The sequence below is a fragment of the Cherax quadricarinatus genome, chromosome 85 (genome assembly GCF_038502225.1).
Source record: "Cherax quadricarinatus isolate ZL_2023a chromosome 85, ASM3850222v1, whole genome shotgun sequence".
Lineage (NCBI taxonomy): Eukaryota > Metazoa > Arthropoda > Malacostraca > Decapoda > Parastacidae > Cherax > Cherax quadricarinatus.
The window spans coordinates 13046809-13118897 of record NC_091376.1 but is presented as its reverse complement, the minus strand read 5'-3'; the positions used below and the strand labels follow the sequence as shown (position 1 = coordinate 13118897).

Genomic DNA, 72089 nt, shown 5'->3' with positions numbered 1-72089 from the left:
TGAATGAATGAATGAATGAATGAATGAACATATATATATATACATATATATATATATATATATATATATATATATATATATATATATATATATATATATATATATATATATATATATATATATATATATATATATATATATATATTCAAGAATTATGTGGATTAAAGTAAAGGTTGGATGCGAGAAGTGGGTCATAATAAGCGTGTATGCACCTGGAGAAGAGAGGAATGCAGAGTAGAGAGAGAGATTTTGGGAGATGTTAAGTGAATGTATAGGAGCCTTTGAACCAAGTGAGAGAGTAATTGTGGTAGGGGACCTGAATGCTAAAGTAGGAGAAACTTTTAGAGAGGGTGTGGTAGGTAAGTTTGGGGTGCCAGGTGTAAATGATAATGGGAGCCCTTTGATTGAACTTTGTATAGAAAGGGGTTTAGTTATAGGTAATACATATTTTAAGAAAAAGAGGATAAATAAGTATACAAGATATGATGTAGGGCGAAATGACAGTAGTTTGTTGGATTATGTATTGGTAGATAAAAGACTGTTGAGTAGACTTCAGGATGTACATGTTTATAGAGGGGCCACAGATATATCAGATCACTTTCTAGTTGTAGCTACACTGAGAGCAAAAGGTAGATGGGATACAAGGAGAATAGAAGCATCAGGGAAGAGAGAGGTGAAGGTTTATAAACTAAAAGAGGAGGCAGTTAGGGTAAGATATAAACAGCTGTTGGAGGATAGGTGGGCTAATGAGAGCATAGGCAATGGGGTTGAAGAGGTATGGGGTAGGTTTAAAAATGTAGTGTTAGAGTGTTCAGCAGAAGTTTGTGGTTACAGGAAAGTGGGTGCGGGAGGGAAGATGAGCGATTGGTGGAATGATGATGTGAAGAGAGTAGTAAGGGAGAAAAAGTTAGCATATGAGAAGTTTTTACAAAGTAGAAGTGATGCAAGGAGGGAAGAGTATATGGAGAAAAAGAGAGATGTTAAGAGAGTGGTGAAGCAATGTAAAAAGAGAGCAAATGAGAGAGTGGGTGAGATGTTATCAACAAATTTTGTTGAAAATAAGAAAAAGTTTTGGAGTGAGATTAACAAGTTAAGAAAGCCTAGAGAACAAATGGATTTGTCAGTTAAAAATAGGAGAGGAGGGTTATTAAATGGAGAGTTAGAGGTATTGGGAAGATGGAGGGAATATTTTGAGGAATTGTTAAATGTTGATAAAGATAGGGAAGCTGTGATTTCGTGTATAGGGCAAGGAGGAACAACATCTTGTAGGAGTGAGGAAGAGCCAGTTGTGAGTGTGGGGGAAGTTCGTGAGGCAGTAGGTAAAATGAAAGGGGGTAAGGCAGCCGGGATTGATGGGATAAAGATAGAAATGTTAAAAGCAGGTGGGGATATAGTTTTGGAATGGTTGGTGCAATTATTTAATAAATGTATGGAAGAGGGTAAGCTACCTAGGGATTGGCAGAGAGCATGCATAGTTCCTTTGTATAAAGGCAAAGGGGATAAAAGAGAGTGCAAAAATTATAGGGGGATAAGTCTGTTGAGTATACCTGGCAAAGTGTATGGTAGAGTTATTATTGAAAGAATTAAGAGTAAGACGGAGAATAGGATAGCAGATGAACAAGGAGGCTTTAGGAAAGGTAGGGGGTGTGTGGAGCAGGTGTTTACAGTGAAACATGTAAGTGAACAGTATTTAGATAAGGCTAAAGAGGTCTTTGTGGCATTTATGGATTTGGAAAAGGCGTATGACAGGGTGGATAGGGGGGCAATGTGGCAGATGTTGCAGGTGTATGGTGTAGGAGGTAGGTTACTGAAAGCAGTGAAGAGTTTTTACGAGGATAGTGAGGCTCAAGTTAGAGTATGTAGGAAAGAGGGAAATTATTTCCCAGTAAAAGTAGACCTTAGACAAGGATGTGTGATGTCACCGTGGTTGTTTAATATATTTATAGATGGGGTTGTAAGAGAAGTAAATGCGAGGGTCTTGGCAAGAGGCGTGGAGTTAAAAGATAAAGAATCACACATAAAGTGGGAGTTGTCACAGTTGCTCTTTGCTGATGACACTGTGCTCTTGGGAGATTCTGAAGAGAAGTTGCAGAGATTGGTGGATGAATTTGGTAGGGTGTGCAAAAGAAGAAAATTGAAAGTGAATACAGGAAAGAATAAGGTTATGAGGATAACAAAGAGATTAGGTGATGAAAGATTGGATATCAGATTGGAGGGAGAGAGTATGGAGGAGGTGAATGTATTCAGATATTTGGGAGTGGACGTGTCAGCGGATGGGTCTATGAAAGATGAGGTGAATCATAGAACTGATGAGGGGAAAAGGGTGAGTGGTGCACTTAGGAGTCTGTGGAGACAAAGAACTTTGTCCTTGGAGGCAAAGAGGGGAATGTATGAGAGTATAGTTTTACCAACACTCTTATATGGGTGTGAAGCATGGGTGATGAATGTTGCAGCGAGGAGAAGGCTGGAGGCAGTGGAGATGTCATGTCTGAGAGCAATGTGTGGTGTGAATATAATGCAGAGAATTCGTAGTTTGGAAGTTAGGAGGAGGTGCGAGATTACCAAAACTGTTGTCCAGAGGGCTGAGGAAGGGTTGTTGAGGTGGTTCGGACATGTGGAGAGAATGGAGCGAAACAGAATAACTTCAAGAGTGTATCAGTCTGTAGTGGAAGGAAGGTGGGGTAGGGGTCGGCCTAGGAAAGGTTGGAGGGAGGGGGTAAAGGAGGTTTTGTGTGCGAGGGGCTTGGACTTCCAGCAGGCATGTGTGAGCGTGTTTGATAGGAGTGAATGGAGACAAATGGTTTTTAATACTTGACGTGCTGTTGGAGTGTGAGCAAAGTAACATTTATGAAGGGGTTCAGGGAAACCGGCAGGCCGGACTTGAGTCCTGGAGACGGGAAGTACAGTGCCTGCACTCTGAAGGAGGGGTGTTAATGTTGCAGTTTAAAAACTGTAGTGTAAAGCACCCTTCTGGCAAGACAGTGATGGAGTGAATGATGGTGAAAGTTTTTCTTTTTCGGGCCACCCTGCCTTGGTGGGAATCGGCCAGTGTGATAATAAAAAAAAAATTGGTCACATTCGGAGGTAATCGTTCTGCGGGGGTCCACTGTATACATATACATGTGGATAACTAAAGTGTAATGAACACTTGTCAATGCTGAGTAATAACCCACATAGAGACAAACTCAGAAGAGGATCGGAATATACACATCAATTAATCTTCTGAGTTTTTGTCTCCATGTGGGTTATTACTGAGCATATATACACATACATATATTCCATTTAACACTTTAGGTTTGAAGATATGCACTCCAACAACGAAGATGGATGCTACATTTTTATATATATATGTATATATATATATATATATATATATATATATATATATATATATATATATATATATATATATATATATATATATATATATATATATACAGTGGACCCCCGGTTAACGATTTTAATCCGTGCAAGAGGGCTCATCGTTATGCGAAATAATCGTTATGCGAATGAATTTTCCCCATAAGAAATAATGGAAATAAAATTAATCCGTGCAAGACGCCCAAAAGTATGAAAAAATTTTTTTTTTACCACATGAAATGTTAATTTTAATACACACAAACTGAAAAAGGCATGCACAATTACATGACACTTACTTTTATTGAAGATCTGGTGATGATTGATGGGATGGGAGGAGGGGAGAGCATTATCTTCTTACTGTTTAGAAGGGGAATCCCCTTCCATTAGGACTTGAGGTAGCAAGTCCTTTTCTGGGGTTACTTCCCTTCTTCTTTTAATGCCACTAGGACCAGCTTGAGAGTCACTGGACCTCTGTCGCACAACAAATCTGTCCATAGAGCTCTGTACCTCCCGTTCCTTCAAGACTTTCCTAAAATGGGCCATAACATTGTCATTGAAATAGTCACAAGCACGGCTTGCAACAGCTGTGTCAGGGTGATTTTCATCTATAAAGGTTTGCAGTTCAACCCACTCTGCACACATTTCCTTAATCTTTGAAGTAGGCACAATGGATTCCACAACTGGCATAGGCTTCTCAGGGTTAGCCCCAAACCCTTCAAAATCTTTCTTAATTTCCATACTAATTCTCACCCTTTTTACCACAGGGTTGGCACTAGAAGCTTTCTTGGGGCCCATGGTCACTTATTTTCCAGAAACAGCACCGAAAATACTGTAATAATACGAAATATTCCGAGTGTATGCTTGGATGTTACCGCGGAGGCTGGCTGGTAAACAATGGGACGGAGCGGCACATGTGAGGCTGGCTGAGGGCACATTGGACGCGTCTCGGACGAAAATCGGTATGCGGGTTTTTAATCGGTATGCGCGGCAAAAATTTTGCGATAAAAGTAATCGTTATGCGGAAAAATCGCTATGCGATGCCATCGTTATGCGAGGGTCCACTGTATATAATATATATATATATATATATATATATATATATATATATATATATATATATATATATATATATATACACAAAAAAAAAAAATGATTATGTGTGAGGTGAAAGTGATGAATGATGATGAAAGTATTTTCTTTTTGGGGGTTTTCTTTCTTTTTGGGTCACCCTGCCTCGGTGGGAGATGGCCGACTTGCTAAAAAAAAAAAAAATACAGTATACATGTGTTATTAATTTTGTATTCTTACTAGAGCATCTTGGTATTATGGGTCTGTGTCACACCCCAATCCTATGGTTAGTAAGCAAAAGCAGAAAAGACAAAATACTAATATTACCACACACCAAAAATAATGATGACTGGCTCATCACACGAAGCTAGCTGCACCTTACCCAGCATAAATTTCTTTGAGAAATGTTCTGAGCCCCAAAATATTAATCATACATCCAGTATAAGTTATAGAATATTTCAATTTTTTCATAATTATAGTGTCTGAGTAAGCCTTGAGAGGCCATGAGCCAGTATCATCATGAGTATCATACTGTAGCTCATGATACAGGTATTGACAACACTAATAGGAATGTAAATACTGTACATGGTTTAGAAAACCGACACGTTGATAAATAAGACACTTGTGCAACATTTGGGTATCTTTAGTCTGGAAATGCTTTGCCACTGGTGGTTTCTTCAGTCCAATGCCTGAGAAGATGAGGAGAAGTTTGAAGTAATGAGCCCCTCAGCCTGGAGTCGAGAGATTAATGGACTGAACACGTTAACTCCAGGCTGAGGGACTGGTTACCTCAAACTCCTCCTCCTCTTCCACCTTTCTCTGCATTGGACTAAAGAAACCACTGGGTGGCAAAACATTTCCAGAATAAAGATAACAAAATGTTGCACAAGTGTCTCATTTACCGTCAACAGGAATGAAAAACAAATATGCAAAAACGATCTTTCACTGTGACAATGTTTGGTTCTGTGTAAAGCTTAATTAAGTCTTCATTAAGATTTGATGAAGCTTTATGCAAAACAAAACTGAATCACAATTAAAGTTTACTACATATACTGTAGGTATTTAACTCCATTCTGTTGGCATCTTGCTCTAATGCCCACAATACCTGTACATATGCAGGAACTGAAAACATATGCCACACTATATCACTTCTTTCTATAAAAAACAAGAACAGGTGCATCCACAAATATCATGCACATTAACTGATTTATTTTCTGGCATATCAGTAAATTATTTAAAGTTAAAGGTGCAGATAAATTACTAGGAAATAATTAGCTTAATCTACTAGACATAAAAATTGATCACTAATACATGTAAACAGCCAGTATTTATGCACTAAGTAGGTCTAACACCTGGCATCTGATTAATCTTTCCTGTCCCCTCTGATCATTTTCGGTATTTAATTGATGGGACGTTCAAATTAATAACCCTAATCTGCCGATAATGTTGAACATTTTAAAATACTGTACCTCTTAAAATATTTGTATTCTAAAATATAAGTCTCAATCTAAGGCTATATGTTAGAGTATACAACTGTCAAAAAAATTCATGAGGTTTTTAATTAATTTAAAAAACTATAATACATAATTTTTACTATCTGCATGTGTAATGGTACAGTATTAAAAATAATAATGCAGTATTATACAAAACAAAATACTGTATCTTTAACCATATAAAAAAATATCAAGTAAAAACAAATGCCTTGTAAAGAAAATCTATTAGGATTTTACATACAGTACCTATAATTGTAATTTTTAGGACCATTTATGCAATCCATAACTGTAATGCCTACACTGAAAAAATCAGCTTATAATGGGGCCTTGGAATGGAGTAGCAGGTTGAAGACGAAAAGATACAGGTCAGAAAAGGTATTAAACACCGACAAGTATGTAAATAACACTGGACTGATAAATCTCCAGTGAGCAAAACATTTCAATAAATATCCTAGTGTCTTATTTATATGAAGAGATCAATTATGTCCCAGCCATCTTTACTGGCTTCAGGAACATAGGGTAAAGGACCTGTTTCTCTATTTTAAGTCAAAACAATTTCATTGTATTAGGAGGAAGAAAATAATAAGGGGTTCACCAGCAAGAAATTTATCCTTGCTTAAATTTTTCGACATAAGCATTAAAACTTATCATTTTTATTAATAACACTGAGAGCAATTAAAAGTTGCTTGATCACAATGGAGTATTCAGTTCAGGTACCCTTAGTCTCCTAGCCTAGTAATACAGCTCAGGAGGGCCCTGTTTTACAGTGCTTCGATTAATGGTATTTCACTAATACAGCTGTTTTCAATTATGTTCATTCTTCATTTATCCAGATTTAATACAATAAATATATTCATCACTCACTATAAGATAAGGATGAAAATTTTATTTTAAGGTAAGTAATGTGTGTACTGTATATATATTTTTTAGGCCTAGGTCTATTGCTCACTTAATATATGATAGTGTAAACATGTTATCAGGCTTTTATATGCACTTAAAAGTGAAAAAAAGGCTATTTTCCACTTTACGGAGATTTTCACTTTACAGCAGTAGCCTGGAACCTAACCTGCTGTATAAGTGGGGCCTTACAGTAGCCTGGAACCTAACCTGCTGTATAAGTGGGACCTTACAGTAGCCTGGAACCTAACCTGCTGTATAAGTGGGGCCTTACAGTAGCCTGGAACCTAACCTGCTGTATAAGTGGGACCTTACAGTAGCCGGAAACCTAACCTGCTGTATAAGTGGGGCCTTACAGTAGCCTGGAACCTAACCTGCTGTATAAGTGGGACCTTACAGTAGCCGGGAACCTAACCTGCTGTATAAGTGGGGCCTTACAGTAGCCGGAAACCTAACCTGCTGTATAAGTGGGGCCTTACAGTAGCTGGGAACCTAACCTGCTGTATAAGTGGGGCCTTACAGTAGCCCAGAACCTAACCTGCTGTATAAGTGGGGCCTTACAGTAGCCCAGAACCTAACATGCTGTATAAGTGGGGGCCTTACAGTAGCCCAGAACCTAACCTGATGTATAAGTGGGGCCTTACAGTAGCCCGGAACGTAACCTGCCGTATAAGTGGGGCCTTACAGTAGCCCAGAACCTAACCTGCTGTATAAGTGGGGGCTTACAGTAGCCCGGAACCTAACCTGCTGCATAAGTGGGGCCTGACAGTAGCCCGGAACCTAACCTGCTGTATAAGTGGGGCCTTACAGTAGCCCGGAACCTAACCTGCTGTATAAGTGGGGCCTTATAGTAGCCTGGAACCTAACCTGCTGTATAATTGGGGCATTACAGTAGCCTGGAACCTAACCTGCAATATAAGTGGGGCCTTACAGTAGCCCAGAACCTAACCTGCTGTATAAGTGGGACCTTACAGTAGCCTGGAACATAACCTGCTGTATAAGTGGGGCCTTACAGTAGCCCGGAACCTAACCTGCTGTATAAGTGGGGCCTTACAGTAGCCCGGAACCTAACCTGCTGTATAAGCAGGGCCTGACAGTAGCCCGGAACCTAACCTGCTGTATAAGTGGGGCCTTACAGTAGCCCGGAAAATAACCTGCTGTATAAGCAGGGCCTGACAGTAGCCCGGAACCTAACCTGCTGTATAAGTGGGGCCTTACAGTAGCCCGGAACCTATCCTGCTGTATAAGTGGGGCCTTACAGTAGCCTGGAACCTAACCTGCTGTATAAGTGGGGCCTTACAGTAGCCCAGAACCTAACCTGCTGTAGCAGGTTAGGTTCCGGGCCGGAGTTTACCTGGAGTTTCCCCCGGAACTCTCTCCAGGTAAACTCCAGGTAAACTCCAGCCCGGAACCTAACCTGCTGTATAAGCAGGGCCTGACAGTACCCCTGAACCTAACCTGCTGTATAAGTGGGGCCTTACAGTAGCCCGGAACCTAACCTGCTGTATAAGTGGGGCCTGACAGTAGCCTGGAACCTAACCTGCTGTGTAAGTGAGGCCTTACAGCAGCCCGGAACCTAACCTGCTGTATAAGTGGGGCCTTACAGTAGACCGGAACCTAACCTGCTGTACAAGCAGGGCCTGACAGTAGCCCGGAACCTAACCTGCTGTATAAGTGGGGCCTTACAGTAACACGGAACCTAACCTGCTGTATAAGTGCGGCCTTACAGTAGCCCGGAACCTAACCTGCTGTATAAGTGGGGCCTTACAGTAGCCTGAAACCTAACCTGCTGTATAAGTGGGGCCTTACAGTAGCCCGGAACATAACCTGCTGTATAAGTGGGGCCTGACAGTAGCCTGAAACCTAACCTGCTGTATAAGTGGGGCCTTACAGTAGCCTGGAACCTAACCTGCTGTATAAGTGGGGCCTGACAGTAGCCTGGAACCTAACCTGCTGTATAAGTAGGGCCTGACAGTAGCCTGGAACCTAACCTGCTGTATAAGTGGGGCCTTACAGTAGCCTGGACCCTAACCTGCTGTATAAGCAGGGCCTGAAAGTAGCCCGGAACCTAACCTGCTGTATAAGTGGGGCCTTACAGTAGACCGGAACCTAACCTGTTGTATAAGCAGGGCCTTACAGTAACTTGGAACCTAACCTGTTGTACAAGCAGGGCCTTACAGTAGCCTGGAACCTAACCTGCTGTATAAGCAGGGCCTTACAGTAGCCTGGACCCCAACCTGCTGTATAAGTGGGGCCTTACAGTAGCCCGGAACCTAACCTGCTGTATAAGTGGGGCCTTACAGTAGCCCAGAACCTAACCTGCTGTACAAGCAGGGCCTGACAGTAGCCCGGAACCTAACTTGCTGTATAAGTGGGGCCTTACAGTAGCCCGGAACCTAACCTGCTGTATACATGGGGCCTTACAGTAGCCTGGAACCTAACCTGCTGTATAAGTGGGGCCTGACAGAAGCCTGGAACCTAACCTGCTGTATAAGTGGGGCCTTACAGTAGCCTGGAACCTAACCTGCTGTACAAGTGGGGCTTTACAGTAGCCTGGAACCTAACCTGCTGTATAAGTGGGGCCTTACAGTAGCCTGAAACCTAACCTGCTATATAAGTGGGGCCTGACAGTAGCCTGGAACCTAACCTGCTGTATAAGTGGGGCCTTACAGTAGCCTGGAACCTAACCTGCTGTATAAGTGGGGCCTTACAGTAGCCTGGAACCTAACCTGCTGTATAAGCAGGGCCTTACAGTAGCCCAGAACCTAACCTGCTGTATAAGCAGGGCCTTACAGTAGCCTGGAACCTAACCTATTGTATAAGCATGGCCTTACAGTAGCCCGGAATCTAACCTGTTGTATAAGCAGGGCCTTACAGTAGCCTGGAACCTAACCTGCTGTATAAGCAGGGCCTTACATTAGCCCAGAATCTAACCTGCTGTATAAGCAGGGCCTTACAGTAGCCCAGAACCTAAGCTGCTGTATAAGCAGGGCCTTACAGTAGCCCGGAACCTAACCTGCTGTATAAGCAGGGCCTTACATTAGCCCGGAATCTAACCTGCTGTATAAGCAGGGCCTTACAGTAGCCCAGAACCTAACCTGCTGTATAAGCAGGGCCTTACAGTAGCCCGGAACCTAACCTGCTGTATAAGCAGGGCCTTACAGTAGCCTGGAACCTAACCTGCTGTATAAGCAGGGCCTTACAGTAGCCTGGAACCTAACCTGCTGTATAAGCAGGGCCTTACAGTAGTCCGGAACCTAACCTGCTGTATAAGCAGGGCCTTACATTAGCCCGGAACCTAACCTGCTGTATAAGCAGGGCCTTACAGTAGCCCGGAACCTAACCTGCTGTATAAGTGGGGCCTTACAGTAGCCCAGAACCTAACCTGCTGTATAAGCAGGGCTTTACAGTAGCCTGGAACCTAACCTGCTGTATAAGCAGGGCCCTACAGTAGCCCGGAACCTAACCTGCTGTATAAGCAGGGCCTTACAGCAGCCTGGAACCTAACCTGCTGTATAAGCAGGGCCTTACAGTAGCCCGGAACCTAACCTGCTATATAATCAGGGCCTTACAGTAGCCTGGAACCTAACCTGCTGTATAAGCAGGGCCTTACAGTAGCCTGGAACCTAACCTGTTGTATAAGCAGGGCCTTACAGTAGCCCGGAACCTAACCTGCTGTATAAGCAGGGCCTTACAGTAGCCTGGAACCTAACCTGCTGTATAAGCAGGGCCTTACAGTAGCCTTGAACCTAACCTGCTGTATAAGCAGGGCCTTACAGTAGCCTGGAACCTAACCTGCTGTATAAGCAGGGCCTTACAGTAGTCCGGAACCTAACCTGCTGTATAAGCAGGGCCTTACATTAGCCCGGAACCTAACCTGCTGTATAAGCAGGGCCTTACAGTAGCCCGGAACCTAACCTGCTGTATAAGTGGGGCCTTACAGTAGCCCGGAACCTAACCTGCTGTATAAGCAGGGCTTTACAGTAGCCTGGAACCTAACCTGCTGTATAAGCAGGGTCCTACAATAGCCCAGAACCTAACCTGCTGTATAAGCATGGCCCTACAGTAGCCTGGAACCTAACCTGCTGTATAAGCAGGGCCTTACAGCAGCCTGGAACCTAACCTGCTGTATAAGCAGGGCCTTACAGTAGCCTGGAACCTAACCTGCTGTATAAGCAGGGCCTTACAGTAGCCTGGAATCTAACTTGTTGTATAAGCTGGGCACCACAGCAGCCTGGAACCTAACCTGCTGTATAAGCAGGGTCCTACAATAGCCCAGAACCTAACCTTCTGTATAAGCAGGGCTCTACAGTAGCCTGGAACCTAACCTGCTGTATAAGCAGGGTCCTATAGTAGCCCAGAACCTAACCTGCTGTATAAGCAAGGCCTTACAGCAGCCTGGAACCTAACCTGCTGTATAAGCAGGGTCCTATAGTAGCCCAGAACCTAACCTGCTGTATAAGCAAGGCCCTACAGTAGCCCAGAACCTAACCTGCTGTATAAGCAAGGCCCTACAGTAGCCCAGAACCTAACCTGCTGTATAAGCAAGGCCCTACAGTAGCCCAGAACCTAGCCTGCTGTATAAACAGGGCTTGTCTATACTGTATAATGAAAATATTATGTTTCATTCCCACTCATACTTCCAGATTTAGAAAGATTCATCAACATTGTGTTAAAACACATTAGGAATACAGATTCTAAAAATAAAGGAGGAAATAATATTCTTAAATATATAAACGATAAAAATGACAAAGAAAAGCACTTTTTCAGCAACAGAGATGTAGATAGGTGGAAGAAACTGCTAAGTGCCAGTGTAGCTTTGAAAATAGATTAGTCAAATATATTAATGGGAATGCTGGGTGACTGTTGGACCTGCCTAGAAGGGGACAACAGGTCTACTATATATCTCTTTTATTAAGTTTAATTTTCTCTATTAATAATATACCAATAGGTTTTTCCTTAATCTATTACCAGCTACAATATGTGAAGTCAAACCCTGGTTTACAGCATTCGGAAGTCATGAGATACAACCACAATCAGTATTTAAACTATTTTAAACACCTAGAAATTTGTATGCTGTCAATTTTTCATAGCCTTGATAACATTATAAATTCATTTGTGTGTACAGATTATAATAAAGCATTAGGAATCTTTATGATTTATTACACCTTATGCATAGTTTTTATTTTTCAAAACTTTGTAATAATGCTGGAAAAATTAATGAGAAGAACACCAAGTTTAATGTAAGCTACAGAGTTGGATATTATAATGTGACAAGAAAGAAAAATTAACTAACCTCTAAATTATAAATCATGGCCTGTGATGGTATAGGTATGCTAGCCCTTGAAAGCATAAAAGTCTGCACATATGAGTGCATTTAGAGTGTAGTGCATGTATGGGAAAGTGGATATGTAACAAACAGGAAGCGCATCTGTTCTGCTCTTAGCAGACGGAGGATCAAGCTTCCACCACGTCTTGTGCTGAATAAACTACATGGGTTTAGCGCTTAACATGAATTAAACAAGTCTGAAATACAGAAATGATCACTCCTATGCTTTTTTGTTTACTACATCGACCAATTCTCGTCAAAGTAGGGTGGTCAAAAATAAGGAAACATTCACTAATGCCGATTCAACAGTAGGACATGATAATTCAAATGACCCTCTGGACTGCAACCCATCCTTTATGATTACTATAAGTAATGTACTGTCTTCTCCATAGTGCTGAAGAAATGATAGTTTTATTAGTCTGGTACAGTGTTCCATCCTTGAGTGGGGATGACCAGACTGGGTGGGTCATTGGGATAATCCGGGGGGGGGGGGTGACATGGACCTGCTCCACATGGGTCAGTAGACCTGTTGCAGTGTTCCTTCTTTCTTATGTTCTTATGTTAACCTTTTTTTACTTTTTCAACACAATGACTGTCTCCTGCCGAGGCAAGGTGACTCAAAAAAGAAAATTTTCTTCTTTTTAAGTTTAGTTATTTACACAAGAGAAGGGGTTACCAGCCCCTTGCTCCCACTTTTATTAATCATGTTAATATTATTATTTAGGAGGGAAACAATGAAACACACAGCAGTAAAACAACAGAATATGTTAGTGAAGAGCAGAATTACAGCAGACAATTAAAAAATGGCTGCATTACTGCAGCACAGCACAAAGCAATGCTGTAGCAATGCTGCAGCACAAATACAAGCCTCAAAGAACAGAATGTTACAACAGTGATTCTCTTCATTTGTCACTACCTTATTACATACTGCTGTCTATTTCTGTCCCCTTCAGTCTCTGTCTTTCAGATATCTCATCGTTTACCATGCCTGCAAGCACAAGACGAGACTGCTCAATACATAGTAAAGGATAACATTCATAACACCAGCTTATTATTCACTTATTAATTCACCTTACCCAAGCTGACCCAATCTGAGCACTTTCTCATTGCCCATACAAGTGCAACTCCCTTACACTAAGTGTGCTTATCTTTATTCAGGAATAGGATATAACCCTTTCAACTATACTCTGACCGTCGCGTTACTTGCTCCTTCCATCTCTATCCAACAACAAATGGTTGCCGGGTACTGTTCCAACAAAAGAAAATGTTTGAAGAAGGAAAAAATTACTTTCTTCAGACAATCTTTAAAAGAATTTCAGCTGATCAAAATTAAAAAAAAAAAAAAGCATACTTGCTTTATGTTTGAATGTAGAGAGATAATAAGATAACAAGATAGGTAATACTATTTTTGGAAGTCTTAGCACTTCACAATCCTCATCAAATGTAACCCTGAAGTACAATAGTTTATAAGTACTATGCTTAATCAAAGAATGATTATGTGAATAAATGGTTTAGATAACTGACACATTGATAAATGAGACACTTGTGCAACATTTGGGTATCTTTATTCTGGAAACATTTTGCCAGCCAGTGGTTTTGTCAGTCCAGTGCACAGAGAAAAAGGTGGAAGATGAGGAGTTTGAGGTAATCAGTCCCTCAGGTAATGATACCCAAATGCTGCACAGTATCTCGTATATCAGTGTGATTATTTTCAAAATACCATGTATAAGTATTTTTAGGGTGAAAACTAGTCAAGAAATTGAATAAGTTAATAAAAAAGATTGAATGAACAGGTCTAAAAGGGCCAATCTGTTTTCATTCAAACAGTAGCTATAAAACATTTTTTTTTTTTTCAACAAGTCAGCCGTCTCCCACCGAGGCAGGGTGACCCAAAAAAGAAAGAAAATCCCCAAAAAGAAAATACTTTCATCATCATTCAACACTTTCACCACACTCACACATTACCACTGCTTTTGCAGAGGTGCTCAGAATACAACAGTTTAGAAGCATATACGTATAAAGATACACAACATATCCCTCCAAACTGCCAATATAAAACATACATGTTTTAAATAATGAGATATGTACTCTACATTAAGACATCCCTATGCTGTTCTTTGTAACTCTTAATACCTTCAAAATACTAAACCAGGGTTCAACTTCACTTCAGACTACAGTGAAGTGCACATAAGTATAGAAGTATTTCTGTAAAATGTGTAGTATTTATATCAGTGCTAAAACATAAAAATAAGATATAACAAATATGCCACCATTTGAAAATCATTCCAGTGTATTAAATGTTATAATCTAAACCATTCTAAACAACATAAAACATGTAATGATAGCTAGTAAAATGCCCACCTGCAAGTTCAACTGTCTCAACTCAATATGCTCATGTGATGGAGTAGAAGGATGACTGTGTGTGGGAGGAGTGGCTGGAGTTGATCGCACACCACCTGGCACTCCTGTCTTCTTCCGCAGCACCCCAAGCAATCCCCATCCTTGTAGCCATTCTCCCACCACCCCACCAATTGCTCCAAGCCATCCACCACTATTGTCATTGTTTTCCCCATTAGATGGACCCTATTGCAAAAAAAAACAAAAACACAAAAATGAAACAATGACAGAATTTTGCAATGTACATATTTACACTAGTCTAATACAATTTTCCTAGTGTCTGAATCTTTGCAAAGGCTTCCAGACATTGTAAAAGCAGACATTTGTACGTTAGCTATTTAAATATTATAGTTTCACTGAAATTTAATATAGTACGTATGGTTTTTAACCATGACCATAAACTTTTAGGGGATGGACTGATAACCCAGCAGAAGGCCTTGGTCAGATGACCAGAAGCTCCAATTGCGGGTCATCGTCTGACTAAGACTTGCGTCAGGAAACATTTGAACTGTTTCTTGATGAACCTTACCTAACCAAACTGAAATTTAATGAGTAAGGACTATGAATATGAAGTACCTGTGAAAATTCTCTCTTACGAGCAGCAGTTGGAGATGCAGGAGTAGACATACTCCACTAATGTCACTGCTATTCCTTACACACGACACCAGAATTTAATGTTTTCCACTCCATCTGCGAGAACAGACTAAATGTAAATTGAAAGAATTGAGCTAACACATATCACTATTATTATTATTATGTATATTTTTTAACACCAGCTGTCTCCCACCAAGGCACGATGACCTGAAAAAGAAGAACCAAGAGTTTCTTCTTTTCACATTTAGTAATTTATACAGAAGAAGGGGTTACTAGCCCCTTGCTCCTGGAATTTTAGTTGCCTCTTACAACACACATGGCTTACTGAGGATTATTCTCTGCCTCCCTATGGAGATTAGTAGTAGTAGTAGTAGTAGTAGTAGTAGTAGTAGTAGTAGTAGTAGTAGTAGTAGTAGTAGTACTAGTAGTAGTAGTACTAGTAGTAGTAGTACTAGTAGTAGTAGTACTAGTAGTAGTAGTACTAGTAGTAGTAGTACTAGTAGTAGTACTAGTAGTAGTACTAGTAGTAGTAGTACTAGTAGTAGTAGTACTAGTAGTAGTAGTACTAGTAGTAGTAGTACTAGTAGTAGTAGTACTAGTAGTAGTAGTACTAGTAGTAGTAGTACTAGTAGTAGTAGTACTAGTAGTAGTAGTACTAGTAGTAGTAGTACTAGTAGTAGTAGTACTAGTAGTAGTAGTACTAGTAATAGTAGTACTAGTAGTAGTAGTACTAGTAGTAGTAGTACTAGTAGTAGTAGTACTAGTAGTAGTAGTACTAGTAGTAGTAGTACTAGTAGTAGTAGTACTAGTAGTAGTAGTACTAGTAGTAGTAGTACTAGTAGTAGTAGTAGTAGTAGTAGTAGTAGTAGTAGTAGTTTTTTTTTGAAATGTTGGCTGTCTTACACTGAGGCAAGGTGACCCCAAAAAAGAAAGAAACACTCATCATTTAACACTTTCACCATCATTCACACATAATCACTTTCTTTGCAGAGGCATCCAGATACAACAGTTTAGATGTCATTCTAAACAGTCAATATCCCAAACCCTTCCTTTAGAGTGCAGGTACTGTACTTCCCACCTCCAGGACTCAAGTCCAGCTAACTGGTTTCCCTGAATCCCTCCACAAATTATTATAATCATGGGGAAGCGCTAAACCCGCAGGATTATACAGTGTATGTGTGGGGGAGGGGGGATGGAAGGTATTCAGATTCAGGCTTAATTCAGGACACTGGAGCACAGATCCAATTCCCTAGATCAAGAGCCCCTCACCAGCATCAAGGAACGTACCTAGAGGGGATCCCTCAACAAAATATTACCCCGCTTATTATTATTAAAATCATGGGGAAATGGTAAATATGTTGGGGTTGTACACTGCCTAGAGAATGAGAGGTAATCAGATTTGATCCAATGAAAGGGAGGGTAGCTCTATTTCCTTGGATCAAGAGCCTTTCAGCAGTATCAAGGACAACCCCTTGAAGAGATTATGCCAATGTGTTAATATACAGACACGCAGGTGTTACAAACATATATATAGCACATTTATACACACAAGTGTTAGAACACAACACATTATAGACACACACAGGTGTTAGAACACAACACATTATAGACACACAGGTGTTAGAACAACACATTACAGACACACACAGGTGTTAAAACACACAACACATTATACACACACAGGTGTTGGCACATATACAGCACATCATAAAGACACAGGTGTTAGAACACACACAGCACATTATAGACACACACAGGTGTTAGAACACACACAACACATTATACACACACAGGTGTTAGAACACACAGCACATTATAGACACACACAGGTGTTAGAACACACAACACATTATACATACACACAGGTGTTAGAACACACACAACACATTATACACACACACAGGTGTTAGAACACACACAGCACATTATAGACACACACAGGTGTTAGAACACACACAACACATTATACACACACACAGGTGTTAGAACACACACACAGGTGTTAGAACACACACACAGGTGTTAGAACACACACACAGGTGTTAGAACACACACAACACATTATACACACACACAGGTGTTAGAACACACACAACACATTATACACACACACAGGTGTTAGAACACACACAACACATTATACACACACAGGTGTTAGAACACAACATCTGCAGATAATTTCTACTGGGGTGCTAAATAAGTTTATTTTAAAGCACAAACTTTGAACTGAACACAAAATTCAGACAAGTGACGTCAGACTCAGTAATAAACTCCAATAATATCCACAAAATAACATTGTTAACATATATTACAAGTGTTATAACATAGCAATATATGCAGGTGGCACTGCAACACCTGCACTCACTCCTCACACACATATTTCACCTCTATAATTTTATACTAAAAAACATACAAAATAGTGGATAATTGACTTACATTAATTATTTTGTTGGTCAATTATAGAGAGGCTCTTATAGACGGTTATTATAGGCAGCATTTAAGTGGAGGCAGCATTATTTACATTCACTTCTATAAGTAATAAAACTCTTCTGATATAATTTCTTGAATGCTTTATTAAGAAAATATTTATACAGTGAAATAATATTAATATGAAAATTTGATGCTTTTATGTTTCTTTTCAGCGTTAAAGTTGAATATATTACAAACTTTATTGTGCATGTCATATGCAGACGATTTTCTTTATTACCCTCATCTGCATAGATATATAAGTCTATTATGCAATTATATATTAAATAAACCAGTAATAAAAACTAATAAAGTCAAAATTTTGGTTATTATTTTAGATAAAATGAAAATGGCAGCCAGTGCGCTTGTGCCAGTTATAATCAATATGGAGAAATTATTTTTGTATTGTCCCTTCAAGGGAGGTGCCTGGAGGTCACCGAAGGTCTCTTGATCCGAGGAGATGGAGCTGGTCTTCCTTTCCATGGATTAAAGTTGATTTTATCTCACTTTTTCCAGGGGTTGTGACCCCTGTGGCTTTAGCGCTACTCCGTTAATTTAATACAATAATGTTTTTGTTTCTTAATAAACTGTAACAGATAAACTTTCTTCTTCTTTTCTTTTTCTTCTTCTTCAAGTCTTCTTCTTCTTCAAGTCTTCTTCTTCTTCTTCAAGTCTTCTTCTTCAAGTCTTCTTCTTCTTCAAGTCTTCTTCTTCAAATCTTCTTCTTCAAGTCTTCTTCTTCAAGTCTTCTTCTTCAAGTCTTCTTCTTCAAGTCTTCTTCTTCTTCAAGTCTTCTTCTTCAAATGTTCTTCTTCAAGTCTTCTTCTTCAAGTCTTCTTCTTCAAATCTTCTTCTTCAAGTCTTCTTCTTCAAGTCTTCTTCTTCAAATCTTCTTCTTCAAGTCTTCTTCTTCAAGTCTTCTTCTTCTTCAAGTCTTCTTCTTCAAGTCTTCTTCTTCAAGTCTTCTTCTTCAAGTCTTCTTCTTCAAATCTTCTTCTTCAAGTCTTCTTCTTCAAGTCTTCTTCTTCTTCAAGTCTTCTTCTTCAAATGTTCTTCTTCAAGTCTTCTTCTTCAAATCTTCTTCTTCAAATCTTCTTCTTCAAGTCTTCTTCTTCTTCAAGTCTTCTTCTTCAAGTCTTCTTCTTCAAGTCTTCTTCTTCAAGTCTTCTTCTTCAAGTCTTCTTCTTCAAATCTTCTTCTTCAAGTCTTCTTCTTCAAGTCTTCTTCTTCTTCAAGTCTTCTTCTTCAAGTCTTCTTCTTCAAGTCTTCTCTGGTGGCTAAAGCTCCTGCTTCACACACGGAGGGCCCGGGTTCGATTCCCGGCGGGTGGAAACATTTCGACACGTTTCCTTACACCTGTTGTCCTGTTCACCTAGCAGCAAATAGGTACCTGGGTGTTAGTCGACTGGTGTGGGTCGCATCCTGGGGGACAAGATTAAGGACCACAATGGAAATAAGTTAGACAGTCCTCGATGACGCACTGACTTTCTTGGGTTATCCTGGGTGGCTAACCCTCCGGGGTTAAAAATCCGAACGAAATCTTATCTTATCTTATCTTATCTTATCTTCTTCAAGTCTTCTTCTTCAAGTCTTCTTCTTCAAGTCTTCTTCTTCAAATCTTCTTCTTCAAGTCTTCTTCTTCTTCAAGTCTTCTTCTTCAAGACTTCTTCTTCTTCAAATCTTCTTCAAGTCTTCTTCTTCTTCAAGTCTTCTTCTTCAAGTCTTCTTCTTCAAGTCTTCTTCTTCAAGTCTTCTTCTTCAAGTCTTCTTCTTCTTCAAATCTTCTTCTTCAAGTCTTCTTCTTCTTCAAGTCTTCTTCTTCAAGTCTTCTTCTTCAAGTCTTCTTCTTCAAGTCTTCTTCTTCAAGTCTTCTTCTTCAAGTCTTCTTCTTCAAGTCTTCTTCTTCTTCAAATCTTCTTCTTCAAGTCTTCTTCGTCAAGTCTTCTTCTTCAAGTCTTCTTCTTCTTCAAGTCTTCTTCTTCAAGTCTTCTTCTTCAAGTCTTCTTCTTCAAATCTTCTTCTTCAAGTCTTCTTCTTCAAATCTTCTTCTTCAAGTCTTCTTCTTCTTCAAGTCTTCTTCTTCAAGTCTTCTTCTTCAAGTCTTCTTCTTCAAATCTTCTTCTTCAAGTCTTCTTCTTCAAGTCTTCTTCTTCAAGTCTTCTTCTTCTTCAAGTCTTCTTCTTCAAGTCTTCTTCTTCAAGTCTTCTTCTTCAAATCTTCTTCTTCAAATCTTCTTCTTCAAGTCTTCTTCTTCAAGTCTTCTTCTTCTTCAAGTCTTCTTCTTCAAGTCTTCTTCTTCAAGTCTTCTTCTTCAAGTCTTCTTCTTCTTCAAGTCTTCTTCTTCTTCAAGTCTTCTCCTTCAAGTCTTCTTCTTCAAGTCTTCTTCTTCAAGTCTTCTTCTTCTTCAAGTCTTCTTCTTCAAATCTTCTTGTTCAAGTCTTCTTCTTCAAGTCTTCTTGTTCAAGTCTTCTCCTTCAAGTCTTCTTGTTCAAGTCTTCTTCTTCAAGTCTTCTTCTTCAAGTCTTCTTCTTCAAGTCTTCTTCTTCTTCTTCAAATCTTCTTCTTCAAGTCTTCTTCTTCAAGTCTTCTTCTTCAAGTCTTCTTCTTCAAGTCTTCTTCTTCAAGTCTTCTTCTTCTTCTTCAAATCTTCTTCTTCAAGTCTTCTTCTTCTTCTTCAAATCTTCTTCTTCAAGTCTTCTTCTTCTTCTTCAAATCTTCTTCTTCAAGTCTTCTTCTTCAAGTCTTCTTCTTCTTCAAGTCTTCTTCTTCAAGTCTTCTTCTTCAAGTCTTCTTCTTCAAGTCTTCTTCTTCTTCTTCAAGTCTTCTTCTTCAAGTCTTCTTCTTCAAATCTTCTTCTTCAAGTCTTCTTCTTCTTCTTCAAGTCTTCTTCTTCAAGTCTTCTTCTTCAAGTCTTCTTCTTCTTCTTCAAGTCTTCTTCTTCAAGTCTTCTTCTTCAAGTCTTCTTCTTCTTCTTCAAGTCTTCTTCTTCTTCTTCAAGTCTTCTTCTTCTTCTTCAAGTCTTCTTCTTCAAGTCTTCTTCTTCTTCTTCTTCAAATCTTCTTCTTCAAGTCTTCTTCTTCAAGTCTTCTTCTTCAAGTCTTCTTCTTCAAGTCTTCTTCTTCTTCTTCAAATCTTCTTCTTCAAGTCTTCTTCTTCAAGTCTTCTTCTTCTTCTTCAAATCTTCTTCTTCAAGTCTTCTTCTTCAAGTCTTCTTCTTCAAGTCTTCTTCTTCAAGTCTTCTTCTTCTTCTTCAAGTCTTCTTCTTCAAGTCTTCTTCTTCAAGTCTTCTTCTTCTTCTTCAAGTCTTCTTCTTCAAGTCTTCTTCTTCTTCTTCAAATCTTCTTCTTCAAGTCTTCTTCTTCAAGACTTCTTCTTCTTCTTCAAGTCTTCTTCTTCAAGTCTTCTTCTTCAAGTCTTCTTCTTCTACTTCAAGTCTTCTTCTTCAAGTCTTCTTCTTCAAGTCTTCTTCTTCTTCTTCTTCAAATCTTCTTCTTCAAGTCTTCTTCTTCAAGTCTTCTTCTTCAAGTCTTCTTCTTCTTCTTCAAGTCTTCTTCTTCAAGTCTTCTCCTTCAAGTCTTCTTCTTCAAGTCTTCTTCTTCAAGTCTTCTTCTCCATGTCTTCTTCTTCAAGTCTTCTTCTTCAAGTCTTCTTCTTCAAGTCTTCTTCTTCAAGTCTTCTTCTCCATGTCTTCTTCTTCAAGTCTTCTTCTTCAAGTCTTCTTCTTCAAGTCTTCTTCTTCAAGTCTTCTTCTCCATGTCTTCTTCTTCAAGTCTTCTTCTTCAAGTCTTCTTCTTCAAGTCTTCTTCTACAAATCTTCTTCTTCAAGTCTTCTCCTTCAAGTCTTCTCCTTCAAGTCTTCTTCTTCAAGTCTTCTTCTTCAAGTCTTCTTCTTCAAGTCTTCTTCTTCAAGTCTTCTTCTACAAATCTTCTTCTTCAAGTCTTCTTCTTCAAGTCTTCTTCTTCAAGTCTTCTTCTTCAAATCTTCTTCTTCAAGTCTTGTTCTTCAAGTCTTGTTCTTCAAGTCTTCTTCTTCAAGTCTTCTTCTTCAAGTCTTCTTCTTCAAGTCTTCTTCTTCAAGTCTTCTTCTTCAAGTCTTCTTCTTCTTCAAGTCTTCTTCTTCAAGGCTTCTTCTTCAAGTCTTCTTCTTCAAATCTTCTTCTTCAAGTCTTCTTTTTCAAGTTTTCTTCTTCTTCAAGTCTTCTTCTTCAAGTCTTCTTCTTCAAGTCTTCTCTTCAAGTCTTCTTCTTCAAGTCTTCTTCTTCAAGTCTTCTTCTTCAAGTCTTCTTCTTCATCAAGTCTTCTCTTCAAGTCTTCTTCTTCTTCAAATCTTCTCTTCAAGTCTTCTTCTTCTTCAAGTCTTTTTCTTCGAGTCTTCTTCTTCTTCAAGTCTTCTTCTTCAAGTCTTCTTCTTCTTCAAGTCTTCTTCTTCAAGTCTTCTTCTTCAAGTCTTCTTCAAGTCTTCTTCTTCAAGTCTTCTTCTTCAAGTTTTCTCTCCTCTTTTCCGTATTTATCTTCTTTCTTTTCCTTGGCCAGTAAGTAAATTCAGTCCTTAAGAACAATCAAACATTATTTCCCACTCCATAACACAAGTTTGGTGTCAGTGTCTTGACAAATTCATATTTGGGGAGAATTTAGCAACAATGATGCAATTATTTAGGCAGGGACAGCGGGTGAGGGCCAATCAACGATCAGAATTGAAGCTCCTGACCAATCAGAACCAATGTTAACGAAGGTGTTAAAGTCCCATATGTACCGCTGCCTGAGCAAGGTGCTGGAGGCTCGTAGCCCTCCAACAGCAGGTGCTGAAGGCTCGTAGCCCTCAAACAGCAAGTGCTGAAGGCTCGTAGCCCTCCAGCAGCAGGTGCTGGAGGCTCGTAGCCCTCCAACAGCAGGTGCTGGAGGCTCGTAGCCCTCAAACAGCTGGTGCTGGAGGCTCGTAGCCCTCCAGCAGCAGGTGCTGAAGGCTCGTAGCCCTCCAACAGCAGGTGCTGGAGGCTCGTAGCCCTCAAACAGCAGGTGCTGGAGGCTCGTAGCCCTCCAGCAGCAGGTGCTGGAGGCTCGTAGCCCTCCAACAGCAGGCGCTGGAGGCTCGTAGCCCTCCAACAGCAGGTGCTGGAGGTTCGTAGCCCTCAAACAGCAGGTGCTGGAGGCTCGTAGCCCTCCATCAGCAGGTGCTGGAGGCTCGTAGCCCTCCAACAGCAGGTGCTGGAGGTAGCCCTCCAACAGCAGGTGTTGGATTCTCGTATCCCTCCAACAGCAGGTGCTGGAGGCTCGTAGCCCTCCAGCAGCAGGTGCTGGAGGCTCGTAGCCCTCCAACAGCAGGTGCTGAAGGCTCGTAGCCCTCCAACAGCAGGTGTTGGAGGCTCGTAGCCTTCCAACAGCAGGTGCTGGAGGCTCGTAGCCCTCCAACAGCAGGTGCTGGAGGCTCGTAGCCTTCCAACAGCAGGTGCTGGAGGCTCGTAGCCCTACAGCAGCAGGTGCTGGAGGATCGTAGCCCTCCAGCAGCAGGTGCTGGAGGCTCGTAGCCCTCCAGCAGCAGGTGCTGGAGGCTCGTAGCCCTCCAGCAGCAGGTGCTGGAGGCTCGTAGCCCTCCAGCAGCAGGTGCTGGAGGCTCGTAGCCCTCCAGCAGCAGGTGCTGGAGGCTCGTAGCCCTCCAGCAGCAGGTGCTGGAGGCTCGTAGCCCTCCAGCAGCAGGTGCTGGAGGTTCGTAGCCCTCCAACAGCAGGTGCTGGAGGCTCGTAGCCCTCCAACAGCAGGTGCTGGAGGTTCGTAGCCCTCCAACAGCAGGTGCTGGAGGCTCGTAGCCCTCCAACAGCAGGTGTTGGAGGCTCGTAGCCCTCCAACAGCAGGTGCTGGAGGCTCGTAGCCCTCCAACAGCAGGTGCTGGAGGTTCGTAGCCCTCCAACAGCAGGTGCTGGAGGCTCGTAGCCCTCCAACAGCAGGTGCTGGAGGCTCGTAGCCCTCCAACAGCAGGTGCTGGAGGCTCGTAGCCCCTCAAGCCAATACCAACATAACAATATTCAGCAAAATGATAGCAATCATAAATTAATGTCAAATGAAACTTCTAGTAAAAAAGATTAATGTAAATAAGTTAATAATAGTATTTTATTTTCATATAAATGTATTTTTGTCTTAATTATTATGAATATTGTTGAATAAGAAGGGATGAATGAGTTGATGTGTGAGTGAACTTATTCACTGGACGGTTATGTGTAAACATTGAATGGTGGCAGATGGTGAGAGAAATTAAGTCTTCCCTCTCAAGGGAGATGCCTTGATATGGGTGAGGGGCTCTTGATTCAAGGAGGTGGCCCTGTTCTTCCCTTTCCTCGGATCAAACCTGATTGTCTTAAATTCATAAGTGTATTTAGTACCTGGTTTTGCTGGCCTTCGGGTATCTTATTTCTCAAGTGAGGTGCCTTGATATCAATGATGGGCTCTTGATCTATGGAAGTGGACCTTTTCTCCACTTCCCCTCCCTTGGATTAAACCTGGTTTGCCCTTTATTCATAAGTAACTACTGTCTGGCTTTTGCTGGGTTTAGGTATTTTTACCCCTCAAGTGAGATGCCTTGATATCAATGATGGGCTCTTGATCCATGGAAGTGGACCTGTTCATCTCCTTCCTCTTCCCGGGATCAAACATGATTGCCTTCCATTCGTAAGCGTAACTACTGCCTGACTTGTGTTGGGCTTTGAGTAACTTGAGAACCTTGATGTTAGTATAGGGCTCTTGATCCAAGGAAGTGAACTTGTCCTCCCCTTCCTTACATTGAACCTAAATGCCTCCCATTCCCCTCAGATGCAATATGATCCCTACGAGTTTGGAGCTCCCCATGAATGTAATGATATAGATTTACACAATACAATTTTTTTTCTTTGCAAAGTTTACGATGTATTATTTACATTTAATAAAATGTTGTTAAGTACAAAGAAAGCAACTAACATTCCTGGGCATTTTGGGCTCTCAGGACACGCATACATTTGTTAGTAATACAACAATGATACATTATGTAGCTTTAACCCAGGATAACTGTTAAACTGAACAATTATGTATTGAAATACTTTACTAAATGACTTTGTCATTCAGTAATATACAGGAAGGTCAGGTCAGGTCAGGTCAGGTCAGGTCAGGTCAGGTCAGGTTCCAGGCTACTGCTGTAAAGCAAAAATCACCATAAATTTAATAACATGTTTACACTATCATATATTAAGTGAACAATATTATTATTATTATAATCAAAAAGAAGCGCTAAGCCACAAGGGCTATACAGCGCTGCAAGTGAACAATAGAACTAGGCCTAAAAAATGAGTATTCACTACACACATTACTTACCTTAAAATATTTTTGTTCTTAGCTTATAATGAGTGGTGAATATATTTATTATAGGAAGTCTGAATAAACCATACCACGGGTGGCATTTGAACCCGCGGTCAGAGAGTCTCAAAACTCCAGACCGTCGCGTTAGCCTGGTGGCCTGGTGGCTAAAGCTCTCGCTTCACACTAATTTTGATGTCCAGTGTAATGGGGAGCCCATCACTTTGGTTTCATCAGTAAAATATCTGGGAATCTTCTTTGACCCATGCATGTCAGGAGAATTGATAGGGAACAGTGTAGTAAAGAAAGCGAATGCCAGACTGAAGTTCCTGTATAGACAAGCACAGTGTCTACCTACTGAGGGACAGTGTCTACCTACTGAGGCTCGCAGGACCCTATGTCTAGCCCTATGGATTACGCTTGCTCTTCATGGTACTCTGCCTTGACAAAAAAACTGAAAGATAGACTGCAAATCACCCAGAACAAAATCGTAAGATTCATCCTGGGGCTGGGACCAAGAGAACATGTAGGCCAGGATGAATTACAGCAGTTGGATATGCTGAATGTTGAAGACAGAGTAAAACAACTGAAGCTAAATCATGTTTATAAAATTGCTCACAAACAGTGTCCAGAATATCTTGCTGTCAATTTTGTCAAGGTTGAGAACCAAAACAATCATAGTACATGTACTAGGGGGAGAGAGCACAACTTTGTAGTAGCCACAGTCAGTGGCCAGGCTTCAAACACCTTTTATTGTACAGCAATAAAGGAATGGAACAGACTGCCCGCACATGTCAAAGCCAGTCATAGCATGAACCAGTTCAAGAATAGTGCCAAAAGGTGTCTGATGAATGTAGCTACAGAAAGGGAGGGGAATGATTTTCTATTTTTTAGCTAACGTACGTGTAAATTTTACCTTATTCCTAGTAATGACCCTCGTATTGTAGATAGTCTTTTTAGTATGATAATAAGATGTTATCTTCATTATAGAATAATAAGAAAATATTATAACCTTTACATTATAATAATAAGGTAAAAGGACCCCAATGGAAATAAGTCACTCTGTCTGACTTTTTTGGGTTATCCTAGGTTCTCTACACATATGCTATGTATGATAATTCTATGTAACTGTATTTGTGTATACCTGAATAAACTTACTTACACGGAGGGTCCGGGTTCGATTCCCGACGGGTGGAAACATTTCAACACGTTTCCTTACACCTGTTGTCCTGTTCACCTAGCAGCAAATAGGTACCTGGGTGTTAGTCGACTGGTGTGGGTCGCATCCTGGGGGACAAGATTAAGGACCCCAATGGAAATAAGTTAGACAGTCCTCGATGACGCACTGACTTTCTTGGGTTATCCTGGGTGGCTAACCCTCCAGGGTTAAAAATCCGAACGAAATTTTATCTTATCGTATCTTATCTTAATTGAAAACTGCTGCATAATTGTTAAAATCCATCACTACTGGCACTCTGACCAGCCTTTGTCCTAATTGTATTAAATGACACAATTAAATTCAATCACCTTTTTTCTTTTAAACTATTTTTGGTGTTTCATAATCAGAAAGAAGACAGAGTAGCATAGTCGAGAACAAGAGAGAATGGGGAATACCAGCATAAAGGAAGCGGATGAGTGGACAGAAGGCAGTCACAGCCTTGATATTTCTTGTAAATTCACCCCAAGTCAGTATCTTAAGGTGAGACTCATTATCTTACTTCTTTACCTAGAAATGTATAATTAATTCACTTCTTTACTTAGGAACATTGTATAATTATCGTGCTTGTTTGCTTAGAAATATTGTATAATTATCTTGTTAGTTTACTTATGAACACTATACAATTATCTTGCTGTTTTACTTAGGAAAATTGTATAATTATCTTGCTTGTTTGCTTAGAAATGTTTAATTATTTTGCTAGTTTACTTAGTAGTTTACTTAGGAACATTGTATAATTATCTTGTTAGTTTACTTAGAAGCATTGCATAATTATCTTGCTTGTTTGGGAGCATTGTACAATTATCTTGCTTCGGTGGGAAACAACCGATGTGTTGAAAAAATTAATAGTTACATAATTAGTAACTATTCACTCTACAAATTATATTGTTACTCCTGTGTTTTTATCTTTCTTTTTTTAGCACACATCTGGGGAATTTATTGAAGGCTGTCTGTCTGCTCTGCCCTGGGAAATATATTACAACACTGTCTCTATGTATGAGAGCGTAAATGCTAGTTTTAATTTCATCAATGAGGTGAGTAGCTTCATCTTCAACAAGTTATTTTGTCTGACAAAAATTCATTAACATGTTGAATTATATTGCAGAATTTCATTTAATTTTTTTTATAAAATGAACTTAGACTGTATATCCTTATGTGCTACATAATAGAAAAATGTAATGCAGCACTAAATTTAGAAAATGTATATTTTGAATTCAAATTCAAATTCAAATTCAAATTCAATTCAAAGTTTATTCTCTATAAGGATTACAATGCTGAGTTTACAGAAATTTGGTTATTGTTTGGTTTACATGTAGTAAAATTGTGATTACAGAGTGTACCACTAGAACGCTTAGCATGGCTAGGCATTTCGGGCATACTTAGTTTTATTCTTAATTGTAAAATATTACAAATTATGAGGTAAGTTGGTCTTATGGCTAAGTGACTAAATACTAGTTTGTGAGTTTAGCAATGTGAATGCTTTTGTTTTGGCACAGTACATAGTTTCAGTATTGGAGTATCACAGGATTCATTATTTTAAGACTGAGATTAATATTTCCGTTTATGGTCAAATGAGTGAGTGAGTGTAAGTGTGAACCACCAGGTGGTATTCGTGTAGTTAGTTGACGGGGTGTATCAGGGAGATAAGATGTTTTCTAATGGTAGTTTTGAAGGTGATGAATGTGTCTGCAGTTCTAGAGTTCTCAGGTAGGGTATTCCAGAATGTAGACAACCCTGCATAGGTGATACTAAGATGATGGTGAAGGGCTCTTAATCCAGGGAATTGGAGCTGCCTTCCACTTCCTCAAATTAACCTTATTGTTTCCCATTCCCCACTTACTCATAATAATAATAACAATAATAATAATAATAATAAATAGTAAATACTGACAAGAAGTAAAATTGAATAGTACTTTGGAAATAAATGGTATAAAATACCGACACAATGGCAATATAAACACAAATGCAGTATAATGTGATCCTTTATTGACTACGTTTCGCCCACACAGTGGGCTTTTTCAAGTCACAAACAGAACTACCTGGGGTGGAAGGAACGCGAGTATTTATAGTCCGGCTGAGGTCAGGTGAAGAATGCTGCATCTGATGATGTACCGAGTGGGGTTATAGAGTCTAAAAACTTGGGTAGCTTGGAAAGGAGATTGGATAAGTTTGTGAGCAGACCTTCTACAGTGTTCTTATGTGGGATAGCGATGAAGAAGTTTCTTGGCAAGTGGTTCAGCTATGTTATAGAAGCCACTATTCTGGTTGAAGTTGTCGGATATAGAAATGAGTGATGATTCCAGGATTCTTCGGTATTGAGTGTTGTCTTCTGTGGCGATAAGTCTTGAGTTTCTGTAGTTTATCAAGTGGTTGTGTGAATTACGGTGTTGTACGCAGGCATTCCTTGTGTCGTCAGACCTGCTTGCGTATTGGTGTTCTGAAATACGTGTTTGGAGGTCCCTTGATGTTTCGCCCACGTATAACTTGTTGCAGTCATTACAAGGGATTATGTATACCCCTGCAGAGGATGGAGGCTTGTCCTGCCTACTACTGGTGATGTCCTTGATGGTCGTGGTTGTGGAGGTAGATACTTGGAATGATGTTTTGGCAAAAATGTTGGAAACATGTTTGGCAATGGAGTTGGTGGGAAGAATGCACTATAATTGAACAAATATTTTCTAAACTTCACTATCCTCGTCACTTCATCAGAGACTGCAGACGGCGAGCATTAAACATCTTCAACACACACAGAGAAGACACTGCCGAGGAGAGATACATAGTCCTTCCCACCAACTCCATTGCCAAACATGTTTCCAACATTTTTGCCAAAACATCATTCCAAGTATCTACCTCCACAACCACGACCATCAAGGACATCACCAGTAGTAGGCAGGACAAGCCTCCATCCTCTGCAGGGGTATACATAATCCCTTGTAATGACTGCAACAAGTTATACGTGGGCGAAACATCAAGGGACCTCCAAACACGTATTTCAGAACACCAATACGCAAGCAGGTCTGACGACACAAGGAATGCCTGCGTACAACACCGTAATTCACACAACCACTTGATAAACTACAGAAACTCAAGACTTATCGCCACAGAAGACAACACTCAATACCGAAGAATCCTGGAATCATCACTCATTTCTATATCCGACAACTTCAACCAGAATAGTGGCTTCTATAACATAGCTGAACCACTTGCCAAGAAACTTCTTCATCGCTATCCCACATAAGAACACTGTAGAAGGTCTGCTCACAAACTTATCCAATCTCCTTTCCAAGCTACCCAAGTTTTTAGACTCTATAACCCCACTCGGTACATCATCAGATGCAGCATTCTTCACCTGACCTCAGCCGGACTATAAATACTCGCGTTCCTTCCACCCCAGGTAGTTCTGTTTGTGACTTGAAAAAGCCCACTGTGTGGGCGAAACGTAGTCAATAAAGGATCACATTATACTGCATTTGTGTTTATATTGCCATTGAATAGTACTTTGTTCCCTACATTTTGTTTTTTTCCTGTGAAAGTAAGTTTATACATCGCCTTCATACATAATTTGAAAATTCTAGTTGTTTTATATAATAAGTTACAGTGGACCCCCGGTTAACGATTTTAATCCGTGCAAGAGGGATAATTGTTATGCGAAATAATCGTTATGCGAATGAATTTTCCCCATAAGAAATAATGGAAATAAAATTAATCCGTGCAAGACGCCCAAAAGTATGAAAAAAATTTTTTTTTACCACATGAAATGTTAATTTTAATACACACAAACTGAAAAAGGCATGCACAATTACATGACACTTACTTTTATTGAAGATCTGGTGATGATTGATGGGATGGGAGGAGGGGAGAGCATTATCTTCTTACTGTTTAGAAGGGGAATCCCCTTCCATTACGACTTGAGGTAGCAAGTCCTTTTCCGGGGTTACTTCCCTTCTTCTTTTAATGCCACTAGGACCAGCTTGAGAGTCACTGGACCTCTGTCGCACAACAAATCTGTCCATAGAGCTCTGTACCTCCCGTTCCTTTACGATTTGTCTAAAATGGGCCACAACATTGTCATTGAAATAGTCACCAGCACGGCTTGCAACAGCTGTGTCAGGGTGATTTTCATCTATAAAGGTTTGCAGTTCAACCCACTGTGCACACATTTCCTTAATCTTTGAAGTAGGCACAATGGATTCCACAACTGGCATAGGCTTCTCAGGGTTAGCCCCAAACCCTTCAAAATCTTTCTTAATTTCCATACTAATTCTCACCCTTTTTACCACAGGGTTGGCACTAGAAGCTTTCTTGGGGCCCATGGTCACTTATTTTCCAGAAACAGCACCGAAAACACTGTAATAATACGAAATATTCCGAGTGTATGCTTGGATGTTACCGCGGAGGCTGGCTGGTAAACAATGGGACGGGCGGCACATGTGAGGGCACATTGGACGCGTCTCGGACGAAAATCGGTGAGCGGGTTTTTAATCGGTATGCGCGGCAAAAATTTTGCGATAAAAGTAAGCGGTATGCGGAAAAATCGCTATGTGATGCCATCGTTATGCGGGGGTCCACTGTATATAAAATTTAACCTAGGATTTATATGGGCAATACTACTGTATAGATATGATGAGTGTACTTAGATTGATGTTCATTATAGGGAAAGATATACAGTAACTAGATAAAAATATAATAGTATGTTGTACATTATGCTTATTTTAACTCATTAATTATAGATTCCAGAGGAGCTGAGTCTTCACATACCACATCTACGATCTCTCAATATCAGTCATAACCAAATCACCAGTCTTCCCAACTCCTTCAGTCTTCTGCTTCATCTGCGATTGTTAGATCTGTCACACAACAAGCTGAGAGTACTGCCGCAACCTCTTACCCGCTTACAACAGCTCCATACTCTCAATGTGGCCAATAATGGTCTCTCTGAGCTGCCAGCAACTATATCAAAACTTCAGAGTGTGAGTATGTATATGTGGAGATGGGAGGGGGTGATGAGAGTAGGAGATTATGTGCGAGCTATGCACTAGGTCCTCAAGTTACAAACGTAAGAACATAAGAAGGGAGAAACACTGCAACAGGCCTACTGGCCCATACTAGGCAAGGCCTTCTCTAAACCAGCCTTTCCCACCCACCCACTTATCCAAACTTTTCCCAAAGCTACTCAAGAATTAGCTTCAGTACCTGAGGTACTAATCAAACCCAGCCCTTTTCACTTGTACATTTGTCCAGCCTCTTTTTAAAGCTACCCAAGGTGTTAGTTTTTATCACCCTACACAGCATATTGTTCCATGCATTGACAACTCTGTTTGAAAATAAATACATACCTAAGTTCTTTCTAAATATAAAGTTATCTAATTTAAAGTTATTGTTTCTGGTTTTACTTGATTCAGTATTCTCAGTGCTTTATTTTTATCACCTTTGTTTATGCTCATCATCCACTTATATACTTCAATGATGTCTCCTCTCATTCTACTTCTCTGAAGATAGTGAAGGTTCAAGGCTCTCAAAGTCTATCTTCATATGGGAAATTCCTTATACAGTGGATTATTTCGTCATCCTTCTCTTACAAGCGAAGCTCTCGGAAACCAGTAAATCCTTGATTTAGTGGACAAAGGATGAGAAAGCAGAGGACTGGTAAAGGCGACTGGAGTGGACAGAGATGAGATTGTTTTGCTGTCATTGTAATGATAGTTGACAATACTGTAGCAAGTAGATTTTGTCTGTTTTTGAATTAATTGACCCTGCAAATTTTGTTTTGTATTCCTGAAATTCGTTAAAGCAAAGGGTTTACTGTACTTATTTACAACAGCCAATCAACAGTACAGACATATGTGAAACATATCCATCTTTTGTACAGTTATTTTGTAATTTAGAAGTTGAACACGAGGGATGCAGTTTGTTTATAATTTAGGGACTTCCTCGAAAAGGTTGGAAGGAAGGGGTAAGGGAGGTTTTGTGGGCGAGGGGCTTGGACTTCCAGCAGGCGTGCGTGAGCGTGTTTGATAGGAGTGAATGGAGACAAATGGTATTTGGGACCTGACGATCTGTTGGAGTGTGAGCAGGGTAATATTTAGTGAAGGGATTCAGGGAAACCGGTTATTTTTATATAGCCGGACTTGAGTCCTGGAAATGGGAAGTACAATAGCTGCACTCTAAAGGAGGGGTTCGGGATATTGACAGTTTGGAGGGATATGTTGTGTATCTTTATATGTATGTGCTTCTAAGCTGTTGTGTTCTGAGCACCTCTGCAAAAACAGTGATTATGTGTGAGTGAGGTGAAAGAGTTGAATTGATAATGAAAGTATTTTCTTTTTGGGGATTTTCTTTCTTTTTGGGTCACCCTGCCTCGGTGGGAGACAGCTGACTTGTTAAAAAAAAAAAAATTGTAATAACACAGTTGCAAACGGGTGGGTATTGAACCCATGGGTTCAATCCTCACTCATTCTGTGGCTTGTTTCCTGTATATATGATTTGATACACTATTGTATTTTTGGGTAATAAGAGACATGGCCAGAAATGTCCCATAATATTGTTGCTGCCAAATTGTTTTTACACTTTATATTATACAGTAAGTTTGGTGTGTTGATTAATAATGGTTAAAGTGATGTTGAAACATTGATCATCATTGATGGGGCATATCAGTCAGCTTGCCTTTTATATGCAGTATATGCAATACCCTTTTCAGTATATGCAGTTCTAGCAGTGTTGTAAAGAATATCAGTAGGTAGCCTTCTAAATTAACCTGGATTGAAATTAATATGTTGAATTGGAATATTAGTTCTGAATTCAGATATTGCAGTTTCAGTTTGACAGTAGTTACTGTAGTGTATTTTTTTAACAAGAAATGTTTGTCCTTAGTTTTCAATGAATAAATTACAATTAATTGCTATACAGCCTCTCCTCACTTAACAATGAATTTCCGTTCATAAGACCTTGTCGGTAAACAAAATCGTTGCTAAGTGAGGAGCATTCTATAATGGTAGTGGGTTTGTGTCAACCATCTTTGATATTTTTTAATGTCACCTTTGCACCATTTATAACATTTTTAGTATACGATGAAATCCCGAGTTTTGGCCGCCCTGGGATTTAGCTGCTTCGGGTTTCACCCACTTTTTTTGGCCAGATTTTGTCTCGCGTTTTGGCTGTTGCCTTGGGCCATTAATTGTAACTGTGAAAAGTGTGCAAAGTGGAATGAGTTGCAAACTTTTGTTAAAAAGTATCACCCTGACCAAGCTGAAACAAGCCATATCTGCAACATGTTCAGTGACAAAACCTTGTCCCACTTCAGGGAAGTCTTAAAGAGATGCCAAAAACAGAGCATTCTTGACAGTTATTTTGTGAGACAGGGGTCCAGTGACTCTCAGGCTAGTCCTAGTGGCCTTAAAAGACAAAGAAGTAAAGTAACCCCAGATAAGGACTTGTTACCTAGTCTTTATGGAAGGGGATTTCCCTTCCAAACAATAAGTCCTCCCTCTTTCCTCCTCCCTATCTTCCAGATGCCAGCAAATCTCTTCAATAAAGGTAAGTAAATGTTATTTTAAATGTTTATTTCAATTTTAATTTATCTATGTAATATACATGTATGTACAGTAAGGCCCCGCTTTATGGCGTTTCGCCTTACGGCGTTCCGCCAATACGGCGATGTCAAATTATGACCAAAATTTGCTATACGGCAAGTGGTCTTTTAAATATGGCGCCCCCCACCTGGTTTGTTTACAATTTCCGTAACCACATCTATTATGCCAGGAAACTTTCCAAAATTTCAAGTGTTTTAAAGTTACTGCATATTTTATATGTGCTCTGATAATTATACTTATGTGTACCTGTACCTAAATATACTTACACACTGTTCTGGTGTGCAGGTACACATTAAAATCGCTAAGTCTCTCTCTACTCATGACGCCAATACTACGTAATAATAATCACTCTTGGGCACACTAAATGTCTTATTTTACATCAATATATGCATTTTCATTAATCCATCTATGATATTTTCCTCAAAATTATATATGAAACCCATTACATAGCATATAAACATGATATATACACTCACAGAATAAAAATTTACGTAAATATGAGATTTGTTTACAAAGCAGCTGTGTAGGTAGTGTCGGAAGAATTATGTTTTCTCTAGTCAAACACTGGGGGGTAACTGTAGAAAAATATTCTTTTCGTATGCCTTTATGTATAGCAATTCATGACCCTTGTGGGTTTAGTGCTTTTTATAATAAATAATAATAATATTATTATTAATATTAATAATAATAATAATAATATTATTATTAATATTAATACTAATAATAATAATAATAATATTATTATTATTAATATTATTATTAATATTATTAATATTATTATTAATATTATTAATATTATTAATATTATTAATATTATTTTCATATAGTCGGACTTGAGTCCTGGAAATGGGAAGTACAATGCCTGCACTTTAAAGGAGGGGTTTGGGATATTGGCAGTTTGGAGGGATATGTTGTGTATCTTTATACGTGGTATAAACCTTGGTAATAAATACCGACAAGTTGGTTTAGAAAGACACGTAAGCAAACACTATGACATATTTATTAGAAAACTTTTCGGTCCTGGGACCTTGATCACTTCTAACATACAGAGGAAGAAAGACATTATATATATAGGCGGAGAGTGAGGTGTGACGCACATGACCTGAGGAATGTCATAAGAACATAAGAATGAAGGAACACTGTAGAAGGCCTACTGGCCCATGCGAGGCAGGTCCTTATCAAAACAACCTCTACCTATGATGAGGATGGGTAGATGATGAAATCATGTGACTCCTGTGTTGTTGGGTTGGTGCTGCTTAAGTATCATGTATGCCAATATTTTTGAAATTTTGTAGTTTCCAGTGTTGCGTTCTATAGTGTCGGTGATGGCGATTAGTGAGGCTTCTAGGCACCGTCGGTGTCTGAGGTCTGGTTCGGTGAGAACGAGTTGTGCCTCATTCCAGTTCATCAAATGCCCCGTGGAGTCTCTGTGGAGGACACAGGCGTACCTTACAGCGTCTCTGTTAGAGGCATTTCGATGCTCATTCAGGCAGACTGCAAGATCTCTGCCTGTCTCGCCTACATATTTCTTGGGACAGAACCCACAGGGAATAGTGTAGACGCCTGCTGTAGAAGTTAGAGGTGTGGGGCTGCGTTTCGTAGTGAGGTCTTTGATAGATGATGTGTTTATGGTGGAAACGTTAATGTTGCTCATAGCAAGTGCCCGGCGAGTATTCGTGGCAACATCGCCACATGGGAGTACTATGAACTGCTTAGGGGGCTGTTCCATGGGCGGTTTGTTGAGGATAGCTTGTGCCTTGAGTCTGCAATCTCGGATGAAGAAAGATGGGAACTGAAGACGTATAAAGGCTTGTGTTATGTAAGTGCATTCTTCTTCTAGAAAACAAGGGCTGGAGATGCGAAGAGCCCTCAAGAAGAAGCCAATGAGGACTCCTCTCTTAGTGCGGGTGTCTTGGTGTGAATAAAAGTGTATAAGATCGTCCTTGTTGGTAGATTTTCTATACACTTTGAAGAGAAGTTTGTCACTGTCGGGAGATTTGCACAGTAGAACGTTGAGGAAAGGAAGTTTGCCATCATTTTCGAGTTCAAGTGTAAACTTTATTGAGAGGGAGCATGGACACTGGGGTCGTCCCACAGTTACTAAAAACAACAGACATAGCCCCACTCCACAAAGGGGGCAGTAAAGCAACAGCAAAGAACTACAGACGATAGCACTAACATCCCATATCATAAAAATCTTTGAAAGGGTCCTAAGAAGCAAGATCACCACCCATCTAGAAACCCATCAGTTACACAACCCAGGGCAACATGGGTTTAGAACAGGTCACTCCTGTCTGTCTCAACTATTGGATCACTACGACAAGGTCCTAGATGCACTAGAAGACAAAAAGAATGCAGATGTAATATATACAGACTTTGCAAAAGCCTTCGACAAGTGTGACCATGGCGTAATAGCGCACAAAATGCGTGCTAAAGGAATAACAGGAAAAGTCGGTCGATGGATCTATAATTTCCTCACTAACAGAACACAGAGAGTAGTCGTCAACAGAGTAAAGTCCGAGGCAGCTATGGTGAAAAGCTCTGTTCCACAAGGCACAGTACTCGCTCCCATCTTGTTCCTCATCCTCATATCAGACGTAGACAAGGATGTCAGCCACAGCACCGTGTCTTCCTTTGCAGATGACACCCGAATCTGCATGACAGTGTCTTCCATTGCAGACACTGCAAGACTCCAGGTGGACATCAACCAAATCTTTCAGTGGGGTGCAGAAAACAATATGAAGTTCAACGATGAGAAATTTCAATTACTCAGATATGGTAAACACGAGGAAATTAAATTTTCATCAGAGTACAAAACAAATTTTGGCCACAAAATAGAGCGAAACACCAACGTCAAAGACCTGGGAGTGATCATGTCGGAGGATCTCACCTTCAAGGACCATAACATTGTATCAATCGCATCTGCTAGAAAAATGACAGGATGGATAATGAGAACCTTCAGAACTAGGGAGGCCAAGCCCATGATGACACTCTTCAGGTCACTTGTTCTATCTAGGCTGGAATATTGCTGCACACTAACAGCACCTTTCAAGGCAGGTGAAATTGCTGACCTAGAAAATGTACAGAGAACCTTCACGGCGCGCATAACGGAGATTAAACACCTCAATTACTGGGAGCGCTTGAGGTTCCTAAACCTGTATTCCCTGGAACGCAGGCAGGAGAGATACATGATTATATACACCTGGAAAATCCTAGAGGGACTAGTACCGAACTTGCACACGAAAATCACTCACTACGAAAGCAAAAGACTTGGCAGATGATGCAACATCCCCCCAATGAAAAGCAGGGGTGTCACTAGCACGTTAAGAGACCATGCAATAAGTGTTAGGGGCCTGAGACTGTCCAACTGCCTCCCAGCATACATAAGGGGGATTACCAACAGACCCCTGGCAGTCTTCAAGCTGGCACTGGACAAGCACCTAAAGTCGGTTCCTGACCAGCCGGGCTGTGGCTCGTACGTTGGTTTGCGTGCAGCCAGCAGTAACAGCCTCGTTGATCAGGCTCTGATCCACCAGGAGGCCTGGTCACAGACCGGGCCGCGGGGGCGTTGACCCCCGGAACTCTCTCCAGGTAAACTCCAGGTAAATAGTTATTATTTAAAAAATGTATTTATGTGAATGTTTTTGTAAGTCTGGAATGGATTAATTTTTCTTACATTATTTCTCATGGGAAGTATTGCTTCACCTTTCGGCTGTTTCGTGTTTAGGCCTAGCTCCTGTAACGGATTACGGCCGAAACCCAGGGGTTCACTGTAGTATACTGTACAGTGGACCCTCGACTAACGCTATTAATCCATTCCTGAGAGCTCATCGTTGGTCAAAATTATCGTTAGTCAAGTTAATTTTCCCCATAAGAAATAATGGAAATCAAATTAATCCGTGTAGAACACCCCAAAGTATGAAAAAAAAATTGTTTTTACCACATGAAATATTAATTTTAATACACACAAACTGAAGAAGACATGCACAGTTACATTACACTTACCTTTATTGAAGATCTGGTGATGATTGAAGGGATGGGAGGAGGGGAGAGTGTTGATGGTCTTAGTGTTTAGAAGGGGAATCCCCTTCCATTAGGACTTGAGGTGGCAAGTCCTTTTCCGGGGTTACTTCCCTTCCCTTTAAATCTCTCAAACCAACCTTTGCTGGTCTTAAATTCACTCACATCACCACTAGTTGCTGGCATTTTTTTAACCCTTTGAGGGTTTTGGACGTACTAGTACGTCTTACGCGCAGGGGTTTTTGACGTACTAGTATGCACAAATTCTAGCGCCATCAAATCTCGCAGGAAAAGACTGGTAGGCCTACATGTGAGAGAATGGGTCTGTGTGGTCGGTGTGCGCGGTAGAAAAAAAATCTGGGACCCAGTGGTGCATTGTGGGAATGCCATCTTAGTAAACAATGTCCACCATGCCTCGCGGTAACAAGCTCCTCACTCCTCGGCGAATTGGGACACTTTTGTTCCCCAGTGACAGTTCTAATACAGATGGAAATGCCAGTGAAGATGAGTTTCAAGGTTTTGGTGAGGTTTTGACCGAAACTAATGACCATAATATCGGTAATAGTGAGGAAAACCCAGACGATCCTCAGCCTTCCACCTCTGGTGCTGGGCCATCTTGTTCACGTTCAGTTGTACCAGAATCCAAGAGGAAACTTCTATTTTCCCAAATCCCAGACTCAGATGAGAGCATGGGTGATGATAGTGAATATGAACTACAAGCTCTTCAAACTAGTTCCAGTAGTGATAGTGAAGTGCAATATTCCCCAGTGAAGCGTCAGTATATACGACGATATATGCGCTCTGGTAGTGTGCCATATGCTATTCCAAGGGAAAGGAGTGCATCTCGGAGTACATCCCGTGGCTGTACAACAGGAACTGAGAGTGAAAATGACGATGATACTGTTGCAATTGGGATGGAAAATGTGCGTGGTGGTAGTGGTGCCGGCGGTGAGGCACCAGCAGTGGGCCATGCTGCCACCCATGCTGCCACCCACGCTGCCACCCACGCCGCTGCCTCAGCTGATCTACAACAAAGGCCACCATCCCCCACCCACCCACCACACCAGCCTCCACAACCACAACCTCCACAACCACAACCACCTGTCATTGTCCAGTACCCACCAACAGACCGCACCTGGGATTGGCAGGAAGCTGTCAATTTTGTTCCAAATGCCCACCAGTTTGATGACAGCCAAAGTGGAATACGGCCATCTTGTACACTTGGGAACAATGCCATTGAACTGGAATGTTTTGAGTTATTCTTTGACGAACCACTGATGGAAAGTATTGTCATGGAAAGCAACACATACTACGAGTACACCATGGCAAACACATTACTTTCACCAAAATCACTTCTACACCAGTGGAAGGAGGCAACTGTGGCTGAGATGTATCTTTTCTTTGCCACAATAATGCTTATGCCACATGTGTATAAGCACAAAGTGAAATCATACTGGTCAACAGACCGCCTGATTGCTACCCCAGGTTTCAGTGATATAATGCCAGTGAATCGATTTGTGCTAATGTTACGTATGCTTCATTTCTCAGACAAAACCAGGCCTGACAGAACTGACAGGTTATATAAGATTAGGAATGTGTTTCTGTATCTGAAAGAGAAATTCAGTACGCATTTTTATCCCTTCAGGAAGCTTGTAATTGACGAGTCTTTGATTCTGTTCAAAGCAAGACTCTCTTTCAAGCAGTACATACCAAGCAAGAGGAAACACTTTGGTATAAAGTTGTTTGTGCTTTGTGATTGTTACAGTGGTCTAGTATTGGATATTATTGTGTACACTGGAAGTTATACATTGCAAAATACCAGGAAGTTATTGGGCATCTCAGGTGATGTGGTTAGAACAATGATAGAACCATACCTTGGTAAGGGGCATATATTATATACAGATAACTGGTACACAAACCCCTCACTCAGTGATTTTTTGCGAGTGAACATGACAGATGTGTGTGGCACAGTGCGTGCAAATCGGAAACATATGCCCAGGTTTGACGCTGGCACTCGTAGAGGTGAGGTGCAGGCATTTGCTGCCAATGACATCATGGCATTTCGGTGGCATGACAAACGAGATGTCACACTGTTGTCATCAGTTCACCCTAATGAAATGGCAGACAGTGGCAGGCAGCATAGAGAGAGCAATGAACCCATTCTAAAACCTGCAGCTGTGATTGATTACACCTTCAACATGCGTTCAGTGGACAAATGTGACATGCAGATTGGGTTTGCTGATTGTGTTCGCAAGAGTTATAAGTGGTACATCAAACTGTTTTTCCATCTTCTGGACATTTCCATGCTCAATGCTTATAATATGTATAAGATAAGGACCAGAAACAAACCACAGTACGGCAAATTCTGTTTGTCTGTCATCAGACAAATAGTATTCAAGTACCAAGGAACAGCACCTGCAATTGACCGCCCACCAAATTATCAACAACTACCTGCTCGTCTGAAGCATGGTGATCACTTCCTGGTAAAACTACCTGCTACTGCTTTCAAGAAAAAGGCTCAGAAGAGGTGTTATGTCTGTGCACATACAAAAAAACGCCCACAACAATGCAGAGACGCTCGTTTTATGTGTGAAGAATGTAAAACACCACTGTGCATGACACCATGTTTCAAAGAGTTCCACAGGCTGCAGAACTTCTAGAAACATTCCCTGTGACTGTATATGTGTATATAAAATATAGAAAAATAGTAATAAGCAACATTTCATATCGTTTGTTTGTGTAAATATTTTTTGTAAACAAAATAATGACAACAGTGTTTATGCCCTTATTGTGTAGTATTGAAAAAGAAATAACTTACAAAATACTGATCATGTTGGCCTCAGAGGCCATAAAAGTTACTCAGAAAAAGAAAAATTGAAAAATAATTGAAAATAGTACATAAAAAAGTAAATTGAAAAATACCGGGTGATGGCAGTCGGCGATGTTACCAGATGTTGTTCAATTTTGGCAAACTTCACGCCTCCATATCTCGGTAAGTATTGACGGTAAAATTTTTTTGTTTAGCCTATAATATTTAGAAAAAAAACCTCTATTTTTTCATAAGAAAAAATAATTTTTTTTTTTTTTTGAAATTTGGCCGACCCTGAGAACGAGTTTCGGAGAGGGCCTGTCGACCCTCAAAGGGTTAATTAAATTGTCATGCAACTTCCTAGCCTTTTCACATATGATCGCTTGAGAGATGCTATCTCCTGCTATCTGTTTTTCGTTTACCCACACCAATAACAGTCTCTCAACATCTTCGAGTACTTGCGATCTCAGTTTCGAAAACATAGTTGCACCTTTGGCAAGAACAGCTTCCTTGATTGCCATTTTCTTGGCCACAATAGTAGCGATGGTTGATTGGGGTTTTGTGTACAACCTGGCCAGCTCGGAGACACGCACTCCACTTTCATACTTAGCAATGATCTCTTTCTTCATATCCATAGTAATTCTCACCCTTTTTGCTGTATGGTTGGCACTAGAAGTTTTCTTGGGGCCCATGGTGACTTATTTTGCAGGTGCAATCGCTAAAAAGGCTGTGATAATATGAAATGTTCCGATTGTATGCTTGGAAGCGACTGCGGTGGCTGGCTGGCTTGTAAACACTGGCCAGAAGTGGACGCGTCTCAGACGGAACTAATAGTGTTGGTCGAGTTTTTTAACGCTAGTCGAGGCAAAAATTTCGCGTTAAAATGTATCGCTAGTCGGATATATTGTTAATCGATGCCATCGTTGGTCGAGGGTCCACTGTATATTGTAATAAACGGAATAGAGGAAATCAACTCTAATATACATTATTTTGGCATGCATACTGATCAGAGAGCCCCTCGTAAGTCCGAGTTGTCGGTAAACAAGATGTTGCTAAATGAGGAGAGGCTCTATTGTTATTATTATCACTCCATGGTGTTCACCCTTCATGAGGAGGCCTTAATGCTGTTAAAGGGCTCTTGATCCAAAGAATTAGAGCTACCCTAATCTTCCTTAGATCTAACCTATTTACCTCCCATTAACTAGGTGCTGTGTGACCCTTACAGGTTGAGCACTTCCCCATGAAAATAATAATGTTAACATTTCATATTAAAGTGTAATCTTAAGTTGTTCACAAACATCACATTTACATTATTCATTAAACAGTATGTTTTACCTGTTAATTTAAATTCTTTCAGCTAGAGAAACTGAATGTGAGCAACAATCGTCTACGAGCACTTCCCGGCACTCTAGTGGAGTGCCCCAGGCTCCATGTATTAGTTACTGGTGGGAATGATCTTATCCATCCACCTCAAGCCATCTGTGATACCGGCTCAGAAGCCACATTACAGTTCCTAAGAGAGAGGCATCTACCCACCAGTCAACAGGGGTAAAATAAATTCCATACTTTTTTCTTTAGCAAAGCCTTTCATGTATTATTTGTTTTAGAATCGAAGTCTTTTTTAATTCTCTTTGCACACCATAATGTGCCTACTCTGTTTTTTCTTCTTCTCCGAAAGTGTTAGCTTTAATTCCAGTTCTGGCTTAAAAAGATATGTAAGCAAACACTAGGACATATTTATTAGAAAATGTTTTGGTCCTGGGACCTTGATCACTTTTATTTTTCTTTTTAGGTCACCCTACTGCGGTGGAAGATGGCCGTTGTGTAGAAAAAAATTTAAATATTAATTTCCAGTACTATACATACATTGAATTTCATCATAATGCAAGAAAATTAACTGAAGCATGCAGAAAGCCTGGAGATAAATAGTATAAAATACCGACATGATGGAAAAATAAACACAATTGCAATACGTATAATGCGATCCTTTACTGACAACATTTCGCCCACACAGTGGGCTTTATCAGGTCACAGACAGATCTTCCTGGGTGAGTAAAGGATCAATAAGGATTGCATTTTACTACATTTGTGTTTATTTTTCCATACAGAAAGCCTTTTAGTAATCAGAGCATTTCAGGCAAACTTAAGCCTATCTTAAGACATAAGATAATAATTAATTGATTGCTTATATAAATGGTCTCTAAGTGATCATAACAATAAATTTAGGAATTTCAAGGAACACAAGAGAACTGAATAGTGTATTAATACATGCTGTATGTATAATATTTATCAAGTTTATTTGTTTTAAGGATTACAGGTCAGATTATGATTACAGGTAATGAGGAAAGAATACATTTTTATACATTCGGTTTTATATTTTAGGTTATGTTTAATCAAACTTTGGCAAAAATACAGTTGTACTGTGTTTTCTAGTACTGCAGTGAAGAGGAGTGTATTTACTCGAGTAAGAGGACAGCAGGTGTTGGCCAGTGTGTCTAACCCAGAGTCTGCAAGTATGGAATACCGTCAGGCCCAGGGAACATCACGGACAAATAAGCGCAGGTGCCCATTGATGCCACCAGTTTCTGCAAGTACCCTTAAGCCTGACCAGCTCAGAGATATGCTTCTTGGTAAGTCGGGCTGAATTCAGTTTTTTTTTCATATTCAATTTCAGTTTTATTTCTCCAGGATGTATTGTTTATACAGGGATGGGTCGGTGCTGGAAGGTGTGCATGCAGATAACCCATGATTATGTACAGCATTTCAAGCCAGTTTAATCTATGATAAACTTTGGTATAATAATTTTTTGAGAAACTTTTGAGACAGATGAATAACCAACATTCTTTGAGAATAATTTTCTTTTCTTTATGGGTACTGTACAGCATTTAATACTTCAACAAAATTTCTTTTAAGAGTAATGAAAAGTAATTTACACAATAATTGTGTAAATTCTTTTGTAATATCAGCACCATCTTTTTAACAATAGGGTTGTTATATGGCATGGCAATTGGTGATGCTATGGCACTGAGCACTGAAGGATTAAATGTTGATGAGTGCCTCTTCTTTTACGACCCGGAAAATCTCTCCTTGGACGATAGAATTTCTGATTATCTTCGTGCACATTTTCCTCCTCATGACTGGTCTTCCAATACTGATATTATGGTAAGTATAACGAGTCTTTTAATGTATTTGTAATTACTGTCTTTTCCTATTATTATTTCATTTAATGTGATTTACATTTTTAGTACTGTATAAAACTCAGATTTAATAAATTGCAGGTGCTCCTTGACTTATGATGGGGTTACGTTCTAAAGAACCCGTTGTAAGTTGAAAATATCATGAGCCGAATATATATACATGTATACATGTATATGATGGGGTTACGTTCTAAAGAACCCGTTGTAAGTTGAAAATATCATGAGCCGAATATATATACATGTATACATGTATATGATGGGGTTACGTTCTAAAGAACCCGTTGTAAGTTGAAAATATCATGAGCCAAATATATATACATGTATATATATGATAAATAAATAAGTAAATAAATAACTACTGTTACTAAATAAGTAAATAAACAAATAATTACTGTATACTGTATATTGTATTGGTCATCCTTTCAAAGGGGGTGCCTTAAGGCCAGTGAAGGGCTCTTGATACAAGAAATTGGAGCTACCTTCCTCTTCCTTAGATCACATCTGATGCTACCAGTGCCTCCCATTTCCTAAGCACTGTACAACCCTTTAGGCTTTAGCTCTTCCTCATGAATTTAATGATGAATGTTGTTTTGGTCAATATCTTTATAATGAGGTTATGAAAATGCTTCAAAATTCCTATACATGTGCCTTAGTGCTGCCCTGTGGCCTGGTGGCTAAAGCTCTTGCTTCACATGGCAAGGGTCTGGGTTCGATTCTCAGTAAGGGTAGAAACATTGGGGGTGTTTCCTTTTCATCGGTTGTTTTTGTTCCCTATCAGTAAAATGGGTACCTTGGTGTTAGTTGACTGGTGTGGGTCGCATCCTGGGACAAAATTGACCTAATTTGCCTGAAATGCTCAGCATAACAAGTGGCTTTCTATGTAGTAGTATGTCATTGATGTCAGCTATTTTCTGTATACCTTGTACATGTACTGGTAGTAAATAAAGATATTATTATTAAGATAGTAAACAGGTGATATCACAATATGCAAAATAACCACTGTGAAAAAATAGTGAATTTTCAAGCACTTTTTGTGATTTTTCACATAAGTTTACAGCATTGTATATCTCTAATGACACTTCATACTGTATACGTATAAAATTGATATTAAAAATTGCCTCAAATTAAGAATTGGATGATTCATTATAGCAAAAATTTTTATAGGAGGTTTTGTTTTCTTTGCATATAAACAAAATGGCATTAGAAACACTTTACAATTAATATGTATAGACATAAGAGACATGTCATATAATTGTAATATTTCAGAGCTTGGTGAAATACAGCAGTAGTAACAGTCTGGATGTATTAATGAAAATTATGCAGTTGAGCAGGTAATTACAGAGTTACTTCACTGTATAACAGCACCTGGTTACTACAAGTATTGCAGCACAGCACAGAGTGGCAAGTCACAGCACTGCCTTTACTTGAATGAATGACACAGAGCCAACAAAATAGGAATGTAAAATACGTGTAGTAGAGTGACCCTTTCACTTAGACATTTCACTCTAAATAGGGCTTTATTAAGTCAGTGCGGGATAGACTTAATAAAACCCTATTTAAGGTGAAACATTTAATAAAAAGATTCACGCTGCTACTTATTTTATTGTTTAACTTTATTTGTTATTCACTATCTCACTGTATTTGTTTAATGTCTCCATCCTGCACTGTCACTGGTTCATTAACTTGCAGCTTTGTCACTAACTGACTCTACCTGTCTTGACTAACTTGTATCTGCTCATGTCGACATTCTTGATTTTCTAGTATGGTTTACCTGGAGTATACCCAGAGAGGGTTTCGGGCTGCCTGGTCACAGACCTGGGCACCCTCATGGCTCGGTCTGTGACCAGGCCTTGCAGTGAATCAGAGCTTGATCAACCAGGCTGTTACTGCTGGCCGCATGCAAACTGATGTACGAACCACACCCCTGTACGAAAATATGTTCCTAAATTTTATAGGTAGTAGGTTGGTAGACAGCAACCACCCAGGGAGGTACTACCGTCTTGCCAAGTGAGCGTAAAACGAAAGCCTGTAATTGTTTTACATGATGGTAGGATTGCTGGTGTCTTTTGTCTGTCTCATAAATATGCAAGATTACAGGTACGTCTTGCTACTTCTACTTACACTTAGGTCACATTACACATACATGTACATGTTTATTTATACACACTCATCTGAGTTTTCTTTGATTTTATCTTAATAGTTCTTGGTCTTATTACTTTTCCTTTTATATCCATGGGGAAGTGGAATAAGAATCTTTCCTCCGTAAGCCATGCGTGTTGTAAAAGTCAACTAAAATGCCGGGAACAATGGGCTAGTAACCCCTTTTCCTGTAAAGATTACTAAAAAGAATAAGAAGAAGAAAATTGTCAAAGTGGGAAGTCTGAATGTGCGTGGATGTTGTGCAAATGATAAGAAAGAGATGATTGTGGATGTTATGAATGAGAAGAAACTGGATGTCCTGGCTTTAAGTGAAACAAAGCTGAAGGGGGTGGGAGAGTTTCAATGGAGAGGAATAAATGGGATTAGGTCAGGGGTTTCAAATAGAGTTAGAGCTAAAGAAGGAGTAGCAATAATGTTGAAGGATAAGCTATGGCAGGAAAAGAGGGACTACAAATGTATAAATTCAAGGATTATGTGGAGTAAAATAAAGATTGGATGTGAAAAGTGGGTTATAGTAAGCAGAAAGGTGGGCTAGTGCAAAGATGAGTAGTGGGGGGGTTGAAGAGGGTTGGAATAGTTTTAAAAATGCAGTATTAGAATGTGGGGCAGAAGTTTGTGGTTATAGGAGGGTGGGGGCAGGAGGAAAGAGGAGTGATTGGTGGAATGATGAAGTAAAGGGTGTGATAAAAGAGAAAAAGGTAGCTTACGAGAGGTTTTTACAAAGCAGAAGTGTTATAAGAAGAGCAGAGTATATGGAGAGTAAAATAAAGGTGAAGAGAGTGGTGAGAGAGTGCAAAAGGAGAGCAGATGAAAGAGTGGGAGAGGCACTGTCAAGAAATTTTAATGAAAATAAGAAAAAATTTTGGAGTGAGTTAAACAAGTTAAGAAAGCCTAGGGAAAGTATGGATTTGTCAGTTAAAAACAGAGTAGGGGAGTTAGTAGATGGGGAGAGGGAGGTATTAGGTAGATGGCGAGAATATTTTGAGGAACTTTTAAATGTTAAGGAAGAAAGGGAGGCGGTAATTTCATGCACTGGCCAGGGAGGTATACCATCTTTTAGGAGTGAAGAAGAGCAGAATGTAAGTGTGGTGAGGTACGTGAGGCATTACGTAGAATGAAAGGGGGTAAAGCAGCTGGAACTGATGGGATCATGACAGAAATGTTAAAAGCAGGGGGGGGATATAGTGTTGGAGTGGTTGGTACTTTTGTTTAATAAATGTATGAAAGAGGGGAAGGTACCTAGGGATTGGCAGAGAGCATGTACAGTGGACCCCCGGTTAACGATTTTAATCCGTGCAAGAGGGATAATTGTTATGCGAAATAATCGTTATGCGAATGAATTTTCCCCATAAGAAATAATGGAAATAAAATTAATCCGTGCAAGACGCCCAAAAGTATGAAAAAAATTTTTTTTTACCACATGAAATGTTAATTTTAATACACACAAACTGAAAAAGGCATGCACAATTACATGACACTTACTTTTATTGAAGATCTGGTGATGATTGATGGGATGGGAGGAGGGGAGAGCATTATCTTCTTACTGTTTAGAAGGGGAATCCCCTTCCATTACGACTTGAGGTAGCAAGTCCTTTTCCGGGGTTACTTCCCTTCTTCTTTTAATGCCACTAGGACCAGCTTGAGAGTCACTGGACCTCTGTCGCACAACAAATCTGTCCATAGAGCTCTGTACCTCCCGTTCCTTTACGATTTGTCTAAAATGGGCCACAACATTGTCATTGAAATAAGAACATAAGAACGAAGGAACACTGCAGAAGGCCTACTGGCCCATGCGAGGCAGGTCCAAGTCCCTACCGGCTTAAGCCAATGCACCCAACCTAGTCAGGTCAGGTCACATTGACTTAAGGGAGGAACACGGCAACCGACCTGTTAGCACAAGCTATCAGGTCCAACTCACACCCACCCACATCTACTCATGTCACCAGCACGGCTTGCAACAGCTGTGTCAGGGTGATTTTCATCTATAAAGGTTTGCAGTTCAACCCACTGTGCACACATTTCCTTAATCTTTGAAGTAGGCACAATGGATTCCACAACTGGCATAGGCTTCTCAGGGTTAGCCCCAAACCCTTCAAAATCTTTCTTAATTTCCATACTAATTCTCACCCTTTTTACCACAGGGTTGGCACTAGAAGCTTTCTTGGGGCCCATGGTCACTTATTTTCCAGAAACAGCACCGAAAACACTGTAATAATACGAAATATTCCGAGTGTATGCTTGGATGTTACCGCGGAGGCTGGCTGGTAAACAATGGGACGGGCGGCACATGTGAGGGCACATTGGACACGTCTCGGACGAAAATCGGTGAGCGGGTTTTTAATCGGTATGCGCGGCAAAAATTTTGCGATAAAAGTAAGCGGTATGCGGAAAAATCGCTATGTGATGCCATCGTTATGCGGGGGTCCACTGTATAATCCCTTTATATAAAGGGAAAGGGGACAAAAGAGATTGTAAAAATTATAGAGGAATAAGTTTACTGAGTATACCAGGAAAAGTATACGGTAGGGTTATAATTGAAAGAATTAGAGGTAAGACAGAATGTAGAATTGCGGACGAGCAAGGAGGTTTCAGAGTGGGTAGGGGATGTGTAGATCAAGTGTTTACATTGAAGCATATATGTGAACAGTATTTAGATAAAGGTAGGGAAGTTTTTATTGCATTTATGGATTTAGAAAAGGCATATGATAGAGTGGATAGAGGAGCAATGTGGCAGATGTTGCAAGTATATGGAATAGGTGGTAAGTTACTAAATGCTGTAAAGAGCTTTTATGAGGATAGTGAGGCTCAGGTTAGGGTGTGTAGAAGAGAGGGAGAATACTTCCCGGTAAAAGTAGGTCTTAGACAGGGATGTGTAATGTCACCATGGTTGTTTAATATATTTATAGATGGGGTTGTAAAAGAAGTAAATGCTAGGGTGTTCGGGAGAGGGGTGGGATTAAATTATGGGGAATCAAATTCAAAATGGGAATTGACACAGTTACTTTTTGCTGATGATACTGTGCTTATGGGAGATTCTAAAGAAAAATTGCAAAGGTTAGTGGATGAGTTTGAGAATGTGTGTAAAGGTAGAAAGTTGAAAGTGAACATAGAAAAGAGTAAGGTGATGAGGGTATCAAATGATTTAGATAAAGAAAAATTGGATATCAAATTGGGGAGGAGGAGTATGGAAGAAGTGAATGTTTTCAGATACTTGGGAGTTGACGTGTCGGCGGATGGATTTATGAAGGATGAGGTTAATCATAGAATTGATGAGGGAAAAAAGGTGAGTGGTGCGTTGAGGTATATGTGGAGTCAAAAAACGTTATCTATGGAGGCAAAGAAGGGAATGTATGAAAGTATAGTAGTACCAACACTCTTATATGGATGTGAAGCTTGGGTGGTAAATGCAGCAGCGAGGAGACGGTTGGAGGCAGTGGAGATGTCCTGTCTAAGGGCAATGTGTGGTGTAAATATTATGCAGAAAATTCGGAGTGTGGAAATTAGGAGAAGGTGTGGAGTTAATAAAAGCATTAGTCAGAGGGCAGAAGAGGGGTTGTTGAGGTGGTTTGGTCATTTAGAGAGAATGGATCAAAGTAGAATGACATGGAAAGCATATAAATCTATAGGGGAAGGAAAGAGGGGTAGGGGTCGTCCTCGAAAGGGTTGGAAAGAGGGGGTAAAGGAGGTTTTGTGGGTGAGGGGCTTGGACTTCCAGCAAGCGTGCGTGAGCGTGTTAGATAGGAGTGAATGGAGACGAATGATACTTGGGACCTGATGATCTGTTGGAGTGTGAGCAGGGTAATATTTAGTGAAGGGATTCAGGGAAACCGGTTATTTTCATATAGTCGGACTTGAGTCCTGGAAATGGGAAGTACAATGCCTGCACTTTAAAGGAGGGGTTTGGGATATTGGCAGTTTGGAGGGATATGTTGTGTATCTCTATACGTATATGCTTCTAAACTGTTATATTCTGAGCACCTCTGCAAAAGCAGTGATAATGTGTGAGTGTGGTGAAAGTGTTGAATGATGATGAAAGTATTTTCTTTTTGGGGATTTTCTTTCTTTTTTTGGGTCACCCTGCCTCGGTGGGAGACGACCGACTTGTTGAAAAAAAAAAAAAAAAAAAAATTTGGCACAAACCTGTGTGTACCAAACACCATGAGTGATGTTTCTCATGGCTACCTCTTGTGTTATGATTGAAATTAGTCTTTTTGTTTAGATTACATACTATACATACACTGATTTGGAAAAATCACAATAAAACAAGGGATCTCAAATATGAAAAAAATACCACAGTGAAAATAGAAAATAAAACCTGAGTCCTTTCATGTACTTACACATGCATATCTTCAGAGGAACATATATGTGTAAGCACATGAAGGCTCTCAGGTTTTATACCCTGTTTTCACTGTGGTGCTTTTTCATACGCTGTTACAGTGGAACCTCGGCTCGGCACTTGAACTTAATTCATTCCAGAAGGCTGTTCGAGTGCCAGTCTGTTCGAGCATCGAATGAATTCTTCCCAACCAATTTTCTTTTTGGTTGGCTTTTATCACTCATCTTCATAGGCCCCATGGTGACTTATTTATACAAATAATATAAAAAAAAACACCAAAAAATGCGAAGAAACACAAAATAGTTCACAGCAAAGTTCTGGCAGGTTGTGATTGTTTGGTTGAGTGCCGAGCTTTGTTCAAGTAGAGAGCTGTTCGAGTACCGAGGTTCCACTGTATATGGGTAGATCTATTACGTAGTGTAGTATAGTGAGTTCTAGTACATAACTGATGTAGCCATTTTTTTAATGAATTCCTCCCTTTTTTTTATGTTGAATTTTAGCATATGTATGTTCAGGACCAGGAATTTACCTTCAGTTTGGAGGGGCACACCTCTGGCAAGACAATAATGGAGTGAATGACGGTGAAAGTGTTTCTTCTTTTTTGGGTTACCCTACCTCAGTGGGAGACAGCCTGTGTTACAAAAACATTTTTACCATGTGTGCTCTTAACCCTTTCAGGGTTTCGGCCGTACTAGTACGCCTTATGCACCAGGGTCCATGACGTACTAGTATTCATAAATTCTTGCGCCTTCAAATCTAGTGAGAGAAAGCTGGTAGGCCTATACAGTGGACCCACGCATAACGATCACCTCCGAATGCGACCAATTATGTAAGTGTATTTATGTAAGTGCGTTTGTACGTGTATGTTTGGGGGTCTGAAATGGACTAATCTACTTCACAATATTCCTTATGGGAACAAATTCGGTCAGTACTGGCACCTGAACATACTTCTGGAGTGAAAAAATATCGTTAACCGGGGGTCCACTGTATATGAAAGAATGGGTCTATGTCGTCAGTGTGCGCAGTATAAAAAAATTCTGCAGCACACAGTACGTAATGAGAAAAAAAAAACTTTGACCGTGTTTTTGGATTAAAACAGCAACTTTGCACTGTATTTTCGTATGGTATTTATTGTTGTATTCTAGTTTTCCTGGTCTCATTGTATAGAATGGAAGACATATTACAGAAATTGAGATGATTTTGACTGGTTGTACAATGAAAAGTACCTTGAAATTGAGCTCAAAGTAGCAGAAATATTCGATTTTTACCAAAGTTCAAAAGTAAACAAATCATGCTAAGCGTCCAATACACGTCAACTGGTGAGTCTAATATTCTTTCACAAGTACGCCGATATTATTTATACCATATCTTCACTAATGCAGTAGTCTGCATAACAGTAAATCTTCTATTTTTTGTGAGAATATAAATTCAAAATGGAAAGCAAAAGAATGTAAGAGGGGCCTGGGGACATGACTAATGAACAGAGGAAATGTTATTTTAGTGCCAGGAATGTCTTTCTTGTTTATTCTGGACCCTGTTTGGAAATTGGCATCTTTTAAAATTTGTGTGAAATTGGCAAAATTGCTAAATTCTGACCACTGTATTGGATAGTTAAAATCGGTAAATGGGTGGTTTCTTGTACTCATTCAATAGAAAAAATGGAGTTCTAGCGAAATAGTTATGATTTTTGTCGACTAGTACATTGGAATTGGCCGAAAATAGGGCTCAAAATGGGCAAAAATCGCCGATGCGTAAACATCGTCGAGACCGCTAACTTCGCGAGAGCATAATTCCGTAAGTTTTCCATCAAATTTCATACTTTTGGTGTCATTATGATCGGGAAAAGATTCTCTATCTTTTCACAAGAAAAATAATTTTTTTTTTTTTGAAGTTTGGGGGACCCTGAGAACAAGTCTCTGAAAGGGCCTGTGGACCCTGAAAGGGTTAATGGTTAGTTTATTAACTTATAATTATATAAGTTTGGAGGGATATGTTGTGTATCTTTATATGTGTATGCTTCTAAACTGTTGTATTCTGAGCACCTCTGCAAAAACAGTGATAATGTGCGAGTGTGGTGAAAGTGTTGAATGATGATGAAAGTATTTTCTTTTTGGGGATTTTCTTTCTTTTTTGGGTCACCCTGCCTCGGTGGGAGACGGCCGACTTGTTGAAAAAAAAAAAAAAAAAATTATACAAGTTCAGATAATCACTGAAGACAGCCCATCAGAGCATGGCATATGTGCAAGGCATATGTGCAAGACATGTGTGCATGGCATATGTGCAAGGCATTGTGCAAGACGTGTGCATGGCATATGTGCAAGGCATATGTGCAAGGCATATGTGCAAGATATGTGTGCATGGCATATGTGCAAAGCATATGTACATAGCATATGTGCAAGGCATATGTGCGAGGAATATGTGCATGGCATATGTGCAAGTCATGTGTAAGGCATATGTGCAAGGTATATGTACAAGGCATATGAGCATGGCATATGTGCAATGCATATGTGCATGGCATATGTGCAAGGCATATGTGCAAGGCATATGTGCTGTACAGTAGATCACTGTATTCCAGGAAATGAGGAGCAGAAAGTTCATAGTAATAAGTTAAGTTCTCTATTGTGAGATTTTTGTCAAACCAAAACAGTCAGACAATGGGCCTGGTAAAAATTGATAAAACTGACTGAATCATATTAATAGGAGTCACCCCTTCTCCTGTATAAAATACTAAATGTAGGTAGTAGGTTGGTGTAGGTAGTAGGTTGGTAGACAGCAACCACCCAGGGAAGTACTACCATCCTGCCAGATGACTGTGAAACAAAAACCTGTAACTGTTTTGCATGATGGTAGGATTGCTGGTTTCTTTTTCTGTCTCATAAACACGCTAGATAACAGGGATATCTTGCTACTCCTACTTACACTTTGGTCACACTTCACAGACACGCACATGCATATATATATACATACATCTAGGTTTTTCTCCTTTTTCTAAATAGCTCTTGTTCTTCTTTATTTCTTCTATTGTCCATGGGGAAGTGGAAAAGAATCTTTCCTCCGTAAGCCATGCGTGTCGTATGAGGCGACTAAAATGCCGGGAGCAATGGGCTAGTAACCCCTTCTCCTGTAGACATTTACTAAAAAAGAGAAGAAGAAAAACTTTATAAAACTGGGATGCTTAAATGTGCGTGGATGTAGTGCGGATGACAAGAAACAGATGATTGCTGATGTTATGAATGAAAAGAAGTTGGATGTCCTGGCCCTAAGCGAAACAAAGCTGAAGGGGGTAGGAGAGTTTCAGTGGGGGGAAATAAATGGGATTAAATCTGGAGTATCTGAGAGAGTTAGAGCAAAGGAAGGGGTAGCAGTAATGTTAAATGATCAGTTATGGAAGGAGAAAAGAGAATATGAATGTGTAAATTCAAGAATTATGTGGATTAAAGTAAAGGTTGGATGCGAGAAGTGGGTCATAATAAGCGTGTATGCACCTGGAAAAGAGAGGAATGCAGAGGAGAGAGAGAGATTTTGGGAGATGTTAAGTGAATGTATAGGAGCCTTTGAACCAAGTGAGAGAGTAATTGTGGTAGGGGACCTGAATGCTAAAGTAGGAGAAACTTTTAGAGAGGGTGTGGTAGATAAGTTGGGGGTGCCAGGTGTAAATGATAATGGGAGCCCTTTGATTGAACTTTGTATAGAAAGGGGTTTAGTTATAGGTAATACATATTTTAAGAAAAAGAGGATAAATAAGTATACAAGATATGATGTAGGGCAAAATGACAGTAGTTTGTTGGATTATGTATTGGTAGATAAAAGACTGTTGAGTAGACTTCAGGATGTACATGTTTATAGAGGGGCCACAGATACATCAGATCACTTTCTAGTTGTAGCTACACTGAGAGTAAAAGGTAGATGGGATACAAGGAGAATAGAAGCATCAGGGAAGAGAGAGGTGAAGGTTTATAAACTAAAAGAGGAGGCAGTTAGGGTAAGATATAAACAGCTATTGGAGGATAGATGGGCTAATGAGAGCATAGGCAATGGGGTCGAAGAGGTATGGGGTAGGTTTAAAAATGTAGTGTTAGAGTGTTCAGCAGAAGTTTGTGGTTACAGGAAAGTGGGTGCAGGAGGGAAGAGGAGCGATTGGTGGAATGATGATGTAAAGAGAGTAGTAAGGGAGAAAAAGTTAGCATATGAGAAGTTTTTACAAAGTAGAAGTGATGCAAGGAGGGAAGAGTATATGGAGAAAAAGAGAGAGGTTAAGAGAGTGGTGAAGCAATGTAAAAAGAGAGCAAATGAGAGAGTGGGTGAGATGTTATCAACAAATTTTGTTGAAAATAAGAAAAAGTTTTGGAGTGAGATTAACAAGTTAAGAAAGCCTAGAGAACAAATGGATTTGTCAGCTAAAAATAGGAGAGGAGAGTTATTAAATGGAGAGTTAGAGGTATTGGGAAGATGGAGGGAATATTTTGAGGAATTGTTAAATGTTGATGAAGATAGGGAAGCTGTGATTTCGTGTATAGGGCAAGGAGGAATAACATCTTGTAGGAGTGAGGAAGAGCCAGTTGTGAGTGTGGGGGAAGTTCGTGAGGCAGTAGGTAAAATGAAAGGGGGTAAGGCAGCTGGGATTGATGGGATAAAGATAGAAATGTTAAAAGCAGGTGGGGATATAGTTTTGGAGTGGTTGGTGCAATTATTTAATAAATGTATGGAAGAGGGTAAGGTACCTAGGGATTGGCAGAGAGCATGCATAGTTCCTTTGTATAAAGGCAAAGGGGATAAAAGAGAGTGCAAAAATTATAGGGGGATAAATCTGTTGAGTATACCTGGTAAAGTGTATGGTAGAGTTATAATTGAAAGAATTAAGAGTAAGATGGAAAATAGGATAGCAGATGAACAAGGAGGCTTTAGGAAAGGTAGGGGGTGTGTGGACCAGGTGTTTACAGTGAAACATATAAGTGAACAGTATTTAGATAAGGCTAAAGAGGTCTTTGTGGCATTTATGGATTTGGAAAAGGCGTATGACAGGGTGGATAGGGGGGCAATGTGGCAGATGTTGCAAGTGTATGGTGTAGGAGGTAGGTTACTGAAAGCAGTGAAGAGTTTTTACAAGGATAGTGAGGCTCAAGTTAGAGTATGTAGGAAAGAGGGAAATTTTTTCCCAGTAAAAGTAGGCCTTAGACAAGGATGTGTGATGTCACCGTGGTTGTTTAATATATTTATAGATGGGGTTGTAAGAGAAGTAAATGCGAGGGTCTTGGCAAGAGGCGTGGAGTTAAAAGATAAAGAATCACACACAAAGTGGGAGTTGTCACAGCTGCTCTTTGCTGATGACACTGTGCTCTTGGGAGATTCTGAAGAGAAGTTGCAGAGATTGGTGGATGAATTTGGTAGGGTGTGCAAAAGAAGAAAATTAAAGGTGAATACAGGAAAGAGTAAGGTTATGAGGATAACAAAAAGATTAGGTGATGAAAGATTGAATATCAGATTGGAGGGAGAGAGTATGGAGGAGGTGAACGTATTCAGATATTTGGGAGTGGACGTGTCAGCAGATGGGTCTATGAAAGATGAGGTGAATCATAGAATTGATGAGGGAAAAAGAGTGAGTGGTGCACTTAGGTGTCTGTGGAGACAAAGAACTTTGTCCTTGGAGGCAAAGAGGGGAATGTATGAGAGTATAGTTTTACCAACGCTCTTATATGGGTGTGAAGCATGGGTGATGAATGTTGCAGCGAGGAGAAGGCTGGAGGCAGTGGAGATGTCATGTCTGAGGGCAATGTGTGGTGTGAATATAATGCAGAGAATTCATAGTTTGGAAGTTAGGAGGAGGTGCAGGATTACCAAAACTGTTGTCCAGAGGGCTGAGGAAGGGTTGTTGAGGTGGTTCGGACATGTAGAGAGAATGGAGCGAAACAGAATGACTTCAAGAGTGTATCAGTCTGTAGTGGAAGGAAGGCGGGGTAGGGGTCGGCCTAGGAAAGGTTGGAGGGAGGGGGTAAAAGAGGTTTTGTGTGCGAGGGGTTTGGACTTCCAGCAGGCATGCGTGAGCGTGTTTGATAGGAGTGAATGGAGACAAATGGTTTTTAATACTTGACGTGCTGTTGGAGTGTGAGCAAAGTAACATTTATGAAGGGATTCAGGGAAACCGGCAGGCCGGACTTGAGTCCTGGAGATGGGAAGTACAGTGCCTGCACTCTGAAGGAGGGGTGTTAATGTTGCAGTTTAAAAACTGTAGTGTAAAGCACCCTTCTGGCAAGACAGTGATGGAGTGAATGATGGTGAAAGTTTTTCTTTTTCGGGCCACCCTGCCTTGGTGGGAATCGGCCAGTGTGATAATAAAAAAAATAATAATAAGAAAATAAACTTTTTAGTTTTCTTTTGGGTCATTTTGTCTTGGTGGGAGACAGTCAGTATGTTGGAAAAAATATATTAATAATAACTATGGATTTTTTTCCAATACTTAACATTATCTTTCTCATTTAACAGTTGCTAACACTAGAGTCTTTGATGAGATGGGGAGGTGTTGTGGATGAGCTGGAGCTGGCCTCACAACTTGACCAGTGGAGGATTCATGGGTATGCTGACCTTGATCCCTCACCTGGTCACCTGCTCTCTCCATTCATGGAAAAAGTTAGTCTACTGACTAAACATTACATGAAATACTTCAGAAACATTACCAGAGGAAAGTTAAAATGAGTGTGTATATCTTTGTTGTCTGTATTTTAATTCTCTTTATTTTACACAAAGTGAGTGGAAGCGAATATTTTCTTTCATACTGTAAGGGCTTTACATCATTAATCACTATGCTTACTTAATTTTTGTCAGTTGAGGTCTGTACCTCTGATAGACCCATGGGGAAGTGGAGAAGAATCCTTCCTCTGTAACTCATGTGTCATAAGAGGCAACAAAAATGCCGGGAGCAAGGGGCTAGTAACCCCTTCTCCTGTATAAATTAATAAATGTAAAGAGAAAAACTTTTGTTTCTTCTTTTTCAGGTTACCTGCCTTGCTGGGAGGTGGCCGATGTTTTAAAAAAAAATATTAGATATTAGTAAAAGCACTGTTGCTGAGCCTATAATATTTGCAACATATTGGAATAGGTTCTTCCTTCAAGGGTAGTATCTTGATTTTGGTGATAACCTCTTGATTAGTAAATTAAAGTTACCATTCCTCTCTCAGATCCAACCTTAATACTTCTTTTTTCCCAGGTGTTGTATGACCCCTCTGGGTTTAGTGCTTTGCCATGAGTATGCTAATACAGAATAAAATTTGGTAACTGTGTACAAGTTGTGACGAAGCATTACGAATATTAACTAAAGACCTAAATTGCCTGTTTTTCTTCATTTTTAGGTGATAACTATGGAGGGCTACTCTGCCAACCCTCATGCTGCTGCACAAGCTGTCTATAGGCAAGTGAAAGAAGAAATGTCAAGAGGAATACACACTGTCAATCCCAGTGATAACTCCTGTCTTCCTTCTGCTCTCCTTTTAGGTTTGCTATTGAAGCTATTTTATAATTTAAGTATATAAGCACAATAACCATAGTGAAATTCCAAGTGCTTTGAAAATGTGAGAAATCACAAAAGCAATTGGAATTTTACTTCTTTTTCACTGTGGTTGTTTTGCATATTGTGATATCATCTATTTACTGTGATCTTATTGCATTAAGTATATATAGATCTTTGCTCTATAGGGTAGTGGAGAAGAATCCTTCTCTATAAACCATGCATGTTATGAGAGGCGAGTAAAATGCCGAGAGCAAAGGGCTAGTAACCCCTTCTCCTGTATAAATTACTAAATGTAAAAAGAAGAAGGGCTTTACAAGGTTTTCTTTATTTTCTAGTCACCTGACTTGGTGGGAGATGACCAGCATGTTAAAAAAAAAAATACAACACTTTCATCACTATCAAAGCCATTACTAAAAAACTGAAATAATAAAAGGTCCAAGAGGGTTAATGCCAGCTCAAGAGATAGTGCAGGCACCTGCACCATCTCTTGTAGCAGTTGCAATAAAATATACATTTATGAAATTACTATTCTAGGTTTAGTGCTGAGTTATGATAATACACATGTACATAATAATAATAATAATAATAATAATAATTAATAATAATAATAATAATACATAATAATAACAATAATAATAATAATAATAATTTTTTTTTTTTTTTTTTTTTTCAACAAGTCGGCCGTCTCCCACCGAGGCAGGGTGACCCAAAAAAGAAAGAAAATCCCCAAAAAGAAAATACTTTCATCATCATTCAACACTTTCACCACACTCGCACATTATCACTGTTTTTGCAGAGGTGCTCAGAATACAACAGTCTAGAAGCATAAACATATAAAGATACACAACATATCCCTCCAAACTGCCAATATCCCAAACCCCTCCTTTAAAGTGCAGGCATTGTACTTCCCATTTCCAGGACTCAAGTCCGACTATATGAAAATAACCGGTTTCCCTGAATCCCTTCACTAAATATTACCCTGCTCACACTCCAACAGATCGTCAGGTCCCAAGTACCATTCGTCTCCATTCACTCCTATCTAACACGCTCACGCACGCTTGCTGGAAGTCCAAGCCCCTTACCCACAAAACCTCCTTTACCCCCTCTCTCCAACCCTTTCGAGGACGACCCCTACCCCGCCTTCCTTTCCTTGTTGAAAAAAAAAATAATAATAATAATAATATATATACATTTTTTTTTTTTTTTTTTTTTTTTTTTTTTAACACTGGCCATATCCCACCGAGGCGGGGTGGCCCAAAAGGAAAAATGAAAGTTTCTCCCTTTACATTTAGTAATATATATAGGAGAAGGGGTTACTAGCCCCTTGCTCCAGGCATTTTAGTCGCCTCTTACAACACGCATGGCTTACGGAGGAAGAATTCTGTTCCACTTCCCCATGGAGATAAGAGGAAATAAACAAGAACAAGAACTAGTAAGAAAATAGAAAAAAACCTGCGGGGTGTGTATATATATGCTTGTACATGCATGTGTAGTGTGACCTAGGTGCAAGTAGAAGTAGCAAGATGTACCTGAAACCTTGCGTGTTTGTGAGACAGAAAAATGGACACCAGCAATCCTACCATCATGTAAAACAATTACAGGCTTTCATTTTACACTCACTTGGCAGGACGGTAGTACCTCCCTGGGTGGTTGCTGTCTACCAACCTACTACCTATAATAATAATAATACATAATAATAATAATAATAATAATAATAATAATAAGCTTGGAGTTGGAGGCAGTGGAGATGTCCTGTCTAAGGGCAATGTGTGGTGTAAATATTATGCAGAAAATTCGGAGTGTGGAAATTAGGAGAAGGTGTGGAGTTAATAAAAGTATTAGTCAGAGGGCTGAAGAGGGGTTGTTGAGGTGGTTTGGTCATTTAGAGAGAATGGATCAGAGTAGAATGACATGGAGAGCATTTAAATCTGTAGGGGAAGGAAGGCGGGGTAAGGGTCGTCCTCAAAAAGGTTGGAAGGAAGGGGTAAAGAAGGTTTTGTGGGCGAGGGGCTTGGACTTCCAACAGGCGTGCATGAGCATGTTCGATAGGAGTGAATGGAGACGAATGGTATTTGGGACCTGACGATCTGTTGGAGTGTGAGCAGGGTAATATTTAGTGAAGGGATTCAAGGAAACCGGTTATTTTTATATAGCCGGACTTGAGTCCTGGAAATGGGAAGTACAATGCCTGCACTCTAAAGGAGGAGTTTTGGGATATTAGCAGTTTGGAGGGATGTGTTGTGTATCTTTATACTTATATGCTTCTAAACTGTTGTGTTCTGGGTACCTCTGCAAAAACAGTGATTATGTGTGAGTGAGGTGAAAGTGTTGAATGATGATAAAAGTATTTTCTTTTTGGGGATTTTCTTTCTTTTTGGGTCACCCTGCCTCGGTGGGAGACGGCCGACTTGTTAAAAAAAAAAATAATAATAATAATATGAAATGGCTAGGCAGTTGTCCATGTGTATATGAACTAAGGTACTCTTGCCACATCAGTAACCCCAACAATACTATCTTTTTTTTACATCATAAAACTTTTCTTTTTTTTCAATACGTTGGCTGTCTCCCACCAAGCAGGGTGACCCAAAAACGAAAGAAACACTTTCACCATCATTCACACATAATCACTGTATTTGCAGAGGCACCCAGATACAACAATTTAGATATCACTCCAAACAGCTAATATCCCAAACCCCTCCTTTAGTGCAGGCATTGTACTTCCCACCTCCTGGACTCTGGTCCGGCTAACCAGTTTCCCTGAATCCCTTCACATAATATATTACCCTGCTCATGCTCCAACAGCTCATCAGGTCCCCAAAACCATTCGTCTCCATTCTCTCCTATCTAACATGCTCAAACATGCCTGCTGCTTGTCCAAGCCCCATGCACATGCAACGGTTCTATGCCACATAATTGGTCCAGATCAAACATGGTTATCCATGGAGACAGAAACTCAGAAGAATAATTGATCTGTATATTTCAAAATATGTTTGGTATGATGTTTTTGAGTTTATTAATTTTGAAGTGCTACATGTATTTAACTTCATAACCTGATTCTTTGCATTATTTTTCAGGGGTTCCAAATTTCTACATGGATCATGAAGTTAAGATGAATGCAGAGAGAATTTGCAAAGCTACACATGCTGACCCGGTGGCACAAGCAGCTTGCATTTTCTTAGCTCTTTTAATATCTTCAGTACTTCAGGTAAAATACCAAATTTGCCTTATGTTTTTATTACTGAAGAAAAAACTACCAACTTGCCTTTGTCAAAAGGCTGATTAATTTCATTATAAAGGTGAGGTGGAGGGAAGGTGAGGTAGGGGATTTCCTGAAAATGGTTGTAGGGATGGAGAAAGGAGGTACTGTGTGTGAGGGGCTTAGACATCTAGTAAGCATGTTAGATAGGAGTTAGTGGAGGCAAGTGGTTTTTATAACTTGACATATAGTTGGAGTGTTAGCAAGGTAACATGTATGAAGGGATTCAGGGGAAACTGTTTAGACGGACTTGAGCCCTGGAGGCGAGAAATACAGTGCCTGCACTCTGAAGGAGGGGTGGTGATATTTACAGTCTTGTACTGTAGCATTGGCACCCATCTGGCAAGGCAGTGATGGAGTGAGTGATGGTGAAAGTGTTTCTTCTTTTTTTGGGTCACCTATCTGAGCGGGAGATATCCAGTTTGTTGAAAAAAAAAATCCTAACTCATTTGGGTGTGTATTTTCCATCAGTGCCCCCTTGTTCTTGTGTGGCTTACATGAATAAATAACAAAAAAAGGCACAATACTGTGACTGGAACAATACACAAATAACCTGCACGTAGAATCAATACACTGGGCAGCTCTCCTCTCCTCCCTTTTTCTTTCAGGTGAAGGTTATTTGTGTTACATGAATAAAACTAGTGTTATTCATTGTACATAATTATCATAACATTTTACTACTGCCTTTTCTTTACATATTAAGTGTACTTTTTCATTCCTTTTAGACGATAATGCAGAATAGTTGACTGGCAATTTTATGGATAGATAAGGTTATGCAAAGTTTTGTCAGAATAATTAATCGTGCTGGAATAATGTTTGGATCTTCACTTGACAAATTATTGACATACGATATTATTATTATCCATCACGACAAGAAGAGTTAACTTTAAAGTTGACTTGAACGTGATGTAAATTTATGGACCTGAACTTGAGTGTAAGTTTGTAGTCACACCTTAGTAACATACAGGATCAAAGTCAAGCAATATGTACAAATTTTGCTTAGTTAATGAATACATTCAAAACTATTGATACATTAGTTAGTATTGTTTGATATTTCGAAAGAATGGACATATTCATGTACAGTACCATATATTGATTTATGTTAATAATGTAAAAATGTTTTTTTTTTTAGAAATATTTAGAATTTTTTTTATTAATGTATAAAGCACAGTACTATACTATAAAAGGTGCAGGAATAATAATATAGTAAATATTTTTTAGGGTAAAGCTGGTGATGGTGCTGCTTCTATCACCTGCCTAATTAATGACTTGAAGGAGGCTGTAGAAGTGTATCTCTCGGACAGTAAGGACAAGAAGAGATTTAATTCAGCATTTCTGAATAAAGATATAAAATCGCTTCATGGTTGTGATGTTTTGACTTCTTTAAGTTTGTTGATGATTTCCTTGTCAAGTGAAAATTATAATTTCAAAGAGCAGATTACACGTATTATAATGAGAGGTGGTGATGGAGTGTGTGTTCATGCAAGTGTTGTTGGTAGTGTCCTGGGCGCTCTGCTTGGATATTCACAACTCCCACAAGACTGGCTATTTCAGCTTCCTCAAGAAAATATTGAATTGATGAATAATAAACTAAATTTGTTACTAGATCTCTTTGGATTGCCATAAATACAGAAAAAAATGTATTTCCCATTATGATGAAACACTATTGTAGAAGGATTTGTGTTAACAGGTATTTTTTCTCAAATTGTCAAAGCATGCATGAAATAAGGCACTTCTTACTCCATGAATTGTAATAATAATAATGAAAAATTTTGTAAAATTGCAGCAATTCTTCGTGAATGTTTTATTTTTTAATGGCCCACTATATTCACCTATGTACTCACCTATATGTGGTTGCAGGGGTTGATTCACAGCTCCTGGCCCATATACTGGCACTTGAAGGTGAAAATTAATTATCCAAGGTGCTATGTTAGATCAACCATTGACATGAAACTAATGTACTCAGTATATATTATGTAAAATGCTGCTAGACCAATATATTCAGTGTGAATTATCTTAATTCTTTATTCCAAGGGAGTAGGTCTGTCTTGTTTTCACTCTATATAATCACTAGACACTTTATTCTTTTTTTTAGATTTTTATTAATAGTGTTCTTATAGCAAAGTGAACTCCAGTGGAGATAATAAAACAGCATACTGTATAACATTAGTAATATATATTTTTCATCATTCTGCTTAGCTGTATTGGATTGTATTTCATGAAGCACAAAATCTGTGTGGGTAATTTAGTGAAAGGAGCAGTGAAGACTCAATTTTCCGTCCGATAATCACAGTCTAATGGTCTCTGACCAGTCAGGCTGAAGACAGCCTAAGTGTGAAGCTCAGCTGTACTACTCTCATACCGTAATAATGTTGGTAGAATTACTGACAATATGTTAGGTAAAAGGACATGTGTGCAACTAATTCAACATTTTATTGTGACAATTTTTTGCTCTCCAGGAGCTTTGTCAAGCTTCTAGAGAGCAAAACATTGCAACAGTAAAACAGTTGTACATGTGTCCTTTTACCTAACATATACTTATACTACTGTTTTATTGTCTTGCTGTGGTTTATTTGCGCTGTTGACCAGTTTTATTACCTTGTTGTTTTTGGTTATAGATCTTATCTTTAATCTTCTTCCAGACAATAATATAACGGAGCTTTGCCATATATCACTGCTGCCATTATATTCATAGTATGTACATTATATTTTCTTACTACATTTTCAACACATTGCAAGGCAGCAAATGACATCCTTGCAACAGTTTATTCACATTGTGAATAAAATTTTATATAGTCATTCATTTGTTTCAATAATTAGACTCCAGTCAAGCAGCTCTCATCTGAACTATTAACCTATTTCACATTTCTTGTTCTTCCTCTTTTTTTTTTATGTCCTTTAACCCTTAAACTGTCCAAACGTAGATCTACATTTTTTCAACACTTGAAAGTGTGTAAAAAAAGTAGATTTTTTTTTTTTACGTTTGAAAACGTGTAAAAAAAACTTTAATCTACTTTTTTTTTTGTTATATTTGAAAATATGTAAAAAAAAAGTAGATCTACTTTTGGAGCACTACGCATGTGAACGTAGATCTGCTTGGACAGTTTAAGGGTTAAAACTATGTCTCCAAACCAGTGTAAAGTTTCATAATTTACCTTCCATATCTCTCCTTCAGGGAGCAAGGGGCTAGTAACCCCTTCTGTATACATTACTAAAGTTAAAAAGAGAAACTTTTGTTTTTCTTTTTGAGTCACCCTGCTTCAGTGGGATATGGCTAGTTTGTTGAAGAAGATCTCTCCTTCAGTGGCAAAGGGGCTCTTGATCTGAGGAAATGGACCTTCCCTTCCTTGTGTTTAATCTAAACAACTCAAACCCTTCCTTTCCTTTTGGCCTTGTTAATAGAGATATTTTTCCTTTTGTAAAATTTTACTAGAAAGTGAGAAAATGAATCACTATAGGCCCTGTTCTAATGTGACTTGTCTTAGTACTGTGGTGGTTGTGTTATGCCACCTGGTGGAAAATGAATCATCGTATTACATATCAGGTGATCCTCTGTTGAGATATTGGAGGGTCAACTGGTGAGACCCTCTGATGGAGGATGTACTACTGGAGGTTGCTTGTGGCTCCAGGAGTAGTAACTACAGGTGTAGGATTCTTGGCATTCTTTCCACTTCACTTATCATCAGTGTTAGCACAGTTAGTGATCTCTAAGCAGGCAATTTTGCTAATTTGTGTTCAGCCACTTCTAGAGGTACCATCCTGGTGCTGTACACCAAATAATAATGATAATAATAGGATAGGAGGTGGTTCCCAGGGAAGAACAGCATGATGATTGCAGTGGAGGTGATTGGCTTAGAGTAGGTACGTGTTTTTTTTTTATTCTCAGAGCCCCTACCCTCTCTTTACCCTGTTTATACTTTAGGATGATTGTGACATTATCTTATTCTCCTGTATCTTAAGTGTCTACAGCACTGTTTACCAATCCCAAATGGTGATGGGCCCTTTTAAAAACCAGGACCTGCTTTTGGGCAACCACTTTTGTCCAAAATTGGTTTTGATATTCTACCTATCACATTTGGTGCCTGCTTTACCTTGACTAGGGAACCAGCTTTCCCCATGACAAAACACGATTCACAGATCTTCCGCACCAAAGGATAGAATGGCTTGAAGCCATCTGGCAAGAGACAACAGAAGACAAGAGACATTGCTAACAGATTGCACATACCTTGATTACACTGTAAGAAACAGACCACTTGGAAACTTCTCCCACCAACAGGAATTTTTGAAAAACATTGGACAAAAACTCTGCAACACAAACAACGAATCATGGCCATGACATTTTCCATCCTCTAATAAAAGCAAAATTCTCATCATCAAAGTTAACAATGTTGACTTAACAGATAAAAGTAAGGCATTTTCACACCATTGGCAGGACTGTGGTGGTTTAACAGTGACATACCACCTTCATTTCATGCTATGGGACCATTGCCATCCCTCATACAGTCTTACAACAGGACTTCACAGACCATGCTTTTGACAGCTAAAATACAGTTAGAACTACAACACCTCAATCACTAAAAGTTAAAACACAGGTTCACTATGCTTGTGGGCAGAGACAGTACCCAATCAGTATAACTAAGCAGAATGGGGTATTTCATGTTTGGCTGAGGAAGGAATTAAACCCTATTCCTAGCAAGCAGAGTGTGGGCCTCCATTCCCAGCTAAGTGAGGGCATGGTAGTCAAAACCAGTTGGTAAAAGTTTGCAGTTTGACTGTGTGATCTGCCTTACCCTCCCAGTAGCAGTGAGGGCAGTATGAAAGAGCTTCAGTATTTCTGGAGTACGATAATTTTATTTATAGAAAGAATAAAAAGGACATAATATCATGACTGGAATAATGCACTCATGACAGCATTTTGGTCTAACTGGGGCCATTAACGTCATCGTAAGTTTCATTCTCCTATATGCAGGTTATTTGTGTATTTTTCTACCACTGCTGCTGCTTCTACTACTGCTGCTGCTGCTACCATTGCTGCTACCCCTGCTGCTGCTGTTACTACCGCTACTGCTGCTGCTGATGATGCTGCAGTTACTGAAGATGCTGATGCTCCTGCTGCTGATGCTGCTGCAGCTGTTGCTGCTGCTGCTCTTGCTGCTGCTGCTGCTGCTGCTGCTGCTGTTGTTGCTGCTGCTGCCACCGTTGTTGCTGCTGCCACTGTTGCCGCTGCCAATGTTGCCGCCACTGCCGCCGCCACCGCCGCTGCTGCCGCCGCCGCTGCCGCTGCTGCTGCTATTATTATTATTACTGTCGTTCCCGCCCCCTTCTAATATTAATCAGAACAGAAACATAACAGCTATCGATAATACTGCTGTGTTTATTGCTTAACTTTATTATAACAATAATAAAAATGGCAACAGTAATAATAATAATAATAACAAAAACAGAAAAAGAGGATTTTAATTTTAGGTGTGTGTGTGTGTGTGTACTCACCGAGTTGTGGTTGCAGGGGTCTAGTCATAGCTCCTGTGTGTGTGTGTGAAAGAGAGAGTTACCTATTTATGTCTTATAAGAATAAAAATGCTTACAAATGAGGTGATGTAGGTAACAGACCTGAAATCAACTTTGTCAACTTCTACTAGTGAGAATGGCTGGATTTGAGTGGGACCTGACCTTCCAATGACTACATTCTTACCTCTACTAGTGGCCTACATCTCACCTCCCATCGTTATATAAGGCTCCATCCTGTCACTTCAACTCCATATTGTTTCAGACTATGGAACAATACTCTTCTCCAGACTGAGGGACTGACCATCTCAAAACTTCAAGGGTGATGGACTGATTCATCGTCTTCAAGTATCTTCTGCTTCTATCAACTTTTCTGTACTCAACTGAAGAAGCCTACTGTGTAGGCGAAACGTTTCGAAATAAAGATACCTAACTGTTGCATATGTGTCTTACCTAACAACCGGTAACAGCTCATAGCATTGTAAATAAAAGTAGGAACATAAACTAACCTTGTAATACTGTGTGTAAAAACAGGAAGTAAGAGGAAAAGAGAGAAAAAAGAATGAGAGGAAGAGAAAAAAAGAGATTGAGATGAGAGAGAAAGAGATAAGAGCGAGAGGAAAAAAAAGGAGATAGAGGAAGAGAAGAAGATAGTGAGAGGAAGAAAGAGAAGGGAAAGGAGATAGTGAGAAAGAGAGATAGAGGAAGAGAAGAAGATAGTGAGAGGAAGAAAGAGAAGGGAAAGGAGATAGTGAGAAAGAGATATGCTGCTACATATTTTTATTTATTTTTTATTTGTACATGATACATAGTTGTACAAAGAAATATAGTGATTGAGAGTACATGCCAAAATCTTCTTGTATTAAGAGCATTATGGACAGGCTTAAAATTAACTTAAGATTAACTAAGCAATGATATATAATTTATGTAACTGGATTTGTGTATACCTGAATAAGCTTGCTAGGGAGGAAGAATGAGGGAGGGGGGAGAGTGAGGGAAGGTGGGGAGAGTGAGGGAAGGTGGGGAGAGTTAGGGAAGGTGGGGAGAGTTAGGGAGGGGGGAGAGTGAGGGAAGGTGGGGAGAGTTAGGGAAGGTGGGGAGAGTGAGGGAAGGTGGGGAGAGTGAGGGAAGGTGGGGAGAGTGAGGGAAGGGGGGAGAGTGAGGGAAGGGGGGAGAGTGAGGGAAGGTGGGAAGAGTTAGGGAGGGGGGGAGAGTGATTGAAGGTGGGGAGAGTTAGGGAGGGGGGAGAGTGATGGAATGTGGGGAGAGATAGTGAGGGGGGAGAGTGAGGGAAGGTGGGAAGAGTTCGGGAGGGGGGGAGAGTGATGGAAGGTGGGGAGAGTGAGGGAAGGTGGGGAGAGTTAGGGAAGGTGGGGAGAATTAGGGAAGGTGGGGAGAGTTAGGGAAGGTGGGGAGAGTTAGGGAAGGTGGGGAGAGTGAGGGAAGGTAGGGAGAGTTAGGGAAGGGGGAGAGTTAGGGAAGGTGGGGAGAGTTAGGGAGGGGGGAGAGTGAGGGAAGGGAAGGTGGGGAGAGTGAGGGAAGATGGGGAGAGTTTGGGAAGATGGGGAGAGTTAGGGAAGGTGGGGAGAGTTAGGGAAGGGGGAGAGTTAGGGAAGGTGGGGAGAGTTTGGGAGGGGGGGAGATTGAGGGAAGGTGGGGAGAGTGAGGGAAGGTGGGGAGAGTGAGGGAAGGTGGGGAGAGTGAGGGAAGGTGGGGAGAGTTAGGGAAGGTGGGGAGAGTGGGGAAGGTGGGGAGAATTAGGGAAGGTGGGGAGAGTTAGGTGGGGAGAAGGGGGGAGAGTTAGGGAAGGTGGGGAGAGTTAGGGAGGGGGGAGAGTGAGGGAAGGTGGGGAGAGTTAGGGAAGGTGGGGAGAGTTAGGGAAGGTGGGAAGAATTAGGGAAGGTGGGGAGAGTTAGGGAAGGTGGGGAGAGTGAGGGAAGGTGGGGAGAGTGACGGAAGGTAGGGAGAGTGAGGGAAGGTGGGGAGAGTTAGGGAAGGTGGGGAGAGTTAGGGAAGGTGGGGAGAATTAGGGAAGGTGGGGAGAGTTAGGGAAGTTGGGGAGAGTGAGGGAAGGTGGGGAGAGTGACGGAAGGTAGGGAGAGTGAGGGAAGGTGAGGAGAGTTAGGGAAGGTGGGGAGAGTTAGGGAAGGTGGGGAGAATTAGGGAAGGTGGGGAGAGTTAGGGAAGTTGGGGAGAGTGAGGGAAGGTGGGGAGAGTGAGGGAAGGTAGGGAGAGTGAGGGAAGGTGGGGAGAGTTAGGGAAGGTGGGGAGAGTGAGGGAAGGTAGGGAGAGTGAGGGAAGATGGGGAGAGTTAGGGAGGTGGGGAGAGTTAGGGAAGGTGGGGAGAGTTAGGGAGGGTGAGGGAAGGTAGGGAGAGTGAGGGAAGGTGGGGAGAGTTAGGGAAGGTAGGGAGAGTTAGGGAAGGTAGGGAGAGTTAGGGAAGGTAGGGAATGTGAGGGAAGGTAGGGAGTGTGAGGGAAGGTAGGGAGTGTGAGGGAAGGGGGGGAGTTAGGGAAGGTAGGGAGAGTTAGGGAAGGTAGGGAGAGTTAGGGAAGGTGGGGAGAGTGAGTGAGGGGGGGATGGAGGGAAGGTGGGGAGAGTGAGGGAGGGATGGGGGATGGATGGAGGGTAGGTGGGGAGAGTGAGTGAGGGATTGGGGATGGATGGAGGGTAGGTGGGGAGAGCGAAGGAGGATGGGGGAGGGATGGTGGGGTTAGTGAGGGAGGGATGGGGGATGGATGGACGGGAAGGTGGGGAGAGTGAGGGAGGGATGGGGGAGGGATGGTGGGGTGAGTGAGGGAGGGATGGGGGATGGATGGAGGGCAGGTGGAGAGAGTGAGGGAGGGGATGGGGGATGGATGGAAGGAAGGTGGAGAGAGTGAAGGAGGGATGGGGGATGGATGGAGGGAAGGTGGAGAGAGTGAGGGAGGGATGGGGGATGGATGGAGGGAAGGGGGATGGATGGAGGGAAGGTGGAGAGAGTGAGGGAGGGATGGATGGAGAGAAGGTGGGGAGAGTGAGGGAGGGATGAATGGAGGGAAGGTGGGGAGAGTGAGGGAGGGATGGATGGAGGGAAGGTGGGGAGAGTGAGGGAGGGATGGATGGAGGGAAGGTGGGGAGAGTGAGGGAGGGAAGGTGGTGGTGGTGGGGGGGAGAGTGAGGGAGGGAAGGTGGTGGTGGTGGGGGGGGAGAGTGAGGGAGGGAAGGTGGTGGTGGTGGTGGTGGGGGGGGAGAGTGAGGGAGGGAAGGTGGTGGTGGTGGTGGTGGGGGGGGGGAGAGTGAGGGAGGGAAGGTGGTGGTGGTGGGGGAGAGTGAGGGAGGGAAGGTGGTGGTGGGGGGGAGAGTGAGGGAGGGAAGATGGTGGTGGGGGGGAGAGTGAGGGAGGGAAGGTGGTGGTGGTGGGGGGGGAGAGTGAGGGAGGGAAGGTGGTGGTGGTGGGGGGGGAGAGTGAGGGAGGGAAGGTGGTGGTGGTGGGGGGGGAGAGTGAGGGAGGGAAGGTGGTGGTGGTGGGGGGGGAGAGTGAGGGAGGGATGGTGGTGGGGGGGAGAGTGAGGGAGGGAAGGTGGTGGTGGGGGAGAGTGAGGGAGGGAAGGTGGTGGTGGTGGGGGGGGAGAGTGAGGGAGGGAAGGTGGTGGTGGGAGGGGGGGAGAGTGAGGGAGGAAGGTGGTGGTGGTGGGGGAGAGTGAGGGAGGGAAGGTGGTGGGGGGGGTAGAGTGAGGGAGGGAAGATGGTGGTGGGGGGGGAGAGTGAGGGAGGGAAGGTGGTGGGGGGGGGGAGAGTGAGGGAAGGGAAGGGGTGGGGGGGGGAGTGAGGGAGGGAAGATGGTGGTGGGGGGGGAGAGTGAGGGAGGGAAGGTGGTGGGGGGGGAGAGTGAGGGAGGGAAGGGTGGGTGGGGGGGAGAGTGAGGGAGGGAAGGTGGTGGTGGTGGTGGGGGGGAGAGTGAGGGAGGGAAGGTGGTGGGGGGGGGTAGAGTGAGGGAGGGAAGATGGTGGTGGGGGGGGAGAGTGAGGGAGGGAAGGTGGTGGGGGGGGAGAGTGAGGGAGGGAAGGTGGTGGTGGTGGGTGGGGGGGAGAGGTGAGGGAGGGATGGTGGGGGGGAGAGTGAGGAAGGGAAGGTGGTGGTGGTGGTGGGGGAGAGTGAGGGAGGGAAGGTGGTGGGGGGGGAGAGTGAGGAAGGAGAGCCGGTGTTGTGGCGACCATTACTGTGAGCAACTTCACCAGCACCGCCACCATCATGTTATTTAACAAGGTGTCACAAGTTTCTCGCAGCATTATGACCTCTGCCATCACCAGGGCAGGTGCAGGAGGTGTTCCTGGTGCTGTAAGTATATTATTCTCTCGTATATTAACCATTATTCTCCACTAAATAACATCATTATCTCTGGCCTCGGCTGACACTGAGTGTCTGCTATCACTTAAGACCTAACTTAATTTTCCCGTTAAAAAATGGTAGTGGAGGGCTCTTGATCCAAGTATTTTGAGCCACTCCAGTTCCTTGGATCAAGCATGATTACCTACCAGTGACCAATCGTTGATCTGATTATTATTGATGAGTCACAAATCGATATTTTCTTTGGAGGAAATTATTATAACTAAGCGCTAAACCCGCAAGGGCCATACAGCGCTGATCGGGTTGTGATCCAAGCAATTAGAGCTCCTGTTCCTTGGATCGAACCTTACTGCCAGCTTACTTATCTCAGCAAAAAAAATTATGTAGCCCCTACGGATTTAGCGCTTCTCCCGTAAATACACTAATAATCTGGTATTTTTCATGGAGTTGATAATTCCGCCCCCCCCCCCCCGCGCCATGTAAATTTAATAATTTTTTTATAAAATAATTGAAATTCTCATTCTTGAATATAAGTTTATTTAACTACAGGTATATGTAAGTGCAATTATCATAGTGTAAATTGAAGAATGAGGAGACCCCAGTGGGGTCCATTAGACCACAGTGGGGTCCATTAGACCCTAGTGGGGCCCATTAGACCCCAGTGGGGTCCATTAGACCCCAGTGCACAGTGGAAACAAATCAGACATTTTCTTATCCTAGGTAATTTACATGTATTACTATGTATGATAATTTGTGTAACTGCACCTGGAGTTTACCTAAATAAACTTGCACTTGTGCAACATTTAGGAATCTTTACTGAGGAAATAAGTGGAACAACCTCCCGAGTACTGTTATTGAAGCTAAAACATTGTGTAGTTTTAAAAATAGGTTAGATAAATACATGAGTGGGTGTGAGTTGGACCTGACTAGCTTGGGTCAGTGGCTTAGGCCGGTAGGTGATTTGGACCTCCTTCATATGGGCAGTAAGCCTGCTGCAGTGTTCCTTCTTATGTTTCACCTGCCAGTGGCTACTGGGTTCCAGCATAAAATTTTCCAGATGTTGCACAACACTGTCATTCTTCAACTTGTTAGTTTTCTAAACCATTTACATCATTGTTAATTTTGTAGGATAATCCTACAAAGCACTCAAAAGCACTAACTTAATATATCTTAACCTAAATTATGTTAATGTATGTTTTAAGTCACTGAAGCTGCCACTGAGCTATGGTGTTCCGTATCTTGATTGGTAG

At 40.7% G+C, this 72089-nt stretch overlaps 1 protein-coding gene across 3 annotated transcripts; it reads left to right on the top strand.

Annotated features, from left to right (window-relative positions):
• The first annotated feature begins 23791 nt into the window (after positions 1 to 23791).
• Positions 23792 to 63804, top strand: LOC128703190 (uncharacterized). 3 transcript variants are annotated; one of them, XM_070103422.1, is made up of 11 exons: positions 23792 to 23840; positions 26488 to 26620; positions 27058 to 27171; positions 30868 to 31107; positions 41913 to 42103; positions 42989 to 43185; positions 43542 to 43717; positions 56729 to 56872; positions 57592 to 57733; positions 60824 to 60954; positions 62227 to 63804. In XM_070103422.1, the coding sequence occupies exons 2-11, from the start codon at positions 26525 to 26527 to the stop codon at positions 62629 to 62631; spliced, it is 1836 nt and encodes a 611-aa protein (XP_069959523.1). In that variant the 5' UTR covers positions 23792 to 23840; positions 26488 to 26524; the 3' UTR covers positions 62632 to 63804. The 3 variants fall into 3 exon arrangements, with proteins under 3 accessions (XP_069959523.1, XP_069959521.1, XP_069959524.1); XM_070103420.1 differs by having other exon boundaries at positions 23795 to 23887; XM_070103423.1 differs by lacking the exon at positions 56729 to 56872 and having other exon boundaries at positions 23795 to 23887.
• Positions 63805 to 72089: the final 8285 nt, after the last annotated feature.

Excerpts from the sequence above, each read along its gene's own strand:
- LOC128703190 (XM_070103422.1), top strand. The coding sequence starts at position 26,525 with ATGGGGAATACCAGCATAAAGGAAGCGGATGAGTGGACAGAAGGCAGT. Across the intron at positions 26,621-27,057 it reads CCCCAAGTCAGTATCTTAAG|CACACATCTGGGGAATTTAT; the intron begins GTGAGACTCATT and ends TTCTTTTTTTAG. Across the intron at positions 60,955-62,226 it reads TAATATCTTCAGTACTTCAG|GGTAAAGCTGGTGATGGTGC; the intron begins GTAAAATACCAA and ends AATATTTTTTAG.